At 46.7% G+C, this 72,089-nt stretch overlaps 1 protein-coding gene and 2 pseudogenes across 1 annotated transcript; 2 read left to right on the forward strand and 1 right to left on the reverse strand.

Annotated features, from left to right (window-relative positions):
- Positions 1-358: 358 nt before the first annotated feature.
- Positions 359-57,068, reverse strand: LOC139268181 (UDP-glucuronosyltransferase 2A1-like). The gene is made up of 6 exons (XM_070886236.1): positions 56,259-57,068; positions 47,964-48,112; positions 38,265-38,396; positions 17,178-17,265; positions 13,867-14,086; positions 359-2,537 (listed from the first exon to the last, which is right to left on the reverse strand). The coding sequence occupies exons 1-6, from the start codon at positions 56,971-56,973 to the stop codon at positions 2,255-2,257; spliced, it is 1,587 nt and encodes a 528-aa protein (XP_070742337.1). The 5' UTR covers positions 56,974-57,068; the 3' UTR covers positions 359-2,254.
- Positions 15,886-16,121, forward strand: LOC139278884 (U2 spliceosomal RNA; annotated as a pseudogene).
- LOC139279396 (U2 spliceosomal RNA) lies at positions 16,261-16,489 on the forward strand (annotated as a pseudogene).
- Positions 57,069-72,089: the final 15,021 nt, after the last annotated feature.

Consider the following 72,089-nt stretch of genomic DNA (forward strand, 5'->3'; position numbering starts at 1 on the left):
TTGGCTCAGTGTTAGCACTCTTGCCTCCAAGTCAAAGGGTTGTGGGTTCAAGTCCTAACCAAGGCTGACACTTCAGTGCAGTACTGAGTGGTGGATGTAAACAATCCCATTGCACTATTCGAAGAAGAGCGGGGGAGTTTTCCTAGCCAATATTTATTCCGAAACCCAAACCACTAAAAACAAATTTGGTGATTATTACATTGCTGCTTGTGGGGCCTTGCTGTGCACAAATTGGCTGCTGCGTTTCCCTACATTACAAAACAATGACTACATTTCAGATTCAATGGATGTAAAATGCGTTAGAACATCCAGAGGTCATGAAAGGCACTATATAAATGCAGGTCTTTCTTTCTGGTATAACTAACTACTCAAAAACCATCAGAACCACTGCAATTAATTGTGCATGATATATTGAAGCTTAACTGATGCTAATGATCCTCTGAAGATACATCTTATATGGTAAACTTAATTGATTTTAGTGGTTCTCAACCAAATGGTGCAGCCATTGTTATCCAGAACCAAGCACTGCCCACTTACAATCACCCTTTCTGGAACAGGCGACTCCCTTTTGATTGCATGCTGTGTTTTAAAAAGTCTGTGTTTAATTGTTAATAAAAAATGCTGTCTGTCAGGAAAGGCGAAAAGTCGTATATTTATCCAGTCACTAGGAGGAGAAACTAGGGAGGCGAAATTCCCCAGCGCCCTGTTTGGGGGTGGTAACCAAATCGGGGTGGGAAGTCCTACACCGGCCACAAATTTGGGGTTACTGCCCTTCACAGGAAGTGGAGCGCAATGTAGCACGCTCCAATTCCTGTTGGGGCGGGCTCAGGGTGCTGCTCAGACGCGTTCGTCTTAATTGGCTGTGGAGCGCTTTCGGATGTACGGTGGTCATGAAAGGCGCAATATAAATGCAAGTCTTTCTTTCCCTCATTATCCCAGCTTCTACAATTCAGACTCTTAGTTCAGTGTTGTAGAAGCATAATGTCATGACCTTGTGAAGTAACCCAGCATGTATTAATCCACAAAATCAGGAAACTCTGTACCTGCATTGACCCAGGATTGAGAGGGTAGATGCTGAGAAGTTATTTCCCCTGGCTGGAGTGTCTAGAACTAGGGGTCACAGTCTCATTATAAGGGGAAGGCCATTTAAGACAGAGATGAAGAGGAATTTCTTCATTCAGAGGGTTGTGAATCTTTGGAATTCTCTTCCCCAGAAGGCTGTGGATGCTGAGTCTCTGAATATATTCAAGACCTAGATAGATAGATTTTTTGGACTCAAGGGGAATTAAGGGATATGGAGATCGGGCGGGAAAGTGGAGTTGAGGTCGATGATCAGCCATGATCTTATTAAATGGCGGAGCAGGCTCGATGGGCCATACAGCCTACACCTGCTCCTATTTCTTATGTTCTTATGCAGCACATTGTTACTTATTTGGCTGTGGAAATCTGAGCCAGGAGCAGGTGCCATGACTGGTAGGGAACTAACCACAATAATCGGCTGGGACTTTCCTTATGAGGGAGTAAGTGAAATTCCTCATCTGACAAACATTCAGTTTAACATTTTGATCTGTGATGATAAGTTTGCCATGTCATTAATCTGTAAAGTACTGAGGCACAAAGCATCCATCTTACATAGTTCCTCCAAACCTCTTTGCTCCAGTGTATGCAAATTAATAAATCGACAGGCATTTTTAAACTGGTTTGTCTCCATAAACTCAGATCAATAGATCAATTAAAACCTGACTGGCTGGGAACATCATCACCGTCAAGTTATCCTCCAAGTCACACACCATCTGAACTTGGACATAAATCGCCGTTCCTTCATTGTCACTGGGTCAAAATCCTGAAACTCCCTACCTAACAGCACTGTGGGAGTATCTTCACCACATGGACTATAGCAAGAAGGCCCACCAGCACCTTCTCAAGGGCAATGATGGAGGGGCAATAAATGTCGGCCTTGCTAGTGATGCCCACATCCCAAGAATGAATATTTTTTTAAATATTAAAGTATCAAAGTCCAACACTCTTTAAGCATAATTTGGATTTTGAGAGATATATTAATTGGCTGCAATGAATGATTCAGCAGGGGTTGAAATTGCATTGTTGGCAATAAACGTGACCATGCATTCCAATGAAACTTCTCTGTACTCTATTTTGACAATAGCATCAACTGCAATTTTAACCCATATTAGTAAAATTTTCAATGTAATCATATAGTGTCATAAATTTCAATGAGATCCTATGCACAAAACCATTATTCAGTCTTGTTTTTCTTTCCCCTTGTGCGCCTACATTTTCTGAAGCAAAACATGGAACATTTTATGAGGACAAATACGATGGTTGCTAAACAGGCACACAGGAATGCTATCACATCTAGGCAATGGTACTGGTACCAGGTCAGGGAGTGCGCTGCAGGCCGCAAATGTTTAGCTCCACCGTGGCGCATTACAAACTCAATCCAGAACACAGCTCTCTCTAATGAACTCATCGGCTGGTCATGCTGAATTTCAGATAACTTCATTGCATTTTCTTTGTACCTAAGGGAATAAAAACAGTTTATTTTGCCGTTTTTCTTTAGATTGCCCCATTTAATCCCCAACACCCATGTATCAACAACAACTCGCATTTATATAGTGCCTTTAACTTAGTAAAACATCCCAAGGCACTTCACAGGAGCATAATCAGACAAAAAAATGACACAGAAGGAGATATTAGGATAGGTGACCAAAAGCTTGGTCAAAGAGGTAGGTTTTAAGGAGGGTCTCAAAGGAAGAGTGAGCGATGGAGAGGTTTAGGGAGGCAACTCCAGACAACTGAAGGCACGACCGCCAATGGTGGGGCAAAGGAAGTCGGGGATGCACAAGAGGCTAGAATTGGAGAGACGCAGACCAGGAACCAATGTAGGTCAGCGAGCACAGGGGTGAATATTTTACGTATTCTGCCTCATAGTGCAGAACACTACCAAGGTTGCAAAGAGCAAAGGAGAAGACAAGTAAATCAGGAAGAGTAGTGATTAGGATTTCTGAAACATAGCAAGATGCTAACTGTTTTTACTTTGTTAGATTTTTTAGTGAATTTTCATCTTAATGCAATGGGGCAGAGTAGTGTTTACATTTTCTGTGTACAATTCCAACATTTATTGCTTGGAGATCAGTTTTAGCAAACCATTCGGATATCTATGGAACTTGCAGACTTGCACTACTAGAAGCACACTTCTCCAGGTCACAGCAAGGTCAAACACGCTAACATGAGTGGTTTAGTACATGCGCAGGATTCGACTCCACTGGTCAGTGACAAGGGATAGGGTACTGTTTACACTTTCTGGGGTCGAAATTGCCCCTTCCCTTAAGGCCTGTCACCGCCGGAAATCGGTAGCCATGCGGAGTAGTAGAATGGCCGGCAATTTTTCATGGAATGGCCGCCATTTTGAAAATTGCCCTCCTGCGGTATCCCAGCGGTGACCTGCTCCCCCCCCGCCCCCCCCCCCACTACCGCTCCGCTGCAGCCGATCTGTCCTAAGTGTGTCATCAGAGTACGCACCACCAATGTTCCCCCCCCCCACACCGAACGCGAAATTCCGCAGAGAAAATCTTGCTGCTACTGCTCGGTGCCATCCAACAGCTTTTTCTGTCAGTGCACTGTATTTGCAGTGTTTGTAAAATGATGGTACGGACACCATTAAAAGGGAGAACGCGCTGCCGCAGTCGCCATCTTATTTCCATATTTGCATTGCAACCTCCATTTATCATTGTTGGCAAACAGGTATAGCTCCTTTGGGTGGGTTTAACAGATAATACCTGTAAAATTTGACAAATTATCTCTATCCTCACTTGCAAAGCATCAATGCAGATGCATCACAGATAAAACTAGGTCCAATATTTTAACTTGCATTTCAGAAGAGCATCTTGCTGCAATAATGAGACAATTCTATCTTTCACGCCAATCTTTTTAATGGCTTGTCTAAGTGAGATTCCCAAGTGCCAATTAGTGTTACATTAGGAGCAACCTTATATGCACCGGGAACTGAGTTGAGACTGCACAAAATTACTTCAGTTAAACACCAGTTTTACTGCAACTACCAGTCTCAAACTAGTCAGGTATCTATGGAGTTGCAACATTACACTACGAGAAACACACTGTTCCAAGTCACAGCAAGTCAAACACAATTATGCATGCATGGACACATGCGCAGGACTTGAGTTCACAAGTGACTAATTTTTAATATTGGAGTGCAGCTGGAAGCACTCAGTCTTTCATAATATCAGACAAATTCTATACAAAGTTTTTTCAGATGATCTGACAGGCCCCCTGAGTACTATCTATAGGGCTGGATTTTTGGGTCCTAATGGCAAAAATTTCTCTCCAGAGTGCAGACGTTCCCTGGCCGGTAACTTTCCCGCCCCGCCTCCGTTTTCACCCCGAAAACAGCAAAACCAAAAATCCAGCCCATAGTACCAAGGATTCAGCGTCAAGGGCTGCTTGGCCTATTCCTGTTCCTATTAAAATGTGGGTTTGCACCAGATCGGAGTTATACTGCAGCCTGTGTGAAATTAAACTTTCGCACAGAAACTAAACTATACTAGCTTTGGAGGGGGTACAGAGACGATTCTCTAGGCTGATTCCGGAGATGAGGGGGTTACCTTATGATGATAGATTGAGTAGACTGGGTCTTTACTCGTTGGAGTTCAGAAGGATGAGGTGTGATCTTATAGAAACATTTAAAATAATGAAAGGGATAGACAAGATAGAGACAGAGAGGTTGTTTCCACTAGTCAGGGAGACTAGAACTAGGGGGCACAGCCTCAAAATACGGGGGAGCCAATTTAAAACCGAGTTGAGAAGGAATTTCTTCTCCCAGAGGGTTGTGAATCTGTGGAATTCTCTGTCTAAGGAAGCAGTTGAGGCTAGCTCATTGAATGTATTCATGTCACAGATAGATAGATTTTTAACCAATAAGGGAATTAAGGGTTATGGGGAGCAGGCGGGTAAGTGGAGCTGAGTCCACGGCCAGATCAGCCATGATCTTGTTGAATGGCGGAGCAGGCTTGAGGGGCTAGATGGCCTACTTCTGATCCTAATTCTTATGTTCTTATGTAAACTTCTGCGAAGCTGCTGCAGCCTTGCACTGTTTTATTTGAGCTAACCTTTACACCTTTACACTGTATTCTAGAATAAACCATGATTCTGTTGTGCTTCCTTTTTAAGACCATAAGAACATAAGAAATATGAGCTGGAGTAGGTCACTTAGCCCTGCTCTGCCATTTAACAAGATCATGGCTGATCTACTATCTCAACTCCATTATCCCACACTGTCCCCATGTCCCTTAATTCCCTTTGTTTCCAAAAACGTATCGACCTTGAATATAGTCAACGACTGAGCATCCACAGCTCTCTGGGGTAGAGAATGCCAAAGATTCACAACCCTTTGAGTGAAGAAATTTCTCCTCATCTCAGTCCTAAATGGCCGACCACTTATTCTGAGACTGTGACCCCATGTTCTAGATTTCCCAGCTAGGGGTAACATCTTCTCAGCATTAACCTTGTCAAACCCCTTAAGAATTTTACATGTTTCAATTAGATCACCTCTCATTCTTCTGAGCTTTCGGGAATTTAGGCCTATTCTACTCAATCTCTCCTCATAGGGCAATACCCTCATCCCAGGAGCTGTCTAGAGAATCTTCGTTGCACTCCCTCTAAGATAAGTATGTCTTTCCTTAGGTAAGGAGAACTATATATGGTACTCCAGGTGTGGCCTCACCAATGGCTGTATAATTGCAGTAAGACTTCTTGGGGCTGAAATTGCCCACCGCCGGAAACGAGGCGCACCTACTGTTTCGATGTGTTCTGGCTGCCCCAATGCATGGGGCAGCCTAACCGTTGAAATTCAGCACTTCGGGGATTTATTTTGGACGGGGCGGAAGTGGCCTCATCATGGGGGCAGAAGAGGGAGTAGCTGAGGCTGTCAGTTATCAGTGCCGCGCTGATGACGTCGCCGCATTGACGCGTCTCATCGTTTCTCCACTTCAGTTAAAGGGGAGGGCCATTGCGAACTCTGCAGTCACTTTAGTGGCAAACACTGGACCACTAGGGAGGGTTTCGGCCGGGCCAACGGCCTGGCGCCCAAGAGGGGATGTCAGGCTGCCTGTTGGTGGCCCGGCCAAACCGTCGGCCATAATTGTCAGCCTGACCTTGCAGTCGGCCGACAAAAAAAAATAACATGGCGGCGGCGGATGTGCGCCCTCCCCTTTAAGGGCACTGTGCCACAGAAAGGGTACCGACAGCAAAAGCTGTCGGGGGCACTGACCTGCAGCAGGGCCAATCCTGCGGGGCAATTTTCAAAAGAGGTAATTTCCTGAGGGGCAATTTTGCAAAGGGGTCCCTGCCAGTCGGTAAGGGGTCGGCGTGGGCATGCCGCGGCGGGAAAACGGGTAGAGCCGTCCCCTAAAAAAAAACTTGCCTAGCTATCTGGCTGATTCCGCCTGAGTTCCGCTGTTTAACCACCAATTTTTTCAGGCTGTACAGCCGCCTGCCGGTACGGCAGCCGTACTAACTAAATATCGTGACAGAGGCACCAAGGAGGTATTTCACGCGTACTGACGTCATGATTTCCAAAGCGCTAGCCGGCGGGACATAACGCTTTAATGCCCTTAATAAATGACCACTGAATTTCACATCAAGTATGAATAGCACCCAGTGCCACTTAAAACCGACTAATTCCCAGTTAACACCTAACACTGGCGTTATCAGCAGGCGTTAGCAACTGAATTTCAGCCGCTATGTCTTTACTTAAACTGATTTCTTTAAGTTCCTCATTCTCTATAGAACCGTGGTTCCTCATTATTTCCAAAATGTTTGTTGTCTATTCTACCATGATGATTCGATTATTTCTGATGAGTCAGATAGTCTTGTTACAAGTAGAATGCCAGTAGCAAATCCTATATCAGATGGACTAGAAATAAATCCAAGAGAAAGTCAGAATTTAAGTCTGAGTCAAGCAGACAAATAGTCTGAAGTTGTAGAGACTCCAAATGTAGATCAAGGTTTGCCCTTGGAGGAAAACTCTTCTCAGGATCAGCCTAGAATGAGTTTAAGTTCGACACCACATTTGGAAAGTTCTGTTCGAGAGCAAAGGTATCCTCTTCAAAACAGATAATCAGTGGTTGTGTTTGATTTGTAAATATGGCACAATAAGTCCATGGGCTAGAACCTCCACTTTTGAGCTTATCACCCAAAATTGGGCATTATTTCCGCCGTGGGCAGTAAAAAAGAGTTTTCAGATCGCCGGCTTGTCGCCCATTCTCAAAACACCTAGTTTACATTTTTGAAAATGGGCATTACCATGAGCGATATCAAATGGGCGGTAGCTTTAAATTTTATTGACCTTCTGCTGTAAAGCATGGCCTTCCTTAGCAACGGCATGACAACGCTCCATTCCCACGAATCAGGAGGTCAAGGGTCATCATGACACGCGCAGAAGAGGAGACAGAGAGAGAGGGAGCTCAGAGGGACTGAAGGCGTGGCTGGGTATGGTGTGGCTGCTTTGGGAGGAAGGAGGGAGATTTTCGAGCTTCACAGCAAGCAGGCAAACAAAAAGTAGCTGTTAACAGCCACATATTTGACCGAATTTGCCCTATAGTGGAGGGAGAGGAGGAGGCATCACAGCATGCGGTGGAGACTGACGCTGGAGAGAGCAGTGAAGTGGGAGAGGAGCACATTGGAGGCCGCAAAAGAGCCAGCAGGTTCTCGGACGAGGCAAATGCCTCCCTCCTGCAGGAGGCCGAGTCATGCTGGGATGATGTGACACAGGCAGGGCGTGGGAAGCCCACCCCAAAGGCCCACCAGAGGATATGGACCGAGACAGCAGAGGTGGTCTCGTCGGCGACCAACGAGGTGTATGAGGGCAACCAATGCCGCAAACGATGGAATGACCCTGTGGGATCCGCAAGAGTATTACATTGATTTACATGTACTTAAGTATTTATATAATTTGATTTGTAACAGTCATGAGTGAATGTGAGGTCTTTCACTTTTACCGGCAATGTTTTACTCAACACCTGCGGTCACGGTGTACGTCTTTAGGTAAAGAATGATAGTAATCATGATTACATCTGTCTGTTATGTGTTGTATCAGTGTCTGTGACAGTACCTAGCAAAGATATCACACAATGATCTCATGCCATGTCGTCCTGTCACCTTTTACAGAAGAAGCTATCGACGATGAGGTCCCTGCAGAGGCGAATGGGTGGGGGATCACCAGTCCCCAGCGACATCACTGACATGGAGGAGCGAGTGCTAGCACTTGTGGGGAATCACCTCCAGATGCATCTGCAGACCCTGAAGTGATGCCACGTGAGTAAAGCTTACACCATTACGTGATGTAAAGTCAATAGATGCCACACCAACTCATATCCGACCAATCTTATATGATAGATGATTTCTAAAAGTTTCATAGAAATAATGCTGGCCTAATGAAAATCATTGCAATCCACAATGTGTTAATGGTCATGAAATGTGATGTCTGCAATGATTTTGAGAGCGGTGGTGCTTTTGTCGTGCATATGCTGTGTGTAGCGCTGGACTCACTTTGTCACCCTAGCACTCCCTTCTCCTCTAATAACCTCATTTGTGTCTTGCAGCTCAGCCAGCAGCGCGGCCCCAGGCAAGACCACAGAGGCCAGAAGGTGGGAGCGCGGGGCAGGAGTCGGCAGATGATCCTACTACATCTGGTGCTGAGGAGCTCCGATTGTCACCCGTCAATCCGCTGGGTCTGTTCTCGACGGATGAGAGCGCGGACTTCGAAGAACCTGCATTGCCACGCTTCAGAACCCATTCCACCCCAAGGACATCTACTGGTCCTTCAGTCATTCCTGCCTCCACTCTGGAGGTGCCAGCCTCAAGCACATAGAAACATAGAAATTAGGTGCAGGAGTAGGCCATTTGACCCTTCGAGCCTGCACTGCCATTCAATAAGATCATGGCTGATCATTCACCTCAGTACCCCTTTCCTGCTTTCTCTCCATACTCCTTGATCCCTTTGGCCATAAGGGCCATATCTAACTCCCTTTTGAATATATCTAACGAACTGGCCTCAACAACTTTCTGCGGTAGAGAATTCCACAGGTTAACCACTCGCTGAGTGAAGAAGTTTCTCCTCATCTCAGTCCTAAATGGCTTCCCCCTTATTCTTAGTCTGTAACCCCTGGTTCTGGAACTCCCCAGCAACGGGAACATTCTTCCTGCCTCTAACCTGTCCAGTCCCGTCAGAATTGTATATGTTTCTATGAGATCCCCTCTCATTCTTCTAAACTCCAGTGAATACATGCCCAGTCGATCCACTCTCTCCTCATATTTCAGTCCAGCCATCCCGGGAATCAGTCTGGTGAACCTTCGCTGTACTCCCCCAATAGCAAGAACGTCGTTCCTCAGATTAGGAGACCAAAACTGAACACAATATTCCAGGTGAGGCCTCACCAAGGCCCTGTACAACTGCAGTAAGACCTCCCTGCTCCTATACTCAAATCCCCTAGCTATGAAGGCCAACATACTATTTGCCTGCTGTACCTACATGCCAACTTTCAATGACTGATGTACCATGACACCCAAGTCTCGTTGCACCTCCCCTTTTCCTAATCTGCCGCCATTCAGATAATATTCTGCCTTTGTGTTTTTGCCCCCAAAGTGGATAACCTCACATTTATCCACATTATATTGCATCTGCCATGCATTTGCCCACTCATCTAACCTGTCCAAGTCACCCTGCAGCCTCTGAGCATCCTCCTCACAGCTCACACCGCCACCCAGTTTAGTGTCATCTGCAAACTTGGAGATATTGTATTCAATTCCTTCATCTAAATCATTAATGTATATTGTAAATAGCTGGGGTCCCAGGACTGAGCCCTGTGGCACTCCACTAGTCACTGCCTGCCATTCTGAAAAGGACCCGTTTATTCTGACTCTCTGCTTCCTGTCTGCCAACCAGTTCTCTATCCACGTCAATGCATTACCCCCAATACCATGTGCTTTAATTTTGCACAACAATCTCTTGTGTGGGACCTTGTCAAAAGGCTTTTGAAAGTCCAAATACACCACGTCCACTGGTTCTCCCTTGTCCACTCTGCTCGTTACATCCTCAAAAAATTCCAGAAGATTTGTCAAGCATGATTTCCCTTTCATAAATTCATGCTGACTTGGACCGATCCTGTCACTGCTTTCCAAATGCGCTGCTATTTCATCTTTAATAATTGATTCCAACATTTTCCCTGCTACTGATGTCAGGCTAACAAGTCTATAATTACCTGTTTTCTCTCTCCCTCCTTTTTTAAAAAGTGGTGTTACATTAGCTACCCTCCAGTCCATAGGGACTGATCCAGAGTCAATAGAATGTTGGAAAATGATCACCAATGCATCCACTATTTCTAGGGCCGCTTCCTTAAGTACTCTGGGATGCAGACTATCAGGCCCCGGGGATTTATCGGCCTTTAATCCCATCAATTTCCCTAACAAAATTTCCCGCCTAATAAGGATATCCTTCAGTTCCTCCTTCTCACTAGACCCTCGGTCCCCTAGTACTTCCTGCTTTTGCATCAGAGAATGTTGCCCCCTCGGCAACTCCCGCTCCCGTACCCGTCCAACCAACGCATCTACCTTCATCCCCCTCAATGAGGCACTGCCTGAGGAGCTCCACGGCCAGGCGCCATGGAGCGAGGAGGGGAAGGGATAGAGGTGGGGAGAAGAAAGAGAGGGGGGAAGGAAAGTGAGGTGCATGTGCTCAGGTGATGGCTGTGTTATATCTCCATCTGGGTGTATGCAATTTGTTGCAATTTATGGGGGCTGGGGACCACGCTCCTGCTTTGCCTGGACATGTATTCTGTACTGCTGGACATGTTGACCATGTGATTTATGTCAATGGTGGAAAAAATGATATGTGGGCGGGGATTGGGTGTTATTGGTTGTGTTACTTATGATTTCAGACCAATGTTAGTATTAAACTTTTGTTATTGAACATAACCTTGTTGCGCATTGACTCAGATAGCTGGACCATTGCACACTCGTGATTCCTTACCGTGAAAGGGTTAAATGCAACTTAACATCAATCAACGTAAACTTTAACTGGCACCAAGGTGATGGGCATCATTGATGTCTGAGCTGAACACACACAGCAATGTGTCAGCGTTGTCACTCACATCAGCGCTCTTTCAGGCAAATGTTTCCGATATCAGCTCCTCACGTAAGAGTGGGATTTAACAATTGCCAGCCATACCACTGGCGTCCGTCCCGGTAGTTCCACTTTCTGGAGGCGGCTTTTTGAGCGGGCGATATTCTGGGAGATATGTGTGCGAGATTGTGAAATTGATGGTGGCCGATCTCCATGGCCGTTAGTTTGGGTAAAAATGCTCTTTACGACCAAAAACAGTCGCTGGGCGTTATTACTGAATCTCGGCGTTAAGTTCGTGAGGAAAGTAACGCTGGGCGAAATTATGGGCGTTGAATTCGCCCATTCTGCTGATTCTGCCCCAAAAAAGTGGGCGGGCAGTAATATTTTTTCTCGCCATTAAGCACATGGAGAAAATAACGCTCGGCAATAAATCTCCCGTCGGTTTCCATTTTGTGCCAAAATGGGCGATATCTGGGCGTTATATGTCATTTCAGCAGTTAAATAGGCGTTAAGTAGGTGTTAAGCAGGCAAAAAAAGTGGAGGTTCTAGCCCTATATCTTTTGTTATGTATAACCATGCAAGTTGTGTCTGATGATTATTTTGTTATAATTACTTCTTCATTAAAGGAGGAAGAAGTGTAATATAGCTCCACCAAGTGGACTACTGTGGTAATGCAACTGCTGCTGTAAATACAATAAAACTCACATGATGTATTGGAGCCATCTTGTAAATTCTATGTTTGTGATGTAAAGAATATATTACACCCACGTTTACTTTAATTAATCTCTTCCTATTTATATAGCTTCAGAAATGTTTACAATCTGTTTTTATGTCTTTTGCTAACTTACTCTCATATTCTTTTTTCTCTTTACTTAACAATTTCTTGCTCCTTCTTTGCTGCATTCTAAAATCCTCCCAATCCTCAGGCTTACTGCTCTTTTTGACAACATTATAAACCTGTTCCTTTGATTTATTACTATCATTAACTTCTCTTGTTAGCCACTTTCCCCGAGGGATTTTTGTGTCTTAAAGGAATGAATATTTGTTGTAAATTATGTTTTAACTCTTTAAATGCTAGCCATTGCTTGTCTACCATCATACCTTTTAATATATTTTCCCAATCTACCTTTGCCAATTCGCCCCTCATACCTACATAGTTTGCTTTGTTTAGGTTTAAGACTCTAGTTTCGGACTTAACTAAATCGCTTTCAAACTTAATATAAAATTCTAACATATTATGGTCACTCTCCTTTAAAGGTCCCTTTACTAGAAGGTTATTAATTAACCCTTTCTCATTGCAAAATACTCTTCTTCTTAGGCGGTCCCTCATATAGAAACATAGAAACATAGAAAATAAATGCAGAAGTAGGCGATTCGGCCCTTCGAGCCTGCACCGCCATTCAATGAGTTCATGGCTGAACATGCAACTTCAGTACCCCATTCCTGCTTTCTCGCCATACCCCTTGATCACCCTAGTAGTAAGGACTACATCTAACTCATTTTTGAATATATTTAGTGAATTGGCCTCAACAACTTTCTGTGGTAGAGAATTCCACAGGTTCACCACTCTCTGGGTGAAGAAGTTTCTCCTCATCTCGGTCCTAAATGGCTTACCCCTTATCCTTAGACTGTGACCCCTGGTTCTGGACTTCCCCAACATTGGGAACATTCTTCCTGCATCTAACCTGTCTAAACCCGTCAGAATTTTAAACATTTCTATGAGAGGATGACTTGCTTCCACACCAAAAAGGGATGAGTTCACAGCTGTTTCAATGAAGGACCCGCCATTCCAGATCTACATATTGAAGAGTGGAAGATGCCTGTGCGTGGATTCTTTTAACATGGGGTGGCCGTTGCACACCAGCCACCACATGGGCTTGACAAAGCTAGGTCTTGTTCCAGTGGCAGGAATTAACCAAGACGACTGGAGACCAGCTCTGCTGCATGGACCTAGTGCGCGCACATATTGCAGTGTGGGCTGGCCCGTGCTGCCCCAGGACCCTCGCCTCTGCTGGGCCTCAAATATTTCTTGTATACATTCCATGAACTCATCCTGCACACTATTACTGCAAAAATGTAGAATAAAGTCCCCAATGATTACTGTATTATCCTTGTTACATGCATCTGTAATTTTCTGATTTATACTGTACTCTACATTACAACTACTGTTTGGGGGCCTATAAACAATTCCCCCAATGTTTTCTGCCCCTTGCTGTTTCTTAGCTCCCTCCAAATTGATTCTACTTCTTGATTTTCCGAGCTAAGAATCTTTCTCTCTATTGTCTTTATCCCATCCTTTATTATCAGGGCTACCCCTCCTCCTTTTCCATTTTGCCTATTTCTTCTAACAGTTAAGTATCCTGGAATTTTTAGTTCCCAAACTTTGGTCACTTTGCAACCACATCTCTGTAATGGTGATTAGATTAAACCTATTAATTTCTATCTGTGCTATTAATTCATCTATTTTGTTGCGAATGCTTCACGCATTCAAATATAGTGCCTTTAGCTTGACTTTTTTCTATTTTTCCCTGATGTCACCTTAGTCACTGATGCCCTATGACCTTTGTTACTCTCTCTGTCTCTTCCTGACAAACTCTGCTTATTTTTACCCAAAACTCTGCTCTGCTCTAGAGCCTTGACATTTCTCTTGCTGCTTTTAAATTTACTCTTTCCTGAATCCTCCCAGCTCCCCTTTAACATTGTTCTCTTACCTGGGATCGTTGATCACAGTGTTGAGAGCATCAATTAAATCCTGTTTACTCAATGTGAGAAAATTAAGGACCACGGCAACCCCCTTTGCTTTCATGTGAGCCACGTTATCAGGTTGATCAGCAAACAAAGGAATGCCAATCAAGGGCACTCCATGGTAAATGGCTTCATATATCCCATTTGTACCACCGTGAGTGATGAATACTCTTGTCTTGGGATGCCCTGTAATTATATTTGTAGAAAATAAAAATTGTCAATTGAGCCTTCATCATTAATTACACTGATTAAATTGACAGATCGACTGCTGTTCCAATATATTTTGATTGGATATTCAAAATTATAATATAATAAAATATAATTTGCAGTGCCAGCCGTGGCTCAGTGGGTAGCACTCTCGCATCTGAGTCAGAAGTTTGTAGGTTCAAGCCCTATTCCAGAGACTTGAGCACAGAGTCTAGGCTGACACTCCAGTGCAGTGCTGAGGGAGTGCTGCACCATTGGAGGTGGCATCTTTCAGATATCGAGATCGAGGTCCGGTCTGCTCTATCATAAAAGATGTCATGGCACTATTCGAAGAAGAGCAGGGGAATATTTATTCCTCAACCAACATCACTAAAACAGATTGGGTCTGAAATTGGTGAACCTACTGCCAGCTGCTGCCGAGTTTTCTTGGCAGCCTCCCTGTTTTTTCGGTGCTCTCCCCTCCAAGTGAGTTTGGTGAGGCCCTCATGCCGACGGGGCAGGGTGGCCGGGGATGGGGGGTAGGGGAGCGTAAGGCAAGGCCATGTGGGATTTAAACATGAGGATGATCATTTCAAAATCGAGGCATTGGTGGACTGGGAGCCAATGTAGATAATACACAAAGAACATCAACCCTTACTATTCATAAATGCTCCATTAATTAGAATACCTGGATTGAACAAAGATATTTTCTGGGTTGCAGTTGCGGGAAAGTGTGAGGTTATCCACTTTGAAAAAGCAAATAATTTTTTTAATAGAGAGAGATTACAAAATGCTGCAGTGCAGAGGGACCTGCGCATGAAACACAACAAGTTAGTATGCAGGTACAGCAAGTAATCAGGAAGGGAAATGGAATGTTGGCCTTTATTGCAAGGGGGATGGAGTATAAAAGCAGAGAAGTCCTGCTACGACTGTACAGGCTAACTGTGGTGAGGCCACACCTGGAGCATTGTGTATGGTTTGGTCTCCTTATTTAAGGAGGGATATACTTGCATTAGAAGCAGTTCAGAGAAGATTCACTAGGTTGATTCCTGAGATGAAGGGGTTTCATATGAAGAAAGGTTGAGCAGGTTGGGCCTATACTCATTGGAGTTTAGAAGAATGAGAGATGATCTTATTGAAACATATAGGATACTGAGGGGGCTCAACAAGGTACATGCAGAGAGGATGTTTCCTCTTGTGGGGGTATCTAGAACTAAAGGGCATAGCTTAAGAATAAGGGGTTGCCCATTTAGAACTGAGATGAGGAGAAATTTCTTCTCTCAGAGGGTCGTAAATCTGTGGAATTCTCTGCCCCAGAGAGCTGTGGAGGTTGGGTCATTGAATATATTTAAGGTGGAGATAGACAGATTTTTGAACGATAAGGGAGTGAAGGGTTATGGGGAGCAGGCAGGGAAGTGGAGCTGAGCCCAAGATCAGATCATCCATGATCTTATTAAATGGCGGAGCAGGCTCGAGGGGCCAATGGCCTACTCCTGCTCCTGTTTCTTATCTTCTTATAACATTCCCTGCCATGTTTGCACATGAAACTGGGCCAGTTTATCACACATTTCCACATTCAGCAAGAAGTTGAATGGAATGTTAACTTGTGTCTTATTAAATTTACTTTTAAAACAATCACATTTTCATTTAAAAGATGCTACAGGATGTCTATCCCATTGATGATGGGTTTGTCCAGTGAATAGATCAGCCACACAGACCAAGAAGGTCCATTGTTCTGCCCCAGTCTGTGCTGAGTTCGCTGATTTCGGCCTTGTAGCAGTAGGGCTCTACAGTGGGGCTTAGCATTCTCGGTCTTTTGGCTAAGATCAAGTGTAGTACCTTTTCTGACCAGCCACTATGACCTCCGGGTGGTTTCTCCCTGGTCAGGAAGGTATATGCTTGCATTTTTGGAAACAGGAGGTGGGTGGGGAGGGTTGACCCATCCACCTCCACGGAGGTGTGTGGGGGACCTGACCCATCCACCTCCATGGCACGAACCTGGTATTGCAGTACTTCCAGGAACGGTGCAGTGGCTCTAGGCCTTTTGGCTAAGAGCATTGGCGCAGAGTGATCCTTGGCATATGCAAGGTGACCTCTGGCGTTTGTGATTTGACAAAGAATTGGAACGATTGGCTACGAATTTAAAAAAAAAAAAAAAAATCCCTGGATAGGAGGTCGCTTCTCGGCCTTTTGGCTAAGATCATGCGTAACTAACCTGACAGGGGAGTAACCATGACCCCAAAGTGGTTCTCCCTGGATCAGGAAGGTGGTTCTCCTATGCTTTTTGGAAATAGGAGGTGGGTGGGGTGGCTTGACCCACCGGAGGTGTGTGGGGGGCCTGACCCATCCACCTCCATGGCACGAACCTGGTATTGCAGTACTTCCAGGAACGGTGCAGTGGCTCTAGGCCTTTTGGCTAAGAGCATTGGCGCAGAGTGATCCTTGATGTGTGCAAGGTGACCTCTGGCGTTTGTGATTTGACAAAGAATTGGAAAGATTGGCTACGAATTTAAAAAAAAAAAAAAAATCCCTGGATAGGAGGTGGGTGGGGTGGCTTGACCCATCCACGGAGGTGTGTGGGGGGCCTGACCCATCCACCTCCATGGCACGAACCTGGTATTGCAGTACTTCCAGGAACGGTGCAGTGGCTCTCGGCCTTTTGGTTAAGAGCATTGGCGCAGAGTGATCCTTGATGTGTGCAAGGTGACCTCTGGCGTTTGTGATTTGACAAAGAATTGGAAAGATTGGCAACGAAAAATTAAAAAAAAAAATCCCTGGAGTAGGGAGAAGAAAATCAGCCAGGAATTCCACCTGTGATCGCTGAGTCACCTCATCCTGCAAGTACCTGAGCATCCCTGTGGACTTTGGATGAGAAATGATTAGGCTCAGCTGTGATGCCGCCTACAGCCAAAGAGCCTGCCAACATTCACTATCTAGGCTCACAAGTAGAATGGCCATGCAGGTAAAGAGCCAGAGGGCAACTAGCTTCCATGAAACCCTACCCCAGCAAGGAATCAAAACCTTCAATCCAAACTTCAGGCAAAGAAGAAGAGAATATTGGCGAGGAAATAAAAAGTACTCTGGTTCTTACCAAGCAGATCATTTTGAGGCAGCCATTTATACAGCTTTGTGTTAGGTGCCAGTGTCTTTGGTTGTTCACCAGCGTAGCTCCAAATAACCTGAAAGATACCAACATTGGGAATGAATAGGCAAGCTCAATGTAACATGGAGCTCAGTCTTTGGAAATTTGGGGCTGAAAATGCATAGCTATTCCGATTGTCTCCCACTGCAACTTTGACGGAGGCCTGCCAGAAAGGTTGCAAGCTCTGTATGACTTTGTGGGGATGGAGCTACCACCACCAGTACAAGGCCACCGATGTAAGGACGGCTGGGCCAGGAACAGGAATTCCACAAGCTGGGAGACCCATGCCTCGGCCCTCAGTCAGCATCCGGCATAGGGTTGGCCAAAGGTACGCTTAGTTTCACCAGGTGTATCTCAACGATAGGGACTGATCTAGGGCCTGCTTGGGGTTCAGGCTGGGATTGGGGCCTATGCCCCCCAAGATGAGAGGTGCAAATTTAATTTAAACAAACTACCCTCTTTCTGAGTTGGAATCCGGAAGCCATCTCCTGGGCTGGCAAGAGTTTTGCTAGATTTTCTAGCTGCATAAGTGTGTGAGAGGGAAAAACATAACAACATTCAGAAGTAGGCCATTCAGCGCCTTGAGCCTGCTTCATCATTCAATTAGATCATGGCTGACCTGTACCTCAATTCCATTTACCTGCCTTTGATCCATAGCCCTTGATACCCTTACCTAACAAAAATCTATCAATTTCCGTCTTGAAAGTTCCAAATGACCCAGCATCCACAGCCTTTGGGAAGAGAGAGTTCCAGATGTCGACTACCCTTTGTGTGAAGAAGTGATTTCACTCCTGAATGGCTGAGCTCTAATGTTAAGATTATTCATTCTTGTTCCTGATTCCCGCACTAGCGGAAATAGTTTATCTTTATTTACTCTATCGAATCCTTTTAACATTTTAAACAACTTGATTATATTACAGCTCCAGCCTTAATTCGAGGAAATTCAAGTTTATGCAACTTGTCCTCATAATTTAACCCTTTTAGCCCCGGTATCATTTTGGTGAATCTATGATGCACCCACTCCAAGGCCAATATATCATAAGTACATAAGAAATAGGAGCAGGAGTAGGCCATATGGCCCCTCAAGCCTGCTCCACCATTTAATACGATCATGGACTCAGCTCCACTTCCCTGCCCGCTCCGCATAACCCCTTTGTGATATATTCACAGAGCACAGCACACACAGCTCGTAACATGGCAGGCAGCTCTCTCGGAAGCCTCCGAAAATCTGCCTGGTTCTGTTTATTATTAACCCTGCACTTGCAGTACACAATATGTCCACATCCACAGTGTGGAGCTACAAACATTACAAGCTTACAGACATTACAATTCTCCCTCCTTAATGAAGAAGTTATTAGAACAAACATCATACATAACTTTCATGTTTATACATAACACAGGATATTAACTTATTTTTTTCCATATTTACAAATTTAACTTTACCACTTGTTTTCTGTTTTGAAGAAGATACCTTCGCTCTCGAACAGAACCTTCCAAACATGGTGTCAAATCTAAACTCATTCAAGGATCATCCGAAGGAACATTTTCCTCCACGGAATTTCCTTGATTTTCATTTGAACTCACTCTAACTTCAGGCTCTTTGTTTTCCTGACTCGGACTCAGTCTTTCATTCTGATTCTCTCCTGGAATTGTTTCCAGTACATTGGATTCAGGATTTGCTACTGGTATATCAAAACTATCTGATGAGTCAGAAATAATTGAATCATTCCCACCTTCAACTCCTTCCATGTCTGTAGGTAAAATATGATCAATATGAACAAACCTAATCCGTCCATTATCAAATATCTTTACCAAATATGTGCGAGGACCACATATCTTCACCACTCTTCCTGGTAACCACTTTAACCATTTATGGTAAAGGTTCTTCACTCTCACCTTCTGGTTTAATTTCACACCTCTCTTTTACTCTATCTCTATCATGATTCTCTTTATTGTGTCTTAATTGTGTCTCTTCTACGGACTGTGCCAAATTTGGCTTTAACAACGAGAATCTGGTTCGTGGCTGTCGTTTGAGAAACAACTCTGCTGGTGTTCAACCAGTAGTTGTATGAGGAGTATTTTGATATGTAATCAAAAAATTAGCCAATTTGTGATCCAATGACAACTGTCATTTCCTTGGATTTGGATCTAACATTTGTTTTATGAGAGCACGTTTTACAATTTGTACAGTGCGCTCTGCTGCACCATTCGAAGCAGGATGGTATGGTGGAACCTTGGTATGTTTCACACCATTTTTGCTCGTGATTTGTGCAAATTCTTCTGAATGAAATTGTGGTCCATTATCCAAAACAATTTCTTCAGGGAGGCCAAATGAAGAAAATAATTTTCGTAAAATGTCCAATGTTTTACTTCTTGTTATTTTCCACATTGGAAACACCTCAACCCACTTCGAATAGCTATCAATCACAATGAACAATTGTTGTCCTTCTAACTCAGCAAAATCAATATGTAGCCTTTGCCACACCCTGGGAGGCCATTTCCATGGCTGTAATGGTACTAGTGGTGGTTGCTTGCTTACCGATTGACATGTTGTACGCTGACTCACGATGTACTCTATATCTTTATCAAGACCTGGCCACCATAAATAACTGCATGCAAAACTCTTGGTCAAGCACATTCCCAGGTGCTAGTCATGGAGGTCTCCTAATAATTTGGACCTGAATTTATTTGGTATAACCACTCTTGCATCCCACATGATACAATCTTTATCGACTGATAATTAATTCCTACGAATGAAGAATGGATGTGTATCTTTGTCTGTTACTTGGTTGGCCATCTATTTGCAATATACTCATATACCTTTGACATCACTGGGTCACGTTTGGTTGCTCTGCCAATTTCTTCAGCTGTGACTGGCAGTTCATCAATGTATGAAAAATAAAACACTTCTTTCCTATCGGGTGTAACTTGTGATGGGGAAGGCAATCTAGACATTGCATCAGCATTACTGTGATCAGCTGATCGTCTGTATTCAATATCATATGTATATGCTGACAAAATCAAAGCCCATCTCTGCATTCGGGCTGCAGCTAATGTTGGAACTGGGGACTTTGGATGGAGGATTGCTGTTAGGGGCTTATGGTCCGTAACGATGGTATTCTTACGACCATACAAGCATTTGTGAAACTTCTTGACCCCAAAAATTAATGCAAAAGCTTCTCTTTCAATTTGCGCATAATTACTCTCACTGGCACTGAGAGTGCGTGAAGCAAAAGCAATTGGTCTCTCCTCCCCACTACTTAATACATGAGAGATCACTGCCCCAACTCCATACGGAGAGGCATCACATGCTAGCTTAATCTCCTTAGATATGTCATAGTGAACTAACATGGTGCTCTCTACCAATTTGCTTTTACACTCCTTGAATGCTGTATCGTATTCTTTTGACCACTTCCAATGGACCTGTTTTTTCAAAAGTTCATTCAGTGGATGTAATACTGTAGCCAAATTGGTAGGAACTTCCCATAATAGTTCAAAAGACCCAAGAATGAATGAAGTTCAGTGACATTCCTGGGAGTGGGTGCATTTCTAATTGCATCCAATTTTCCATGGTTCCATGTAAACCATCTTTGTCTACTCTGTACCCTAAGTACTCCACTGAGTTTTTAAATAACTCACACTTACGAGCAGACACTTGTACTCTGTGCTTCTCTAGCCGTTTGAGGACTTCATTCAATATGTTATTATGAATTTGCCTATTAGGTGCTGAAATTAGTATGTCATCCAAATAACATACTACCCCTTCAATACCTTGCAAAATCTGGTTCATCACCCCTTGGAATATGGCAGGGGCAGAAGACACTCCAAACGGTAGCCTATTAAATTGATATAGTCCTAGATGAGTATTTATAGTCAAACCTGACTTGGACTTCTCAACTAGTTCAAGCTGTAAGTAGGCATTCATAAGATCCAGTTTTGAGAAGATCTGACCACCTGTCAGTGTTGTGAACAAATCTTCTATATTCGGCAATGTATTGGGGACATGACCCTCTAGAACCTGGTTTACAGTTACTTTATAATCACCACATAATCTTACCTTACCATCGGACTTAGGTACAACAACAATGGGTATAGCCCAATTACATTAATCTATCTTACAAATAATGTTCTCAGTCTCTAGTCTTTTGAGTTCTTGCTCAACTTTCTCCTTGAGTGCATATGGTACGGAACGTGGCTTGTAGTGAACCGATCTAGCGTCCTTCTGTATCCTGACACTCGCCTTGAAGCCTTGGATCGGACTGCCCGTTTTGCAGAACACCTTCGGATACTTCTTGATAACCTCATCTGTTGATGAAAATCTCGCTTCCACACAGAAAATCTTACTCCAATCCAGCTTCAGTGAGCTCAACCAATTTCTTCCTAGTAAGGCAGACTTGTCTCCTTTCACTACTATTAGAGGCAAGTTCTGAAATTGATCTTTAGATTTCACCGATACGATGATACGACCTACCACAGGAACTTTCTCTCCCGAGTAGCCTCGCAGCTCTATCTTGGATTTCTCCAGTTGGAAATCACGCAATTTGTCACGGTATAGTGATTCCGGTACTACACTCACGGATGTACCCGTGTCAGTTTCCATTGGTATCTTGAATCCTGCAACATCTATGTGGATTTTGATGCTTTCCGAATCGCTGTCTGTTAACCTCGTGCTCCTGATGGCGTATAACTCTAACATCTCGTTCTGTTGTTGTTCTTCCATGCTATGTAGTCTCTTGGGATTTCTACTCATAGCTTTGAATGCTGGAGTCATAGCTTTGAACGCTGATTTACCCTTCAGTCGGCACGCCTTCGAAGATGCCCAGTCTTTCTGCAGAAGAAACACTCTGCCTTCACGTATGGACAACTTTGAGCAATGTGTTGTCCCAGGCACCTATAGCATGACTTCGATGCTCTGTTAGAATTTCCAGTTTCTGAGACTTTGGGCCCCCACCGTCTTTTACTTTGAACCTGCAGGTAATTTACCTCGGTTGACTGACGACCATAATTATTATTTAATTCGCGGGAATATTGTTCGGCCATGCCCATCGACCTCGCTGTCTGACAAGCAATCTCAAAAGTCAAGCCATCCGTCGTCAATAACTTCCTTCTGATCGCATCATTTTTCACCCCACAAACAAAACGATCTCGTAATGCTCGGTTTTGAAAGTTTCCAAAATTACAGTGCATCGATAGCTTTTTTAATGCTACGATGTAATCACTAATACTTTATCAGCCTTTTGACTCCGAATCCTGAAACGATAGTTTTCAGCAATTTCTAACGGTTTGGGGTTATAGTGCTGCTCCAGCTTCGTTAAAATCTCTTTAAGCGTTGTGTCCTTTGGCTCGTCAGGCACAAGCAGATTTACAAGGGTTTTGTATAATGTCGGACCTGCCTCCGATAAGAAGATCGCTTTCTTATGTTCCAACACAGCCCGGTTCTGGACTGCATTGTCTGGAACTTCGATTATGTTATTTGCAGTGAAATATATTTCTAGCCTATCCACATATGCTTTAAAACGTTCCCGGTCGTGTCTATATTCCCCCAAATATCCGATTACACCTGCCATTTTAATCTCTAGCTGTTCACACCATGTGCTGTACTTTACCTCGGATTTTGTGGCTGTTTTCCAAAGACAGAAACTTCCAAAGTTTCTCTGTCGGCTGGCTGAATCCTTCACCAACAAAATTTAAGCTTTAAATCATCCGAAAGATCCCATCTCAATCGCCAAATGTGATATATTTACAGAGCACAGCACACACAGCTCCTAACATGGCAGGCAGCTCTCTCGGAAGGCTCCGGAAATCTGCCTGGTTCTGTTTATTATTAACCCTGCACTTGCAGTACACAATACGTCCACATCCATAGCATGGAGCTACAAACATTACAAGCTTACAGACATTACAGCCTTAATCCCTTATTGGTTAAGAAACTGTCTATAAGAACATATGCTTCCTGAGGAACTGAACTGGGGAGCCCAGATGCACCCCTAATTCACCAAATCATTGCTACTCATGACTCCACTCCCTGGCCCTCAGCAGGGCCGGCAGCAGAGTCTGCCGGCAGGGTCATCCTAGCACTTATCACTGTATTAGAAAACTACAGCATGCACTTCAGGGTCCTGCTGAATCCAATATTCAAATAAGCTCCCAGCCCATGACCTTTAACAGGAGCATTAAAAATCATGAGAACACCATCACCATCCTGATTTGGATATAGATCTCCATCAAAAACTTATATTTATATAACATCCTGAACATGGTAAAACACAGAACCATAATCAGACAAATATTGACACCGAGCCAAAGAAGGAGATATTAGGACAGGGGGACAGGGTTCGTCAAAGAGGTAGGTTTTAAGAACCGTCTTAAAAGGAAGAGAGGTGGAGAGCCAGAGAGGTTTAGGGAGGAAATTCCAGAGTTTAGGGCCTGGACGGCTGAAGGCACATCCACCAATGGTGTGAAGGAAGGGGGGGGTGGACAAGAGGCAAAAATAGGACGATCACAGAGTTTTCTGAGGGGCTGTAGCGCTGGAAGAGGTTACAGAGATAGGGAGGAGCGTGACCATGAAGATAACCCAAGCATGAGAATTTTAAAATCGGGGTCTTGTGATGAGAGATCTCCATTTTATCATTGTCGCTGGTTCAAAATCCTGAAATTCTCTACCCAACAACATTATGGGAGCACCATCGACACAAAGACAGCACCTTTGCAGGGTACTTATACCAAGTTGCATTCAACAACTGCTGTGGAAGATAAAGTGCAACATCCTCATTGACACCTGGGAGTCCCTAACTAAAGACCACCCTAAGTGGAGAAAATGCATCTGGGAGAGCGCTGAGCACCTCTAATCTCATCGCCGAGAGCATGTAGAAGTCAAGTGCAGGCAGCAGAAAGAGCATGCGGCAAACCTGTCCCATTCTTCCTTACCCTCAATGACTGTCTGTCCCACCTGCAACAGGGACTGTGGTTCTAGTATTGGACTGTTCAACCACCTAAGAACTCATTTTAAGGGTGGAAGCAACTTTTCCTCGATTCCGAGGGACTGCCTATGATGATGATGATGGGAAGATCTGGGCATGGTTGATATTGGATTGTTACTTCGAAGTTAAGTTGAGCTCCGAAGCATAAAGAATATATGTTACTATGCCAGAAACCAGGGAGTAATTGTGGGAGAAGTATGAAGTATGGGGAAAAGGTGCAATCTGAAAACCTCAAATTTTTATTCTAACCAGACACTCCTGTGTGCAATGGCTAGGCAAAGGCCTGGTTTGAAAACTACTGAAAGTTGTTAAAAATGACAGATTACCAACTAGTAAAATGAATGCTGACCCTTGTTTCATCCATTGTGCTAATATTCAAAGTAAAACAACATCATAGAAAAATTTTGGACAATGGAAGGCAACTCCGAGATGTTGTCGCAAATAGTTGGAATCCATGTAGAATACCTTGCATCGCAAATTAATTGGCCTGTTCTTCATTTGAATATTAAATTACGTTGTTTAACGGACACTCTCATTGCTTCACTGATTGAAGAAGTCTTGAAAAAGTTATTAGGCTGTTGTGAGTCATATTGGAACAACTATAGGGTGCAGGGTAAAGGGTTGTAAAACAACAGACATGGCAAGCTTTGTTACTGAAAAAAGTCCCCAAAATATCATAGCGTAAATGGCTATGTTCAGCCTGGAAAATTCCACGGAACGGCCAGGCCAGAATTTCAATCTTGAGACTTTCAGGATGTGGTTGAAAACCAATAGCAAGGTAAAGGAAGGCTACCCTACATCAGTTCGAGGCATAATATTGGCCAGGGAGCCCTGGGTAGGAAGAAAAAGAACTGCTGCTTCATTCTGGGCCACCACTTACAACCTACCTCGTTGTGGCATGTTGCCAGAGCTGAGGTTCAGAACAGTTCACTCTCAAAGCTTGCCATGTCAGTTGTTTTACTACCCTCTTCCAAGATGGCAGCCGGGGTGGCAGCTCCCTAGGGAGCTCCCATGCCAAATCAACTTTACCCTTGCCATCCAACAACTATCCACCCTCAACCTCCCCTCCTCCCACTGTCTAAACTCCCACTAGCCCTAATAGACCCTAATAGGGGGTGCATAAATCCCTACCTTAAACCCTAACCCTGCAAATCCCAAAATTTTGGCCTATCTCAGACTTGGCTCCAAACCACCCATCGGCAACGACTATCAGACTAAAAGTGACGTCCGAACCTCCTGCAGGGTCATCCTGGACCTCTTCCCCCCCACCCCCAAGACCTCCTCCTCTGACATCGTCCCAGCTGCTCCACCCGATCCCTCGACGATGCCCAGTGAGTTAAGTGAGCATCCGACCAGGTGTTCGGGCCCCCAGCTGCATCCAGGCCTCTCCCCAGCGGTGATCAGGCATTCGGGCCCCCAACTGCATCCAGACCTCTCCCTAGGGGCATCCAGACCTCTTCCCAGTGGCGACAGACGTTCAGGCCCCCAGCGGCGACCAGATCCCCTCCAGCGGTGACAACTGTGCCTCTCCTCCACGACAGCGTTTGGGTCTCCTCCTCTTCCAAGATAGCAGCTGGCCTTTCCCCCTCCTTCAGAGATGACTGGGCCTCTCCTTCCCCACTGGTGACCTGGCCTCTTATGACTGTTGAGCATCATGGCTGTGACCTTCCACTCTGAACTCCGGTGGGCCACTGACCCTCTCAATGCCCGCCCCCAACTAAACCTCGGACCACCTACCATCAAGGATTCTGCTTGTTATGTATGTAAACATTGTAACTGTGTAAGACTTGCCACTAGAGTGCGCAACTGTTGGAGGCCCATGGGTCACCTGCACGCACCGTGCAAGGGAGTATAAAAGATTGTCTAGCTTGCTGCTTAGGCACTCTGGAGTTGTATTAAAGAGACTAAGGTCACAGCAGTTTTAGCTCACAATACTCAGTCTTGTGGAGTTCTTCCATATTTAACAATTGGCGATGAGTAACAGATTACGAACTTTCAAGCGATCATGGCTGCCATTGGTATTTTAGAGAGATTTGTAGAGGGTGATGATTGGGAAGCCTTCGTTGAGCGTCTCGACCAGTACTTCATGGCCAATGAGCTGGATGGGGACGATAAAGCGATCAAGCGCAGGGCGATTCTCCTCACCGTGTGTGGATCCACAATATACGGCCTCATCAAGAATCTGCTAGCACCGGAGAAACCAGCGGAGAAGACATATACAGAGTTGTGTACGCTGGTTCAGAACCACCTCAAGCTGAAGGAGAGTGTCTTAATGGCCAGGTATCGCTTCAACACGCACCACTGTTCCGAGGGCCAGGACGTGGCGAGTTATGTCGCCAACCTGAGACGCCTTGCGGGAACTTGCGAATTTGCTGGATTTTGGGGGGAAATGCTGCGGGACTTTTTTGTGCTTGGCATCGGCCACAAGGTCATTCTTCACAAGCTGCTGTCTGCCAAATCCCTAGACCTGAGCAAGGCCATCATGATAGCCCAGGCATTCATATCCACAAGTGATAATACCAGACAGATATCTTCCCAGCATCGAAGCTCACCGGCAAGTACTGTGCATAAAATAACGTTGCTAGCAGGCAGAACTGCATATGGCAGGGCTTACACATCTGCAGCTACAAGACCTAGGATGACTCAGAGTCTGTCATCGGGTGTGAATGCAAATCCATTAGCACCATATTGGCGCTGCAGGGACAATCATCGAGCCCATCGATGTCGATTCAAGCACTATGTGTGCAAAGGCTACAAAACAATGGGACACCTCCAGCGAATGTACAAGAGTGCTACGATTCATTACGTGGCAGAGTCGGCAGAGGATGATCGATCTGGCGCAGATCACGCAGAACAAACAAGAGAGGCAACTCAACCCGAGGAAGAAGTGTATGGGGTATACACATTCACCACCAAGAGCCATCCTATCATGCTGAAAGTCAAATTGAACGGTATTCCGGTATCAATGGAGTTGGACGTGAGGGCGAGTTGGTCAATTATGAGCCAGAAGGCTTTTGAGAAACTGTGGGGCAATAAGGCATAAAGGCCCAAACTGTGCCCGATTCAGACAAAGCTGCGCACCTACACCAAAGAGCTCATAACAGTCATTGGTAGTGCGGTAGTTAAGGTATTCTACCTAATATATCACTGTGGATTGTACCAGGCGATGGCCCAATGCTATTCGGCAGAAGCTGGCTGGGAAAGATTCGATGGAACTGGGATGACATCAAAGCATATCTTAAGTGGTTGATGCCTCGTGCGCCCAAGTGTTGAGCAAGTTTCCGTCGCTATTTGAACCAGGCATCTGCAACTTCACAGGTGCAAAGGTGCAGATCCATCGAGACCCCGATGCAAGGCCCGTTCATCACAAGGCTCGAGTGGTTCCATATATGATGAGGGAGAAAGTCGAGATCAAACTAGACAGACTTCAACGAGAGGGAATCATATCGCCAGCCGAGTTCAACGAGTGGGCCAATCCAATTGCTCCGGTGTTGAAAAGCGATGACACGGTCAGAATCTGCGGAGACTACAAGGTAACGATCAACCGAGTCCTGTTATAAGACCAGTACCCACTACCTAAGGCAGATGACCTGTTCGCAACGTTAGCAGGGGGAAAGTCGTTCACCAAGTTGGACCTAACCTCCGCCTACAGGATACAGGAGCTGGCTGAATCTTTGAAAAGATTGCTGTGCATCAACACGCACAAAGGACTATTTATATACCACAGGTGCCCTTTTGAGATTCGCTCAGCTGCTGCCATCTTCCAGAGGAACATGAAGAGTCTGCTGAAATTGGTTCTGCATCCCGTTGTGTTTCAAGACAACATCCTGATGACCGGTCGTGACACCACCGAACACCTGCACAACCTGGAAGAGGTTCTAAGTCGACTGGACAGAGTGGGACTCAGGCTGAAATGCTCCAAGTGTGTTTTCCTGGCGCCAGAAGTCGAATTTTTGGGGAGAAAGATTGCGGCAGACGGCATCAGACCCACGGACTCAAAGACAGAGGACATCAAGAATGCACCCAGACCACAGAATGTGACGGAACTGCGTTCGTTCTTGGGACTCCTCAGCTATTTTGGTAACTTTCTACCCGGGTTAAGCACTTTGCTGGAACCATTGCACATGTTGCTATGTAAGGGTGATGACTGGGTTTGGGGTAAATCTTAAGAGACAGCCTTTGAGAAGGCCAGAAACCTATTTTGTTCCAATAAGTTACTTGTACTGTATGACCTGTGTAAACGATTAGTGCTAGCTTGTGATGCATCTTCGTACGGGGTCGGCTGTGTGTTACAGCAAACCAATGTATTGGGCAAACTTCAACCGATTACAAACGCATCTAAAAGTCTGTCTAACGCTGAAAGAGTCTACAGTATGGTCAAGAAAGAGGCGTTAGCTTGTGTATATGGGGTTAAGGAAATGCACCAATACTTAGTTGGACTTCGGTTTGAGGTTGAAACCGACGACAAACCGCTCATTTCGCTGTTTTCAGAAAGCAAAAGTAAAAACACCAATGCTTCGTCCCGCATCCAAAGATGGGCACGAACATTGTCCGTCTATGACTATATTATCCGCCACAGACCAGGCACAGAGAACTGTGCTGATGCCCTCAGTCGGCTACGATTGCCCACTACCGGGGTGGAAATGGTGCAACCTACAGACTTGCTTCTGGTCATGGATGCTTTTGAGAATGAGTGGTCACCCGTCACAGCTCGCCAGATCAGGACCTGGACCAGCCAGGATCCTGTGCTATCACTTGTAAAAAGTTGCTGGTCGGCTGTTCCCGGGGAAATGCAAGATGAAATTAAGCCTTTTCACCGACACAAAGATGAAATGTCCATCCAGTCGGATTGTCTCATATGGGGTAATCGCATGGTTTTGCCAAAAAAAGGCAGGGAAACGTTTATACGCGACCTGCACAATACCCACCCTGGCATAGTCATGATGAAGGCTATAGCCAGGTCGCATATTTGGTGGCCGGGCATTGACTCGGACTTAGAGTCATGCGTACACCAGCGCAACACCTGCTCACAATTGAGCAATGCACCAAGGGAGGATCCATTGAATCTATGGTCATGGCCCTCCAAACCGTGGTCCTGGATCCAGGTAGATTTTGCTGGCCCCTTTCTCGGAAAGATGTTTTTAGTTGCAGTGGATGCTTACTCTAAATGGATTGAATGTGTAATCATGTCATCCACCACATCCACTGCCACTATTGAAAGCCTCCGGGCCATGTTCGCCACCCATGGCTTGCCCGACATCCTTGTTAGTGACAATGGACCGTGTTTCACCAGCTTGGAATTCAACGAGTTTATGATCCACAATGGCATCAAGCATGTCAGGTCTGCCCCGTTTAAGCTCGCATCCAACGGTCAAGCAGAACGGGCAGTCCAAACTATCAAGCAGAGCTTGAAACGTGTGACGGAAGGCTCCTTGCAGACCCACTTATCTCGGGTTCTGCTCAGTTACTGGATGCGACCCCACTCACTCACCGGGGTTCCCCCAGCAGAATTGTTAATGAAGAAAGCACTCAAAACCAGGCTCTCCACAGTCCACCCGGATCTTAATGATCATATGGAAACCCAGCATCACCGGCAAAACATGTACCACAATCTTGTGGCTGTATCGCGTGACATTGATGTTAACGACCCCGTGTTTGTCCTGAATTACGGTCATGGTCCGAAATGGGTCGCTGACACTGTCTTGGCCAAGGAGGGGAATAGAGTGTTTATAGTCAAACTATTGAATGGACAATCAGAAAGCATTTGGATCAGACTAAACTGTGGTTCACCGATAATCAGGAACAACCTGAAGAGGACATCACCATCATCGATCCACCAACACACACCCAACCAGCAATCGACCTCGCTGTCAATCAAGAGGATGAACCCTCCATTCCCAACCGTCCTGTCAGACCAGCCGCGCCGCAGTGCAGCAATGGTCCGACCAACTCACCCATGTCAGAGTTTGAACTCAGACAATCACCCAGGGAGCGTAGGGCCCCTGATCATCTCAACTTGTAAATAATTTGTATCAAAGACTTGGGAGGGGGTGTGGGAGCGGAGTGATGTTATGTATGGAAACATTGTAACTGTGTAAGACTTGCCAAAAGAGGGTGCAACTGTTGGAGGCCCAAGGGTTACCTGTACACACCGTGCAAGGGAGTATAAAAGGTTGTCTGCCATGCTGCTTAGGCACTCTGCAGTTGTATTAAAGAGACTAAGGTCACATCAGTTTTAGCTCACAGTACTCAGTCTTGTGGAGTTCTTCCATACTTAACACTGCTCAGCGCCGAGCATGCAGCCAATATCTCGCCGTAGACAATTAGGCCCATATAGCAGTGCCTGGTCCCAGTCGTCTTGGACCCCCTTGCCATTGGACCAAGACCTTGCTCAGCTAAGCCCGTGTGGTAGCTGGTGTGCAACGGCCACCCCACGTTAAAAGAACTCACGCACAGGCATCTTCCACTCTGTTAACATGAAGTTCGGGACCTGGAATGTCAGGACCCTCATGGACAACTCCAACAGTGACAGGCCGGAACGCCGCACCGCCATAGTTGCCCGGGAACTTAGATACTTTGATATCGACTCGCCGTCCTAAACGAGACCCAGCGGGCAGGGGAAGGCCAACTCAAGGAACAAGGTGGAGGTTACACCTTCTTCTGGAAAGGCAAACCAGAGGAAGAATGTCGCCTTCACGGAGTCGGCTTTGCCATCAAAAACGAGCTGGTCAACCGCCTCAAAGACTCCCCCTGCGGGGTTAATGAATGCCTCGTGACTCTTTGACTCACCCTATCCTGGAATCAATGCGCCACAGTCATCAGTGTGTACACCCCAACAATTGATGCAACAGATGAGACCAAAGAGGGTTTTTACTCCAACCTCGAAAAATCCCTGTCCTGCGTCCCCGCGGATGACAAACTGATCCTCCTAGGTGACTTCAACGCCAGGGTTAGCAAAGACACAGCCCTCTGGGGAGGTGTGATTGGCAGAGAGGGGGTAGGGAAAGCCAACTCCAGCGGTACCCTACTCCTGACAAAATGTCTAGAACATGAACTTTTCATCACCAACACCTTGTTCCGCCAGAGGGACAAATACAAGGCATCGTGGCAATACCCTCACTCCAAACACTGGCACCTGCTTGACTATGTTATTATCCGCGCATTACCCACGCCATGACAGGAGCTGACAACTGCTGGACGACCCACCACCTGATCCGATCTGTCATGTATTCAACCAGCATTGTAACCCATGTATAAACTGACCTAAGTTGTACACCGTGAGAACACTGACCACTAGATGGGAAACACTCCTAACCTGGACCTTCAGGTATAAAAGGGGAAGCTCCACCCACCTTCATCACTTGAGTGCTAAGGAATAAAGAACAGGTCACAGACTGACCTTCTCTCAAGCATGGGCCTCGTGTGCATTTATACTGTGTAGTAAGGACGTATCAATGGCGACAAGAAACTGGGATTTAAACCACGCGAGCATGGCCACTAGCAGAACAGACGAGAGGTACTGTGTTAAGGAATGGTTGGGACAGAGATTCAACATTGTTAAAGCAGCACACAGTTCTCCAGGCAAACAAGGGCAGTCAGGCATGCCCCAACATGTAGTCGAACCCAGAGGGGGAGTTCGACAGAGACAATGGCAAGCTGAACAGCGATTCACGCCATTGCAAGGGACAATGCGGCCAGTAATGGGGCCATCAACACCTGTTAATGGTGCACTCAAGGACAATAACAGGGGCAGTCAGGGACGATCGACTGGCAAGGGACCTTTTGTTTCAAACCGCAACTCATGCTGGAGGCGTGGAGGCATACATTCAGCCGGAGTTTGCAGAGATGAGCAAAATACCTGCAGAAATTGCAGAAATGGGCACTGGGGGAAATCGCTGGAAGTTGAAGTTCAGCGACTTCATGTGGAGCACGTATACAGTTCATACACCAGGACGCGACCGATAATGATGAAAGTGCTCCTCAATGGCATCCCAGTGTCAATGGAGTTAGACACGAGTGCCAGCCAGTCCCTGATGGGTATCAAACAGTTCGAAAAGTTGTGGGCATCCAAGGCCAGGAGGCCAAAATTATCGCCGATTGACACACAGCTACGGAATTACACAAAGCAGATCATTCCGGTGCTAGGCAGCGCCACGGTAGTCGTGACCCACAAAGATTCGGAGAACAGGTTGCCACTCTGGATTGTCCCAGGGGACGGTCCCGCACTACTGGGGAGGAGTTGGCTTGCTGTCATGAACTGGAAATGGGTCGATGTCAATGCAATTTCCTCTGTGGAGCGAGTATCATGCTCACAGGTCCTGGACACAAATTTGACTCATTATTTCAACCCGGCATTGGCACTTTCATGGGGGCCAAGGTAGTGATTCACATAAACCCGGACGCCAGACCAGTACACCACAAGGCCAGAGCGGTGCTGTACGTGATGCGGGAAAAGATAGAAGGCAAATTGGACCGCCTGTTGAGGGAAGGCATCATCTCGCCAGTCGAATTCAGTGACTGGGCGAGCCCGATTGTGCCGGTGCTCAAGGCGGATGGGTCGGTCAGGATATGTGGCGATTACAAGGCCACCATCAATCGGGTGTCACTCCAAGACCAGTACCCGCTACCGAGAGCGGAGGACCTCTTTGCGACGCTATCCGGTGGCAAACTTTTTTCAAAATTGGACCTGACCTCAGCTTACATGACCCAGGAGCTGGCGAGTGAGTCGAAGAAGCTGACCACCATCACGACACACAAGGGGTTGTTTGAGTACAACAGATGTCCATTCGGGATTCGCTCGGCCGCCGCGATCTTTCAACGAAATATGGAAAGCCTCCTCAAGTCGATTCCAGGGACGGTGGTTTTTCAGGACGACATCCTCATTACGGGTTACGATACTGAAGAACACCTCCACAACCTGGAGGAGGTGCTACGCAGACTGGACCGGGTAGGTCTGCGACTGAAAAAGGCGAAGTGCGTCTTCCTAGCTCCAGAGGTAGAATTCCTGGGGATGAGGGTAGCAGCACTCGGGATCAGCCCTACTGCATCCAAGACGGAAGCGATCCAGAGAGCACCCAGACCCTGTAACACGACGGAGCTGCGTTCGTTCCTGGGGCTCCTGAACTATTTTGGTAACTTTCTTCCCAAATTGAGCACGCTGCTAGAGCCGCTACACGTGCTCCTATGCAAAGGTCGTGAATGGGTCTGGGGGGACAGCCAGGAAAGGGCTTTTAATAGAGCACGCAATTTGTTATTATCCAACAATCTGTTAACGGTATATGACCCATGTAAGAAACTTGTGTTAACGTGCGATGCGTCGTCCTATGGTGTCGGGTGTGTGTTGCAACATGTCAATGCCAAGGGTCAGTTACAGCCGGTAGCTTATGCCTCCAGGAGTCTGTCCCAGGCAGAAAGGGGCTACGGGATGGTAGAAAAGGAGGCGCTCGCATGTGTATATGCGGTAAAGAAAATGCACCAGTACCTGTTTGGCAGGAAATTTGAGCAGGAGACAGATCACAAACCCCTAATGTCCCTTTTGGCCGACAACAAGGCCATAAATACAAACGCATCGGCCCGCATACAGAGGTGGACACTCACGTTAGCTGCCTATGACTACACAATTCGGCACAGACCGGGCACCGAAAACTGCGCCGATGCACTCAGCAGGCTCCCACTAGCCACCACTGAGGGGGCTACCGAGCATGGTGCTGAGATGGTCATGGCTGTTGAAGCTTTCGGAAGCGAAGTCTCACCCGTGACAGCCCGTCAGATTAAAGTCTGGACAAATAGAGACCCACTATTGTCTCTAGTCAAGAAATGTGTCCTGAATGGGGACTGGGCAGCCACGTACAGGGCATGCCCTGAGAAATTTAAACCATTTCATAGGCGCAAGGATGAACTCTCGATTCAGGCCGATTGCCTACTGTGGGGAAACCGCAAAGTCATGCCCCAGATGGGCAGAGAGGTGTTCATCAGAGAACTCCACAATGGGCACCCGGGCATTGTCACGATGAAGGCAATTGCCAGGTCACACGTTTGGTGGCCAGGGATAGACGCAGATTTGGAACTTTGTGTTCGCAAGTGCAACACGTGTGCCCAGCTGGGCCATGCGCCCAGGGAAGCCCCCCTTAGCCCCTGGCCATGACCCGCCAAGCCTTGGTCACGCATCCATGTGGACTACGCAGGTCCTTTCATGGGGAAAATGTGTTTGGCTGTAGGAGACGCCTACTCCAAATGGATCGAGTGTGACATTTTAAATTCAAGCACATCCTCTGCCACGGTAGAAAGTCTACGGGCAATGTTCGCCGCCCACGGTCTACCGGACACCTTGGTCAGCGACAATGGCCCGTGCTTCAGAAGCACTGAATTCCAGGACTTCATGGCAGGCAATGGAATTAACCATGTTAGAATGGCACCGTTCAAGCCGGCCTCAAACGGCCAGGCAGAACGAGCAGTGCAGATAATCAAACAGGGGATGCTCAGATTCCAAGGGGGTTCCCTACAAACCCGCTTATCACTCCTCCTGTTGGCTTATAGAACTCGACCACACTCGCTCACAGGGGTTCCACCCGCAGAGCTACTAATGAAAAGGATGCTCAAAACCCGATTATCCCTTATACACCCCACCATGAAAGAAATTGTCGAGAGCAGGCGCCAGTCACAATATCACTACCATGACAGGAATGCGAGAGCGTGATGTATTGATGTAAATGATCCTGTTTTTGTCCTCAACTACGCTGCAGGGTCCAAATGGCTCGCAGGCACTGTGGTTGCCAAAGAGGGAAATAGGATTCTGGTAGTTAAACTTACCAATGGACAAATCTGCCGCAAACATGTGGATCAAACAAAAAGGAGGTTCAGTAACCCCATAGAAGAAGCAGAGGAAGAACACGATATAGAGCTCACTCCACCACAGGTGACCGAACACCGGAACCAAAGGGAGGAGAGCCCAGTCACTGTGGGCAGTCCGGACAGGCCTGAGGCACTGCAAACAGCAGACACTCAGGCCAGCGCCCAACAACCAGAACCCCAACTCAGGTGCTCTACAAGGGAGCGTAAACTACCAGAGAGACTCAACCTGTGATCCCAATAAGACTTTGGGGGGGGAGGTGATGTCATGTATTCAACCAGCATTGTAACCCATGTATAAACTGACCTAAGTTGTACACCGTGAGAACACTGACCACTAGGTGGGAGACACTCCTAACCTGGACCTTCAGGTATAAAAGGGGAAGCTCCACCCACCTTCATCACTTGAGTGCTAAGGAATAAAGGACAGGTCACAGACTGACCTTCTCTCAAGCATCGGCCTCGTGTGCATTTATACTGTGTAGTAAGGACGTATCACGATCCATCATTGACATCAATATAGCCCCAAAGTGGAAGGGGCAGCAGAAGCAGTGCCGCAAAAAAGTCAATGCCGGAGCACTTAAAGACCCAGCTAAGTAAGCCCTATACACTCAGTGCCTCACAGCTAACCTGGCATGCCTTGATGACCCTGAAACGCAGAATGCGCACAGCGCTTGGTCTGCCCTCCAGGCCTCCATAACCAGTGCCTGCGAAGAGACGCTCGGTCACTCAACTAGGAAACATCAGGATTGGTTTGATGAGAATGATCAGGAGATCCAAGAGCTAATAAATCACAAGCACAGAGCATTTCTGAGCCTTAAGCAACAACCCTACTCGGGAGCAACAAAGCAGCATTACAATCGGCTCAAGGCTGAGGTCCAACAAAAAACCCGGGACAAAAAGAACAGGTGGTGGATGGAGAAAGCACAGGAGATACAGCAGCTGGCTGACAGCCATGATGTGCGAGGATTCTTCATCGCAGTCAAGGCCACTTACTGTCCAAACTCCCAAGGCCCCACCCCACTGCTGGCCAAGAACGGGCAAACACTCATCAAGGACGCCGAGGCAGTCAGGGCCCACTGGAAGGAGCACTTCGAAGATCACCTCAATTGAGACTCTGCCTTTGACTCGCATGTTCTCGACTCCATCCCACAGCATGCTACCCGCCACCACCTCAGTAAAACCCCAGCACTGCACAAGGTAGAAAAAGCCATAAGACAGCTTAAGAACAACAAGGCTACGGGAGCGAATGGAATCCCTGCTGAGGCACTAAAGTATGGCGGAGAGGCACTGTTGGCGCGAATACACGACCTCATCTCTCTCATCTGGAGGGAGGAGAGCATGTCGGGAGATCTCAGAGATGCAGTGATCGTGACCATCTTTAAAAAATGGGATAAGTCCGACTGCGGCAACTACAGGGGAATCTCCCTGCGATCAGCCACTGGGAAAGTTGTCACTAGAGTCCTCCTCAACCATCTTCTCCCTGTGGCCGAGGAGCTCCTCCTGGAGTGACAGTGCGGATTTGATCCCCTATGGGCACAACGGACATGAGTTTTGTAGCGCGACAGCAAAGGCCTTTGACACCGTCAACCGCGAGGGTCTATGGAGCGTCCTCCTCCGTTTTGGATGCCCCAAAAGTTCGTCAACATCCTCCACCTGCTCCATGATAACCTGCAGACTGTGATCCTTACCAACGGATCCATTACCCAATCCACGTCCGGGCCGGGGTCATCGCCCCAGCCCTTTTCTCAATCTTCCTCGCTGCCATGCTCCACCTCACAATCAACAAGCTCCCCGCTGGAGTGGAACTAAACTACAGAACCAGTGGGAACCTGTTCAACCTTCGCCGTCTCCAGTCCAGGTCCAAGACCACCCCAACCTCTGTCATCGAACTACAATTCACGAACGATGCCTGCATCTGCGCACATACAGAGGCTGAACTCCAAGTCATAGTCAATGTATTTACTGAGCCGTACGAAAGCATGGGCCTTACGCTAAACAACCGTAAGACAAAGGTCCTCCACTAGCCTTCCTCGCAGCACAGCACTGCCCCCCAGTGGACCGTTTCCTATACCTCGGGAACCTCATCAACAAGAGCAGACATTGATGGCAAGATTCAACACCGCCTCCAGTGCACCAGTACAGTCTTCGGCCGCCTGAGGAAAAGAATGTTTGAAGACCAGGCCCTCAAATCTACCACCAAGCTCATGGTCTACAGGGCTGTAGTAATATCCACACTCCTGTACGGCTCAGAGACATGGACCATGTACAGTAGACACTTCAAATCACTGGAAAAATACCACCAACAATGTTTCCGTAAGATCCTACAAATCCACTGGGAGGACAGACGCACCAGCATTAATGTCCTCGACCAGGCCAACATCAACAGCATTGAAGACCCACTAATAAAGTGCAACATCCCCACCGATACCTGGGAGTCCCTGGCCAAAGACCACCCTAAGTGGAGGAAGTGCATCCGGGAGGGCGCTAAGCACCTCGAGTCTCATCGCCGAGAGCATGCAGAAATCAAGCGCAGGCAGCAGAAAGAAAGTGTGGCAAATCTGTCCCACCCTCCTTTATCCTTAAATTAAATTGCAAGTTCAAGTTAGTCTACATGGATTCCAACTATTTCTAATTATTTCAACTCTTACTATGCACTGAAAGAAAGCAGAAGGATGTTATCTTAGTATCTATAGAGCAAATTAAAAATTCTATTAAAGCTATAGCCATAATTGAATTATTAGCCCTGTAACATTTGCCCCTGTTGTTGTTTAGAAGTACGTAGCTTGTACTTAGCAACTCCCCAGGGTAGCATGTTTGAAACGTGGAGCTCACCTTTTGGAATACTGCACGTGCAGACCCTTGGGCTATCTCTCTGTTCTTTAATGTATTAGCACATTCTCTAGAGGAGTTTAAAACATTGCTTAGGGCTGTGGCCCTCAGCATAAAATTAAGGAACATCGGCCTTGATGATTGAGGAACTTTACCAGTGGTGGAAAAATTGTTTTCCTGACTGAATTTTAGACATCTTTAACTTGGGACTGGACTTTAGCGAACCAAGATACTAAATACTGTGGCTTGTTATGGTTATCTTCACCAATGCTAAATTTGCCGTTGGTCCTGGCCTCATTTTCTCCGTCTTATCCTGACTTTGGCAAGACCAGATGCAAGTGCACATATAACGAGGGTTTGTAAAGCAAAGACAAACCTTTTGTGGAATCTCTCCCAGTGCTTCAGCAATCAAATTAGCTTTCTCAGCTGTAAGGTTCTTAATCATCGAGCCCAGAGAAAACACCACAATGCCATGCTCTCCAGAACTCTGAACAAATTCTTCCAACTCCTGTAAAACAAAGAGATGCCACATTACACAGAGCCCTCCTATAAATCTAGAATGGTGTTTGCATTGATTTTCAAATTATATTCAAGGAGGCCATTTCTTAAACGGGATTACATCCTCCAGAGAGCCAGGGAAGAAAATCGAACAGGGAAACATTCCACTGGCTCTATGTCACCAGACACCACATCCCTGATGTTGGGTGTGCAAAGACCAATCACTGCCCCATGCCTGGTCATACACCAGTGAGATGTATCCTCTGAGCACATCAGATGGTGTCAGTGTGCCAATTCCGTTATTAAGCTATTTCTCTCTCTTTATTTAAAACTCAGTCTCTGCTGAACTGTTGCTAAAATTGTTTCCTGGTGACCTATATGTTATGTCTTTAATACTCTTATGAATGACTCCATTAGGTCTAGTATTGTACTTGAGCTGTTGTGACCTTAGTCCCATTTATTGTAGCTCCAGAGTGAGGCACAAGCATGGTGGGCAGCCTTTTATACTGGGCCCTGCACACCTATGCAGGTGACCCTTAGGTCTCCCACTGCAGTGCCCTCTGGTGGCACACCTTGTGTTAGTAGACACGGTCTACATACATGACATCACTTTCCCCCAAGTCTTTAATGCAAATTGATTCACACATTGACGGTAACCTGGGCTTTGCTCTTCCTCGTTGACCATTGGAGGATCGCTTCTAGCTTGGGTGGGTTGGTAGTGAGATTTGTTGCCAGTGGAGGTCCCCATGGTTTCTGGTTGTGGGTCCATGTCTACTCCATTCTCCCCCCCCACACAGAGATCAGGCTAATGACCCGTTACATGCAAGTTGCATTCAAGTTCATCACATGGGTTTTACATTTACATCTTGGTACATTTGTTGAGTGGATTACAGTTGCGTTTCTTTTTGTGTGGTACATTTACATGATCAGTACAGGTATATCAGTACAGGTACACAAGGACAGTCTAGTTCCAGCACGGCCGGATGAGATCCGGGTCGTCTGGTGGCGGTGCAGCGCCCCATGTTAGTGGGTCTGTGGGCGAGGTGAGCTCATTTTGCTCGAGTTGCCGGTGCTCAGGGCTCTTGCCGTTACTCCTAGTGTCGGGCAGGCCCAAAGACAGCTGATGTGTCTGTGAACACCTTGTCCTTTTCGTTTGCACAGTGTCCCTGGGAAGCGGTCTGAGTGAGTGAGCGTTTCGTCTAAGCGACGATGGGGCTGCCTCGTCTTGTCTAGCAGTTCGCAGGCGTCTGCTGACTCGCTTTTCTTGAGGGCACCGTTGTGAGCACTCTCCAGATTGGGATTGATACGTCCTTACTATACAGTATAAATACACACAAGGCCCATGCTTGAGAGAAGGTCAGTCTGTGACCTGTCCTTTATTCCTTAGCACTCAAGTGGAGGAAGTGGGTGGAGCTTCCCCTTTTATATCTGAAGGTCCAGGTTAGGAGTGTCTCCCACAACTTCACCACCTAGTGGTCATTGTTCTCACAGTGTACAACTTAGGTCAGATTATACATGAGTTACATTGCTGGTTGACTACATGACATCACCTCCCCCCCCCCCCAAAGTCTTATTGGGATCACAGGTTGAGTCTCTCTGGTGGTTTACGCTCTCTTATAGAGCGCCTGAGTTGGGGCTCCGGTTGTTGGGCGCTGGCCTGAGTGTCTGCTGTTTGCGGTGCCTCAGGCCTATCCGGACTGCCCACAGTGACTGGGCTCGCCTCCCTTTGGTCCCTGTGTTCGGTCACCTGTGGAGGAGTGAACTCGATATTGTGTTCTTTCTCTGCTTCTTCTATGGGGTCGCTGAACCTCCTTTTTGTTTGATCCACATGTTTGCGGCAGATTTGTCCATTGGTAAGTTTAACTACCAGAATCCTATTTCCCTTTTTGGCAATCAGAGTGCCTGCGAGCCATTTGGGCCCTGCGCGTAGTTGAGGACAAAAACAGGCTCATTTTAATCAATACATCACTCCCTCGCATTCCTGTCATGGTAGTCATATTGTGACTGGCGCCTGCTCTCAACAATTTCTTTCATGGTGGGGTGTATAAGGGATAACCGGGTTTTGAGCATCCTTTTCATTAGCAGCTCTGCGGGTGGAACCCCTGTGAGCGAGTGTGGTCGGGATCTGTAGGCCAACACAAAGCGTGATAAGCGGCTTTGTAGGGAACCCCCTTGGATTCTGAGCATTCCCTGTTTGATAATCTGCACTGCTCGTTCTGCCTGGCCATTTGAGGCCGGCTTGAACGGTGCCGTTCTGACATGGTTAATTCCGTTGCCTGCCATGAAGTCCTGGAATTCAGTGCTTGTGAAGCACGGGCCATTGTCGCTGACCAAGATGCCTGGTAGACCGTGGGCGGCGAACATTGCCCGTAGACTTTCTACCGTGGCAGAGGATGTGCTTGAATTTAAAATGTCACACTCGATCCATTTGGAGTAGGCGTCTCCTACAACCAAAAACATTTTTCCCATGAAAGGACCTGCGTAGTCCACATGGATGCGTGACCAAGGCTTGGCGGGCCATGGCCAGGGGCTAAGGGGGGCTTCCCTGGGCGCATTGCCCAGCTGGGCACATGTGTTGCACTTGCGAACACAAAGTTCCAGATCTGCATCTATCCCTGGCCACCAAACGTGTGACCTGGCAATTGCCTTCATCGTGACAATGCCCGGGTGCCCATTGTGGAGTTCTCTGATGAACACCTCTCTGCCCATCTGGGGCATGACTACACGGTTTCCCCACAGTAGGCAATCGGCCTGAATCGAGAGTTCATCCCTGCGCCTGTGAAATGGTTTAAATTCCTCAGGGCATGCCCTGTACGTGGCTGCCCAGTCCCCATTCAGGACACATTTCTTGACTAGAGACAATAGCGGGTCTATATTTGTCCAGACTTTAATCTGACGGGCTGTCACGGGTAAGCCTTCGCTTCTGAAAGCTTCAACAGCCATGACCATCTCAGCAGCATGCTCGGTAGCCCCCTCAGTGGTGGCTAGTGGGAACCTGCTGAGTGCATCGGCGCAGTTTTCGGTGCCCGGTCTGTGCCGAATTGTGTAGTCATCGACGGCTAACGTGAGTGCCCACCTCTGTATGCGGGCCGATGCATTTGCATTTATGGCCTTGTTGTCGGACGTTAGGAGTTTGTGATCTGTCTCCAGCTCAAATTTCCTGCCAAACAGGTACTGGTGCATTTTCTTTACCGCATATACACATGCGAGCACCTCCTTTTCTACCATCCCGTAGCCCCTTTCTGCCTGGGACAGACTCCTGGAGGCATAAGCTACCGGCTGTAACTGACCCTTGGCATTGACATGCTGCAACACACACCCGACACCATAGGATGATGCATCGCACATTAACACAAGTTTCTTACATGGGTCATATAGCGTTAACAGATTGTTGGAACATATCAAATTGCGTGCTCTATTAAAAGCCCTTTCCTGGCTGTCCCCCCAGACCCATTCGCGACCTTTGCATAGGAGCACGTGTAGCGGCTCTAGCAGCGTGCTCAATTTGGGAAGAAAGTTACCAAAATAGTTCAGGAGCCCCAGGAACGAATGCAGCTCCGTCGTGTTATGGGGTCTGGGTGCTCTCTGGATCGCTTCCATCTTGGACGCAGTAGGGCTAATCCCGTCAGCTGCTACCCTCATACCCAGGAATTCTACCTCTGGAGCTAGGAAGATGCACTTCGCCTTTTTCAGTCACAGCCCTACCCGGTCCAGTCTGCGTAGCACCTCCTCCAGGTTGTGGAGGTGTTCTTCAGTATCGTAACCCGTGATGAGGATGTCGTCCTGAAAAACCACCATCCCTGGAATTGACTTGAGTAGACTTTCCATATTTCATTGAAAGATCGCAGCGGCCAAGCGAATCCCGAACGGACATCTGTTGTACTCAAACAACCCCTTGTGTGTCGTGATGGTGGTCAGCTTCTTCGACTCACTCGCCAGCTCCTGGGTCATGTAAGCTGAGGTCAGGTCCAATTTTGAAAAAAGTTTGCCACCAGATAGCGTCGCAAAGAGATCCTCCGCTCTCGGTAGCGGGTACTGGTCTTGGAGTGACACCCGATTGATGGTAGCCTTGTAATCGCCACATATCCTGACCGACCCATCTGCCTTGAGCACCGGCACAATCGTGCTCACCCAGTCACTGAATTCGACTGGCGAGATGATGCCTTCCCTCAGCAGGCGATCCAATTCGCCTTCTATCTTTTCCCGCATCACGTACAGCACCGCTCTGGCCTTGTGGTGTACTGGCCTGGTGTCCAGATTCATGTGAATCACTACCTTGGCCCCCATGAAAGTGCCAATGCCGGGTTGAAATAATGAGTCAAATTTGTCCAGGATCTGTGAGCATGATACTCGCTCCACAGAGGAAATTGCATTGACATCGCCCCATTTCCAGTTCATGACAGCAAGCCAACTCCTCCCCAGTAGTGCGGGACCGTCCCACTGGACAACCCAGAGGGGCAACCTGTTCTCTGAATCTTTGTGGGTCACGACTACCGTGGCACTGCCTAGCACCGGAATGATCTCCTTTGTGTATGTCCGTAGCTGTGCGTCAATCGGCGATAATTATGGCCTCCTGGCCTTGGACGCCCACAACTTTTCGAAGTGTTTGATGCCCATCAGGGGCTGGCTGGCCCCTGTGTCTAGCTCCATTGATACTGGGATGCCATTGAGGAGCACTTTCATCATTATCGGTGGCGTCCTGGTGTATGAACTGTATATGTGCTCCACATGAACTCGCTGAACTTCAGCTTCCAGCGATTTCCCCCAGCATTCATTTCTGCAATTTCTGCAGGTATTTTGCTCATCTCTGCAAACTCCGGCTGAGTGTGTGCCTCCACGCCTCCAACATGAGCTGCTGTTGGAAACAAAAGGTCCCTTGCCAGTCGATCGTCCCTGACTGCCCCTGTGATTGTCCTTGAGTGCGCCATTAACAGGTGTTGATGGCCCCATTACTGGCCACATTGTCCCTTGCAATGGCGTGAATCGCCGTTCAGCTTAACATTGTCTCTGTCGAACTCCCCCTCTGGGTTCGACTACATGTTAGGGCATTCCCGATTGCCCTTGTCTGCCTGGAGAATTGTGTGCTGCTTTAACAATGTTGAATCTCTGTCCCAACCATTCCTTAACACAGTACCTCTCCTCTGTTCTGCTAGTGGCCATGCTCGTGTGGTTTAAATTCCAGTTTCTCGTCGCCATTGATACGTCCTTACTATACAGTATAAATGCACACGAGGCCCATGCTTGAGAGAAGGTCAGTCTGTGACCTGTCCTTTATTCCTTAGCACTCAAGTGCAGGAAGTGGGTGGAGCTTCCCCTTTTATATCTGAAGGTCCAGGTTAGGAGTGTCTCCCACAAGTTCACCACCTCGTGGTCATTGTTCTCACAGTGTTCAACTTCGGTCAGATTATACATGGGTTACATCGCTGGTTGAATACATGACAGGGATCCTGGCTGGTCCAGGTCCCGTTCGGAGGAGCCGTTGCGGGTGACCCTTTGCTCTTGGACATTGCCGTGGTGGCGAGTGGGTTTGTGGGCTGCGCCTTTTCCACCCGGGTGGTGCGTGACAGTAGCCGACAGTGAGCACAGGCGCAGTTTACTGTTTCTGGTCCGTGGCGGTTCATGCCATCGGGTGCCTGCAATGTTAAACCGATCTGAGGCAGGGTATCGCTACCGGTGCCTCTGCTCTCCGGGGATCGTTTACTCTGTGGCTTGTCTACTTCTGTAAGCTGTGGGGACACTTTATGTTACATCGTTCTGGTCCCGGGGACGCAGGCTACAGGACTGGGTAGCCCGCTGGACCTGTATACAACCATTAGGTGTGCGCCCGCTACATTGGCTGATTGCAATTTGCACCCAACATCGCTCAACAACATTTTGCTCGTTACAGCTGGACTTTTACATTGGTTACCAATGTCAAGCAATTCATTCAAGAATGGCGGATTGCTGGCCTCCTTTAAAATGGCGTTACTACTTTTACCCCAATCGTCTTCCTTGCGTGGAACCACGTGTCGTTGCTCCATTAGTACTGCATCTCGTGGTTTGAACGTCATCTTTTCCCTGTCCATGATGTCGACTGCCACGATCTTCTTTCCCAGGGATTCTGTCACTAAAGCTGGGAAGGCGCCCTCGGATCCAATCTTCCTCCCCAGGAGTCCTGCCACTGAAACTGGGAAGGTGCGTTCGGGTCGTCTCGGCCGGATCATCGCCACACAGTCGTGATGAGTGGTCTGTGCCTCGGGGGCTGCGCGGATCTGCTCTCCGGTGCCTGGTCCAACCGAAGGTGGGGGCTTGCTCTGCCTCTGAGCATGGGGGACGTCATTCGCTGGAGGGATGAGATCTTCCCAGTTGCAATAAATCTTCCCCATCCATCTTCTTCCAAGTAGCGTTGGTCCATCACCTGAAACAATCCACAAAGGTAAATTGTGCACCGTGCCATCATGGGATACACTTACATCCGCACTACCAACAACTGATATCAGTTCCTTGGTGTAGGTGCGCAGTTTTGCCTGAACCGGGACCAGCTTGGGTCGTTCAGCTTGATCATTCCATAGCCTCTCAAAGGCTTCCTGGCTCATTACTGACTGACTCACCCCCTTGTCCACTTCCATGAAGACTGGAACGCCATTTATCTTGACTTCCATTATCACTGGAGGACAATCTGTGGTGCAGGTATATACTCCATACACTTGGTCCTGCGACTGAGCTGCCCCTCTAGCCATTTCCTCGTAATTCGCGCTGGATTCACAGCCATCTGCTGACTCCTCTTCCACGTGGTGAGTCACAGCTCTTTTGCACCTTCGCTAGTGGTGGCCCTTTGTGCTGCAGCCTTTGCACACATAGTCTCTGAACCGACACTGATGAGCCCTGTGATTACCTCCGCAACACCAGCATGGTGCTACTCAACTTATGTTTGCACCCCTCGGCGGACTCTGAGTTAAAGGACTCGGGGGCCTGTACGCTCTGCTCTGGTTCAACAGTTCTGCCTGTGAAAGGCGCCATTCTATTTATAGTACTTGCTGGGTTTGAGTCCTGAGAGTGAGTCATCATCTGCTTGGAGCTGCAGCTTGAGGTCATGAATGCCTGGCTGATGCTGATGGCCTTCTGCAGAGTGACGGTGGTTTCGGCAGACAGTAGCCTGTGAAGAAGAACCAATTACGAAGACGTCCCGCAACGCATCAGCGAGGGATGCGCCGAATTCACACGGTCCTGCCAGCTTCCTGAGGTCGGCAGTGTACTTCGTGATTTCCTGGCCCTCGGGGCGGTGGTGTGTATAAAATCGATGCCTGGCCGTGAGGATGCTCTCCTTCGGTTTGAATTGGTCTCGAATTAGCACTTTCAGCTCCTCATATGACTTGGTCGTTGTTTTCTCTGGTGCAAGCAAGTCCCTGACGAGGCCGTAGACTGCGGACCCACAACTGGTCAACAGGATAGCTCTGCGTTTATCTGCCAGCGTGGCCGGATCATCGCCCAGCAGGTCGTTTGCTATGAAATATCGCTCTGTAAAGGCTTCCCAATCTTCACCCTCTGAGAACTTTTCTAATGCACCAACGTTAGTCATTTTTGCATGACAGTTCGTAATCTCGTCGCCAGGTGTTATGTCTTTAATACTCTTATGAATGACTCCATGATGTCTAGTATTGTACTTGAGCTGTTGTAACCTTAGTCCCATTTATTGTAACTCCAGAGTGAGGCACAAGCATGGTGGGCAGCCTTTTATACTGGGCCCTGAACACCAATGCAAGTGACCCTCAGGCCTCCCACCACAGTGCCCTCTGGTGGCACACCTTATGTGACTGTACATGGTCTACATACATGACACTATAAATGGGATTATTTTCAAAAATAAATGTTTTAAAAGTACTGAGTGTAATATCTGGGAACCAGCCACTTGGCCCAGGAGTTACCTCCTCCGTTTCAGTGATATAGTTTTATAATATGCATGGAGTGTACCATTCCCATATAGCATACATTGGCATAAAACACAGTGTCAGCTGTGGTGCAGTGGGTAGCACCCTTGCCTCTGAGACAGTTCATAGACCCACTCCAGAGGCTTGAGCAATAAAATCTAGGCTGACACTCCAGTGCGGTACTGAGGGAGTGCTGCACTATCAGAGGTGCCATCTTTTGAATGAGACGTTAAACCGAGGCCCCATCTGCTTTCTCAGGTGGATATAAAAGATCCCACGACACTATTTTGTTGAAGAGCAGGGGAGTTATACCCGGTATCCTGGCCAATATTTATCCCTTAATCAACATCTAAAAAACAGATTATCTGATCATTATCACATTGCTGTTTACTGGAGCTTGCTGTGCACAAATTGGCTGCTGCATTTCATATGTTACAACAGTGACTACACTTCAAAAAATACTTCATTGGCTGTAAAGTGTTCTGGGGCGTCCAGTGGACATGAAAGGCGCTATATAAATGCAAGTCTTTATTTGTTTCTTTATTTCAGTTCAGGCCACTTGACTCAATCACAGGAGCCTCTCAGTTTCAAGCAGGACACAGTTGCCAAAAAGATTTTAAAAGTGAAAAGTTTAAATAATAAAGATTAATACACTTGGCAATGTGCTTAATATCATGACATTGTCAGAATCCCTTGTTATATTACTGTCTTACTACAGAGCATCTTTCTCTCCTCCAAATGTCTTCCCTTTCCTCCAACATTGATTGAAAGCTAGGTGATTGAGACAGGACTGAGTTTAGAGAGGATGTGAGAACAGAGCGCATAGCTTAAATGAGCACCATTTCTTTTCATGGCAAAACATTGCTTCACAAACCATTTATTCTGTTTACAAGCACAATGTGATGGTGCAAGTCTTATTGAAACTCATCTTATATCATTGCATTAAATTTTATGGCGATGATATACAGCAGGCAACATAGAGCGATGGAACAGTAATGCGTAGCACTACAAAGTCAAGGGTACAGGCTAAATCCCAATTCTTAACAATTCCAAATCTGAGTCATGTTGGATAGGAGATCTCGGCAGAAAGCTTGGGATGTGGGGAGGTGAAGGGAAATTAGTTGGTAAGAATATTGTACGGTTACTACTGCAAGCATTCTAATTGCCAAAAAGGGCACATGGCCAAATAGAGCAGACTGCCTACCCTATTAAGAGTTGAGACATAGGCCTAATAGGACCTAGAAAGAGAAAACTGACTACATTTTTTACATTACAACAGTGACTGCACTTAAAAAGTACTTCATTGGTCGTGAAGCGCTTTGGGACATCCTGAGGTAGAGAAAGGTGCTATCTAAATGCAAGTTTTTCTTTCTACCATAACCAGAAACAGTACAGGATCTTGGCCCAGTCACACTAAAAAAAAACACTTCCAAAATGCTTTTTCAATAAAGACAGTGCTTTTTTAAGATGGAGGTGTATTGAATAATGTGAATAGTCTGCCTGCACCCTGACTAGATGAAATTACACATTCCAGATAGAATGTTGGGTGCAGTGTCCGGGCACACTTAATAAAATCACCCCAGAGGCACTGCATTCATTTATTTATTGTTATGGCTCTATTTGTTTGGTATGGTGATAAATTACAAATTCCATTGTTTCTACCATCTTACCTGAGGCAGGGGATTTGCTGGTCGACAGTGAAGTCCTCCTACAAACTTGAAATTGGGCAGAAGTGGGCGGGGAAATTCAAAATCCCAATATGTTCGAATCAGCCAAATATCAGCCTTGCCCATTGTTTCACAGATTGTTGTTGGTTCACCTTTACAAACAGAACAAGCAGGAGATTATAGCAAATGTGAGTGTGTATTACATGGACTATTTTGCAGAGACCCAATATTAGTAACATTACCTGCAGTAAGATTAAATCATTTCTGCTATTTTATCCTTCATATCTCAGGGGCTAAATGCATTTGTGAATGTTGTACAATGTGGGCTCAACAATAGCAGCCATTCGGACCATTTTGTCTGTGCCAGTTCTTTGCTTGAGTGATCCAAAAATAAATCCGACAGGCCTGCTCTCTACCCCTAGCCTTGTATCATTCTCTACTTCAAAGAGTTATCCAATTTTCCACTAAATGTTACTCCACCACTTTCTACGGCAACTGAGGTAGTGAAAGGTGCTATCTAAATGCAAGTCTTTCTTTCTACCATAACTAAAAACAGAACAGGATCTTGGCCTAGTCACACTCAAAAAAAAATCTTCCCCAAATGCTTTTTCAATGAAGGCAATGTTTCTTTAAGATGGAGGTGTATTGAATAGTGACCATGCCAAACAAACAGAACAATTCAACAACCAGCTGCATAAAGAAATTTCTCCTAACCGTTCACCTAATTTTCATAGTGATCATTTTAAATTGATTACTTCTCATCACTGACTCCCAAAGCAGTGAAAATAACCCTTTGCCTTTTCACTGTCAAAATTCTATATAACTTTAAAATCCTCTATTAATTCTTCTGTTAGCCTGCTTGTTCCAATGGAAAGCGTCCCAATATCTCAAGTCCCTCCACATAAATATATTTTCTCAGCCCTGGCATGATCCCAATGAATCTATTCTGTACTCTCTCTATGGCTTTAATATCATTTCTATGATGGAACGCCCAAAAATGCAACAGTACTCTAACCATGGCCTAAGTGTCAGTTATGGCTCAGTGGGTAGCACTCTCGCCTCTTGAATCAAAAGGTTGTGGGTTCAAATCCCACTCCAAGGACTTGAGCACAAAAAAAAAGTTCAGGCTGACACTCCAGTGGAGTGCTGAGGGAGTGCTGCACTGTCAGAGGTGCTGTCTTTCAGATGAGATGTTAAATTTAGGCCCTCTCAAGTGGACATAAAAGATCCCATGACACTGTTTTGAAGAAGAGCAGGGGAGTTGGCCCCAGTATCCTGGCCAATCAACATAACAAAGAACAGATTATCTAGTCATTATCACATTGCCGTTTGTGGGACCTTCTTGTGTGCCAATTGGCTGCCGCGTTTCCCACATTACAACAGTGACTACACTCCAAAAAAAAGAAGTACTTTATTGGTTGTAAAGCGCTTTGAGACGTCCGGTGGTGGTGAAAGACACTATATAAATTCAAGTCTTTTTTTTCTTTCTTTAACCAATGTTTTGTATAAATCTATCATTACTTCTTTACAATTTGTGTCATGTTTACCTAAATGGAGGAAGAGCATCGAGGAGGGCGCTGAGCACCTCGAGTCTTGTCGCCGAGAGCGTGCAGAAAACAAGCGCAGGCAGCGGAAGGAGCGTGCGGCAAACTAGACTCCCCACCCACCCTTTCCTTAAACGACTGTCTGCCCCACCTGTGACAGAGACTGTAATTCCTACATTGGACTGTACAGTTACCTGAGAACTCATTTTTGAAGTGGAAGCAAGTCTTCCTCAATTTCGAAGGACTGCCTATGAAGGTGACGATGATGAAGAGTTTAAAAAAATATTAAATTTTTTTTTCAATCATTTAAACATTTAAAAACTGTGCAATAAGGTAAGGTTATTTTTAGCCCCTTTAAAACATTTACATTTATTTTTCAAAAAATTACATTTTTGTTTTACATATTTAATTAAATGGCATTTTAATTCATTTTAAATATGTAATTATTTCTAATTTATTTGATGAGTACATGTACTTTTTGGGGTATTCCCATTCATGCTTATGGGGATTCCGTACACGGGGATTCCCTTCTTTCATTTGCTGGGCCAGCCCACGTGATCCCAGGGCTGCTTGTGAACCAACTGCGCCCCTGGGATACATGGGCCTCTACCTGCAGGTACCTGGGGAGGTCCAGGACCGCGATTCTCCATACCTCCTGGACCACCAGGTACGCGGGCATTTTATTTGCGGATCGGAGGCATTTCCCGGTAGCCTCCAACTGCAAATTCAGGGCCATTGTTAAATTTTAGCAGTCAACACACGAGCCATAAGAGTTTAAAATGAATGCAAATCGACAGGCAGGATAATGTATTAAGGACTGGTGGAGTTGTGCCCTGTCATAAATCTTCAGGAAAACAGAAGAAAAATTTAGAGAAAATCTGAACAAGTTTGTTCAAGGAATGGAGCTAAAAGAAATCGGAAACAAAAACATATTTCAGGTGAGAGCAATTATTACAAAAGCCACTGGACTGACTCCATAATCTCAGTACCAGAGAGTGTGTATGATCTTTCAGGCTCTGAACGTAGTTCACCTTTCTCCCATATTGCTCAAAGTTTTACACTGATCACTAATGAGACAGGATTAATAAACAATCTCCAAGTAAAGGATCCCTTTGGAATGAGTGATCATAGCATGGTTGAATTTCAAATTCAGATGGAGGGTGAGAAAGTTGGATCTCAAACCAACGTACTAAGATTAAATAAAGGAGACTACAAAGGTATGAGGACAGAGTTGGCTAAAGTGGACTAGGAAAATAGATTAAAGTGTAGGACGGTTGATGAACAATGGTGTACATTTAAGGAGATATTAAGAAAAATATATTCCAGTGAGGAGGAAAGGGTGTAAAAGAAAAGATAGCCATCCTTGGCTAACTAAAGAAATAAATGATGGTATCCAATTAAAAACAAGGGCATACAAAGTGACCAAAACTAATGGGAGGACAGAAGATTGGGAAGCTTTTAAAAGCCTGCAAAGAATGACTAAAAAATGATTAAGAAAGGTTAGATAGATTATGAAAGTAAACTAGCATAAAATATAAAAACAGATAGCAAGAGTTTCTACAGGTATATAAAAAGTTAAAGAGTGGCTAAAGTAAATGTTGGTCCCTTAGATAACGAGATCGGGGAATTAGTAATGGGGAACATGGAGATGGCAGAAACTCTGAACAAATATTTTGTATCAGTTTCTACGGTAAAGGACACTAAAAATATCCTTACAGTGGATAGTCAAGGGGCTATAGGGTGTGTGTGTGTGTGTGTGTGTGGTGGGGGGAGGAACTTAACACAATCACAATCACTAAGGAGGTGGTACTCAGTAAGATAATGGGACTAAAAGCGGATAAATCCCCTGGACCTGATGGCTTGCATTCAAGGGTGTTAAGAGAAGTAGCAGCAGGGATTGTGCATGCATTGGCTGTAATTTACCAAAATTCCCTGGATTCTGGGGAGATCCCAACAGATTGGAAAACTGCAAATGTAATGCCACTATTTAAAAAAGGAGGTAGACAAAAAGCAGGAAACTATAGACCAATTAATCTGATATCTGTGGTTGGGAAAATGTTCGAGTCCATTATTAAAAAAGCAGTAGCATGACATTTGGAAAAGCATAATTCAATCAGGCAGAGTCAGCATGGATTTATGAAGCAGAAGTCATATTTGACAAATTTGCTGGAGTTCTTTGAGGATGTAATGAACAGGGTGGATAAAGGGGAACCAGTGGATGTGGTGTATTTGGACTTCCAGAAGGCATTTGACAAGGTGCCACATAAAAGGTTACTGCACAAGATAAAAGTTCACGGGGTTGGGAGTAATTTATTAGCATGGATAGAGGATTGTAACAGTAACTAGTGGGGTGCCGCAGGAATCAGTGCTGGGACCCCAACTATTTACAATCTATATTAATGACTTGGATGAAGTGACCGAGTGTAAAGTAGCCAAGTTTGCTGACGATACAAAGATGGGAGCAAAAGCAATGTGTGAAGAGGACACAAAAAACCTGAAAAAGGACATAGACAGGCTAAGTGAGTGGGCAAAAATTTGGCAGATGGAGTATAATGTTGGAAAGTGTGAGTTATGCACTTTGGCAGAAAAAAGTCAAGTTATTATTTAAATGTAGAAAAATTGCAAAGTGCTGCAGTACAGCGGGACCTGGGGGTCCTGGTGCATGAAACACAAAAGGATAGTATGCAGGTACAGCAAGTGATCAGGAAGGCCAATGGAATCTTGGCCTTTATTGCAAAGGGGATGGAGTATAAAAGTAGGGAAGTCTTTCTACAGTTATGCAGGGTATTGGTGAGGCTGCCCCCAAAAGTTTGTTGCCATCCTTCGCCTGCTTCACGACAACATGAAAGCCGTGATCCTGACCAATGGATCCACCACAGACCCAATCCACGTCCGGACCGGGGTCACGCAGGACTGTGCCATTGCGCCAACCCTCTTCTTGATCTTCCTCGCTGCAATGCTCCACCTCATACTCAACAAGCTCCCCGCTGGAGTAGAACTAAACTACTGAACCAGTGATAACCTGTTCAACCTTCGGCGTCTCCAGGCCAGATCCAAGACCGCCCCATTCTCTGCCATCGAACTACATGCGCACATTCAGAGACTGAACTCCAAGTCATAGTCAACATCTTCACTGAGGCATACGAAAGCATGGGCCTTACACTAAACATCCGTAAGATAAAGGTCCTCCACCAACCTGACCCCACCACACAGCACTGCCCCCCAGTCATCAAAATCCATGGCGCGGCCCTGGACAACATGGACCACTTTCCATACTTTGGGGGAGCCTATTACCAACAAGGCAGACATCGACAATGAGGTTCAACACCGCCTCCATTGTGCCAGCGCAGCCTTCGGCCACCTGAGAAAGAGAATTTTCAAAGATCAGGCCCCCAAATCTGGCACCAAGCTCATGATCTACAGAGCTGCAGTGATGCCCACCCTCCTGTATGGCTAAGAGACGTGGACGATGTACAGCAGACACCTCAAATCACTGGAGAAATACCACCAACGATGTCTCCGCAAGATCCTGCAAATCCCCTGGGAGGATAGAGGCACCAACGTTAGTATCCTCGATCAGGCCAACATCAAAGCACTGACCACACTTGACCAGCTCTGTTGGGTGGGCCACATTGTTTGCATGCCTGACACAAGACTCCCAAAGGAAGCGCTCTACTCCGAACTCCCACATGGCAAGCGAGCCCCAGGTGGGTAGAGAAAACGTTTCCAGGACACCCTCAATGCCTCCTTGATAAAATATAACTCCCCCACTGACACCTGGGAGTCCCTGGCCAAAGACCGGCCTAAATGGAGGAAGAGCATCCGGGAGGGCGCTGAGCATCTTGAGTCTCGTCGCCGAGAGCATGCAGAAAGCAAGCGAAGGCAGCGAAAGGAACGTGCGGCAAACCAGGCTCCCCGCCCACCCTTTCCTTCAACGACTGTCTGTCCCATCTGTGACAGAGATTATGCTTCCTATATTGGACTGTTCAGTCACCTAAGAACTCACTTTTAGAGTGGAAGCAAGTCTTCCTCGATTTCGAGGGACTGCCTATGATGATGATTGGTGAGGCCACACCTAGAATACTGCATATAGTTTTGGTTTCCATATTTAAGAAAGGATATACTTGCTTTGGAGGCAGTTCAGAGAAGGTTCACTAGGTTGATTCCGGAGATGAGGAGGTTGACTTATGAGGAAAGGTTGAGTAAGTTGGGCCGCTACTCATTGGAATTCAGAAGAATGAGAGGCGATCTTATCGAAATGTATAAGATTATGAGGGGGCTTGACAAGGTGGATGCAGAGAGAATGTCTCTCTGGGGAAACTAGAGCTAGGGGGCATAATCTTAGAATAAGGGGTCGCCCATTTAAAACAGAGATGAGGAGGATTTTTTTCTTTCAGAGGGTTGTAAATCTGTGGAATTCGCTGCCTCAGAGAGCTTTGGAAGCTGGGTCATTGAATACATTTAAGACAGAAATAGACAGTTTCTTAACCGATAAAGGAATAAGTGGAGCCAGCAGGGAAGTGGACCCGAGTCCATGATCGGATCAGCCATGATCGGATTAAATGGCGGAGCAGGTTCGAGGGATCGTATGGCCTAATCCTGCTCCTATTTTTTATTTTCTTATGTTCTTATTAACAGATTGAAGTTGACTTTGATTAACAAAGATAATGCCCTGTCAGCATTAAGTGCAGCAGAGAAGAACGCCCTCACTCGAAGCCAGGGTAAAGAGTCATTTGTATAGCCAGGGCAAGCCACCAATTCCTTCTTCACTGTTCCAAGGCACTGCCAAGTCCCAAAAGGACTGAAGAATATATATATTTTTTAAACTCTGCAGCTCCCAATGGAGTCATTCTGATTACAGACGGTAATTGATCCACTCTGGGATCAACTAAGTTACTCCAGTAAAGTTTTGGGGCCTTCAGTATGTTTCAAAGGGACTTCTCTGAGGTCTCCACTGAGGTCCTAAAGGGAGAAAAATCTTGGGGATTGCCCTACTGATATGGGGCATAAGATCCGCCAGCCCCCACTGACCAGAATTTTAAGGTTTGGTCACAATATTGGTTAAGTCATCCAAAACTCGGCTGCCGGTGACCTAACTCAAATCAAGTCCCGTTTACCTATCACCCCTGTGCTCGCTGACTTACATTGGCTCCCGGTTAAACAAAGCCTCGATTTCAAAATTCTCATCTTGTTTTCAAATCCCTCCATGGCCTCGCCCCTCCCTATCTCTGTAATCTCTTCTAGCCTCACAACCCTCCTGAGATGTCTACGCCCCTCTAATTCTGCCCTCTTGAGCATCCCTGATTGTAATCACTTAACCATTGCCCTTTGTTGCCTCGGCCCTAAGCTCTCGAATTCCCACCTCTCTATCCTCCTTTAAGACGCTCCTTAAAACTTACCTCTTTGACCAAGCTTGTGGTCACCTGCGCTAATTTCTCTTTATTTGGTTCGGTGACAAATGTTGTCTTATAACATTTCTGTGAAGTACCTTGGGATGTTTTACTACGTTAAAGATGCTATATAAATACCAGTTGTTATTGTTGTTAAATCCATAATGGCTGCAGCTCACAAAACAACAGTAACTTTATTGGTTCAAAAGCATTTTGGAACTTCCTGAGGATGTGAAAGGTGCTTGCACACCTGTGAGTGTGCATGTTTTTTGTCCCCTCCCTCGTCTATTTATTATGTTACATAGAAACATAGAAAATAGGTGCAGAAGCAGGCTATTCGGCCCTTCGAGCCTGCACCACCATTCATGGCTGATCATGCAACTTCAGTACCCCTTTCCTGCTTTCTCTCCATACCCCTTGATCCCACTGGCCATAAGGGCCACATCTAACTCCCTTTTGAATATATCTAACAAACTGGCCTCAACAACTTTCTGTGGGAGAGAATTCCACAGGTTCACAATTCTCTGAGTGAAGAAGTTACTCCCCATCTCGGACCTAAATGGCTTACACCTTATCCTTATCTGTTCCGGACTTCCCCAACATTGGGAACATTCTTCCTGCATCTAACCTGTCCAATCCTGTCAGAATTTTATATGTTTCTATGAGATCCCCTCTCATTCTTCTAAATTCCAGTGAATATAAGCCTAGTCGATCCAGTCTTTCTTTATTTGTCAGTCCTGCCACCCGGGAATCAGTCTGGTGAACCTTCGCTGCACTCCCTCAATAGTAAGAATGTCCTTCCTCAGATTAGGAGACCAAAACTGTACACAATATTCAAGGTTTGGCCTCACTAAGGCCCTAGACAACTGCAGTAAGACCTCCCTGCTCCTATACTCAAATCCTCTCACTATGAAGGCCAACATGCCATTTGCCTTCTTCACCGCCTGCTGTACCTGCATGCCAACTTTCAATGACTGATGTACCATGACACCCAGGTCTCATTGCACCTCCCCTTTTCCTAATCTGTCACCATTCAAATAATATTCTGCCTCCCTGTTTTTGCCACCAAAGTGGATAACCTCACATTTATCCACATTATACTGCATCTGCCATGCGTTTGCCCATTCACCTAATCTGTCCAAGTCACCCTGCAACCTCTTAGCATCCTGCTCACAGCTCACACTGCCACCTAGCTTAGTGTCATCTGCAAATTTGGAGATATTACATTCAATTCCTTTTTAAATGTTAATTTATCAGTGATATCTTCCGGTTTTGACAGAGAGTCACATCGCAAACCTCACGTAATAAAGCGTAATGCAATTTCAACCCTTTTTACTCCAATAAGAGAAACTGTGCAAACTCACCTAAAGCTTCACTGTAATACATGTCATAATCACGCCAGAACCACTTGCTCATCAGGTCATACATAAGTGAGTAAAGGACATTTTGAAATCTTTCGGCAAATGCCATTTTATCAGAAAACTCTGACAGGATAACAGGTACATATGAAGGAGGAGCTGGGATTTGTCCACAGAGCCTCTCCATTATTGACCCCAGGGAGAATCGGAGAGTGAAGATGAAGGGAATCCCCAGCTTCACAGCCAGAAGTTCACCACAAGGCTGTATAGGGTCAGACAGTAGAACTTTAAACTTTGCTTCTTGCAGTTTCTGCAGCAGTTGGTGGTTCTTTATTATTCCATCACAAATCTGTTTGTTCAGTTTTGTTCCAGTTTCCAGAATCGGTAAAAATTTTTTGTACCTGTCCCAGTAGGATAAATGTGGTTTCTCGTAGATCCAGAAATCCAGAATGCTCTTCATAAAATCTCTGTATGTCTCACTGGTAAACGATACTTGAAATACTTCAAATGTCATGGGTGAGGGCTCAGAGTAGTTTACGTAAAGTGTAGCTGTATGTACAGCCACAGTAACGTTATGACCCCTCTCGATCAGCTCCTCAATGATGGGTTTTAAATTAATCCAGTGACTGCCTTCTGCAGGCCAGATCAGCACATTCTCACTAGTAGCCCTCTGGAGAAAGGGAAACACAGCAAACAGATGGCTGAGCTGCATGATGTCCATCGGGAATGGCTCAGAGTTGTAGATCCACACTGACTCTGCGAATCACATCTTTACATGGAGACCAGAAAGCTGCTCCTGTCAGTGTGGGTCAGAATGAAACAGATTCATTTACCTGTAGGACATTGTGCCTTTTGGGGATAAAGTTCACTTCTGCATAAACAAGTGAAAGCAAATGAAAAATCCTGGAATGGATTAAGAAATATTGGGATTGAATCCAGGACTTTGAAGCAAGCAACCTGATATCAAGCAAAATCTATATCAATATAAACATGGGGGCTGAAATTGCCCCTTTTTATAGCACTGTTAGTGCCTCCGGGGGGAGCTAACAGGGCGCAATGGAGTTTTCACCCGGGGTAGGAGGGCCTCCAGGGAAATTGCCCCGGAAGTTTGGGGGAGACAGTGCCAGTAGTGCCGCAACCTGTGATTAGCACACCGGGCCGGCGCACATGACATTATCGGCATTCAAGCCGATCCCTCAGCGACCCGCGCCGGCGCCTTTCCGGCAGGAAATTGGCCCGTGGGCCATGAGGCTGGCGTGGGGTGCAAAGCTGGTAGACATCTGCTGCCGGAACGCCCATTAAAGGGGAGGCCTTTAGCGCCCAGCGCCGCCATTTTGTTTGCGTCTTGCATTGGCCCGACAATGGTTACCCTCAAGTTGACCGGGCCGCCATTATGCTGCCCGGCACTCCATTTTGGGTGCCGGGCTGCAAGCACAGTTGATCACATGCCGAGTGGCCCAGTGGCTGGCCAATAACGAGCCTGCAGAGTACACACCGGCAGCCCCCCTTAATTGAAGGGGAGGGGTGTTGCAGCGCATCAATGCTACGTGGAACATCTGCGTAGCGCTGATGTACTCAGCACGTGCTACCATCCCGGGAGTGCCCCTCCAAGGGAGTGCAACTTCTGGACCGGGCGATAAAACTCCAGGCCATGGAAGGTTACTGCCGGCAATCGGAGTGAGGGGCAATTTCGCCCACTTGATGTCTAGTCTGAATTTGTAGATTGTGGTAAAAGAAAAAAGGTTTAGAAATATGTATAGAAAGACTTGTATTTAAATAGTGCCTATCATGACCTCAGGAGGTCCCAAAGCAGAACTGTGGTAAGCCCCATGACATGGTGTACATCGACTTCTAAAAGGCTTTTCATAAAGTTCCACATGAAAGAGTATTAATTAAACTCAAAGCTGTGGCAATTCAGGGTAAAACTTGGGAATAATAAAGAAAAATATGGGGCATAAGATCCACCAGCCCCCACTGACCGGAATTTTAAGGTTTCATCTTAGGCACATGCCACAAGCAGAGGCCGGGAAATGAGGCAGTGGTGAACTGTTTGGCACCCCAAAAGGTTCTGTAGAAGCAAAAGCTAAGCCAACATTTTATAAGGCAGGCAAAAAAATGTTGTCCAAAATCTTTGGGAGTCCAAGTGCCAGGCCACATCCCAGTACTGGACTTACAGTAGGGGCTATTCATGCAGACTATCAAGTCATAATGCCACTTTTCACCTGGAGTACCAGCTTGCCGGTGGATCTTGAGCTCAGGCCAAGGAAGTTCCCAGCTTCACACACTCCCCTATCCCTGACCATGACTCCTCTAATGTGGGTGGCCTTGTTTGAGGTGGGCAGAGTTTCTACCCCAAGCAAGGCCCTGCAGAACCTGGCAGTGAAAGACGAGATCTGGCCGTATCTGGGTCTCAGCCTATTTCCCTGACCATCCACTGTATTCCTGCCTGACATACAGTGGGAGCACACTGAAAGCCCATAAAGTTTCAAGGCCACTCTCTCTCACAAAAGTGTGGAAAAACATATGAGGGAGTAAGATTTTGTAGACAGGAGTTGTGGTCAGAAATAAAACTTTATGGGCTAGACTTTCCACTTTTGTGCAGATCGGCCAAAAATGGGTGTTATTTCCACCATTGACAGTAAATATGGATTTTGAGATCGCCGGATTATCGCCCATTTTCAAAACCCCAACTTTCCATTTTATAAAATGGGCGTTACCGTTGTTATGTTCAGAATAACTCCACAAGACTGTATGCTGTAATCTCAAACTGGTGTGACCTTATTCTCTTCAATCAAACTCTGGAGTGCTGAAGCAGCATGGCAGACAACCTTTTATACTTGCTTGCACGAGGTGTGCAGGTGACTCTTGGGTCTCCAACAGGTGCGCCCCCTTGTGGCAAGTTTTATACTATTATAAAGTTTACATACATAACATCACTCCCCTCCAAAGTCTTAGATACAAGTTATTTACAAGTTGAGGCGATCAGGGGCTCTGCGTTCCTGAGTCGATCGCCTGAGTTGAAGTCCTGGTATGGGTGAGTCGGTCGGATCATTGCTGGACGGCAGCGCGGATGGTCTGATCGGACTGTCGGGCATGGTGGGTTCATCCTCACGATTGACAGCGAGGTCAATTGCTGGTTGTGTGTGTGCTGGTGGATCAATGAATGATGGTAATATCCTCTTCAAACTGTTCTTGGTTGTCAGTGAATCGCTGTTTGGAATGATCCAAGTGCTTTCTGCACGTTTGTCCATTCAGAAGTTTGACAACAAACACTCTATTCCCCTCCTTGGCTAAAACAATGCCAGCAACTCATTTGGGACCATGACCATAATTAAGAACAAATATAGGGTCATTAACCTCAATGTCACGTGATACAGCCGCGTGATCGTGGTACATGTTATGCCGGTGACGCCGGGTTTCTACATGATCATTGAATTCCGGGTGGTCTAAGGAGAGCCTGGTTTTGAGTGCTCTCTTCATTAGCAATTCTGCCGGGGGAACCCTGATAAGCGAGTGGGGGCGCATCCGGTAGCTGAGCAGAACCCGGGATAACCGGGTCTGCAGGGAACCGCCCGTCACACGTTACTTGATAGTTTGGACTGTCCGTTCTGCTTAACCGTTGGATGCGGCCTTAAACGGGGCAGACCTGACATGTTTGATGCCATTGCGGGTCATGAACTCGTTGAATTCCGAGCTGGTGAAACATAGTCCATTGTCACTAACAAGGACGTCGGGCAAACCATAGGTGGCGAACAAGGCCCGGAGGCTTTCAATGGTGGCAGTGGACATAGACATACATGATGACATTATTACACATTCAATCCATTTAGAGTAAGCGTCCACTGCTAGGAACATTTTTCCTAGAAAGGGGCCAGTGAAATCTACGTGGACCCTGGACTACGGTTTGGAGGGCCATGACCACAGTCTCAGTGGGGCCTCCCTTGGTGCATTGCTCAACTGTGAGCAAGTGTTACATTGGTGTATACATGACTCCAATTCCGAGTCAATGCCGGGCCACCAAACGTGCGACCTGGCGATAGCCTTCATCATGACTATGCCTGGGTGGGTACTGTGTAGGTCGCGTATAGATGTTTCCCTGCCTTTTTTTGGCAAAACCACGCGATTCCCCCATAGGAAACAATTCGATTGGATGGACATTTCATTCTTGTGTCGGTGGAACGGCTTAATTTCGTCTTGCATGTCCCTGGGAACAGGCGACCAGCTCCCATTAAGCATGTAGTTTTTTACTAGTGATAGCACAGGGTCCTGGCTAGTCCAGGTCCTGATCTGGCGAGAAGTGACGGGTGACCCCTCGCTCTCAAAAACATCCATTACCAGAAGCAAGTCTGCGGGTTGCGCCATTTCCACCCCGATGGTGGGCAATGGTAGCTGACCGAGGGCATCAGCACAGTTCTCCATGCCTGGTCTGTGGCGGATTACATAGTCAAACGCAGATAAATTTAGTGCCCATCTTTGGATGCGGGACGAAGCATTAGTGCTAATACCTTTGCTTTCTGAAAACAGCAAAATGAGTGGTTTGTGGTTGGTTTCGAGCTCGAACCGGAGTCCAAATAGGTATTGGTGCACTTTCTTAACCCCGTATACACATGCTAATGCTTTTTTCTCAACAATACTGTAGGCTCTTTCAGCCTTAGATAAACTTCTGGATGCATATGTAACCGGTTGCAGTTTGCCTGACACATTGGCTTGCTGTACCACACAACCGACTCTGTACGAAGTTGCATCACAAGCTAGTACTAAACGTTTACACAGATCATACAATACAAGTAACTTGTTAGAACATAGCCGGTTTTTGGCCTTATTAAAGGCTGTCTCTTGAGATTTACCTCAAACTCAGTCGTCATCCTTACATAGCAATAAATGCGAAGGTTCCAGCAAAGTGCTTAAACTGGATAGAAAGTTACCAAAATAGTTGAGGACTCCCAGGAATGAATGCAGCTCCATCACATTCTGTGGTCTGGGTACATTCTTGATGGCCTCTGTCTTTGAGTCCGTGGGTCTGATGCCGTCTGCCGCAATCTTTCTCCCAAAAATATGACCTCTGGCGTCAGGAAAACACACTTGGAGCGTTTCAGCCTGAGTCCCACTCTGTCTAGTCGCTTTAGAACCTCTTCCACGTTGTGCAGGTGTTCGGTGGTGTCACAACCAGTGATCAGGATGTCGTCTTGAAACACAACGGTGCGCGGAATCGATTTCAGCAGACTCTCCATATTCCTCTGGAAGATGGCAGCAGCGGAGCGAATCCGAAAAGGGCATCTGTGGTATTTGAACAGTCCTTTGTGCATGTTGATGCACGTCAATCTTTTCGAAGATTCAGCCAGCTCCTGTGTCATGTAAGCAGAGGTTAGATCCAGCTTGGTGAATGACTTCCCCCCTGCTAATGTTGCGAATAGGTCCTCCACTTTGAATAGTGGGTACTCTCGAATTGAATGACACTTTAAGTTAGAAACACAGATGTGGATTTATTTTGATGATAAGTTACGGAGCTAGGAAATGCACAAAGGATGGGTTTGTTTAACAAAAGATAAAACTTCAATTAAAAATGTGTGACCCATTTTAACTCAATTAGAATCGTAAACAAAGTGTTGTCTTTTCAATTTGGTTATTGCAGGCCGAGATGCCCAATTACTTGTGTAAAAAAACACGTAATCATTGATTACATTGGGTTGAAAGATAATAAATTTAGTCTGTGAGTGAGATAAAGAAAGGAGAAGGGATGAATGTAATGTCCGTTTAAAAAAAGCCTGCGTGGGTTTCTTGAGGCTACAGGCTGGGGAAGCTCCGCCCTCGTTTCCTTTGTGTAGGATCTTGTTTTAAATGACGTAAAAACTTCTAGTTTAGTAAAAGAGATTTAAATAAAAAGATTTGCAGTACAGTATTTGAATTGGGATTTTGAGATATTCTTCTTGATAAACATTTTGGTTGTATTGGAAAATCTTGGGTTTGGAAACCTTTGTAAAAGAAATAATAAAAGAATATTAAATAGTTTAAAAAAATATACTAAAAGTTTGGAAACAATCTAAAAATGCCATTTTCTCTGATGAGAGACAGAAATGCACGGGGACAGAATGAGACCCATAGCTTACTATTCAACCCAACAATCACCAGTAGCCGTGGGCTTGTCCAGATGCGTGGCTGCACTAGACTGCGCCACATGGGCAGTCAAGGTCAGCGAACCTGTTGTGATGACAGGCGAAATTGTCCAACACACCAAACACACTCTGGTAGAAATGTTGAATACTGGAAAGCTCTGGGCCGCCTCCAATGTCCGCCGAGCGAAGTGGGAAGCTGTTTTACTGCTCTACGATGAGTCAGTAAAGATAGTCAGAGACACCAGGGAAAACCCGGCAGAAGGAATCCTCACTATGGGGGAGCCCCACGAGTGTAACGCATTAGAATGGCAAGAATTCCCGAGGGAATGTAAGTGAGGTAGCTCTCGAAAACCCAGACCTCACATTGTATGTGGACGGGTCCCGACGGTATGTCGACGGCCATCCACGTACGGGATGGACGGGATTAAACCAGCATCTTGAGGTAGTGATGCAGGGAGCGCTGGACGGAGGCCTTTCGGCCCAAGTAACAGAATTAACTGCACTGTCGGAAGCCTTATTACTGGCAGAGGGAAAGACAGTGAATATATATACAGATAGCAGGTATGCCTTTGGAGTAGTACATGACGACATGGTAGCATGGGGAAGGAGAGGGTTTGTTACCTCTGGTGGCGAGGCCATCAAACAGGATGAACGTATAAAATTACTGTTAGAAGCAGCCAGCAAACCAGCTAAACCAGCAGTGGTAAAGGTAAAGGCCCAGCAACGAGTAGTGGACGAAATACAGCGTGGAAATGAGGCTGCGGACAATGCCGCTCGAGAAGCGGCCACTTCCGCAGACATAAAGATAGAGTTAGTCTGTAGCATTACCACAGAGGTGGACATAAACATAGTTAAACTGCACGCAGATACGAATGAGGAAGAAAGAGCAGAATGGGAGAGAAAGGAGAGGATCGCCTGGTATAGACTCCGCATGGCCAGAACTCCTGCCCACCATATTGATGAGACTGCGTACTACACCGAACCGCACAACAGGACTCACCGATTATGAACTAATGACTGGACGAGCAATGAAACTCCCTGAGGGAATAGTTACAGGAGGAGTAGAGTTAGGACTTTTACGCGATAGAATTAGGAAGTATGTGATGGAACTGAGTAGGCAGTTGAAAGGTATGCAACAGGAAATGCGAGATAAGCAGGAAGAGGAAGACGAGGGTAAAGGAACAAAACCCCCGGCGGTAGTGCCCGAGGTGGGGGTAAGGGTAATGGTTAGGATGTTACCAGAAAAACCTGGATTCGTCCCTGGACAAAGCGGACCCTATGAGGTACGGATTAGCGGAGACATGTGTGTGTTATATATGTAAACTTGTATTTACTCTGTACAGCCACCAGAGGGCTCATCCCGTGGAGTCCCAAGGTATCCCATTATCCCTTGGGAGCACAGGTATTTAAGGAGGCTTCACAGGTTGGAGAGGCACTCTGGAGACCTGCAATAAAAGACTAAGGTCACACTTTACTTTGAGCTCACAGTGTTCAGTCTGACTCTTTCTCCATACATAACAACTGGCGACGAGACACAGATGATGAACCCAAAGATGCAGAGAACAGTGGGCATCCTGAAGAAATTCTCGGAGGGAGATGATTGGGAAACTTATGTGGAGCGACTCGACCAATACTTCGTGGCCAATGAGCTAGATGGGGAAGAGAACGCTGCCAAATGAAGGGCAATCCTCCTCACCGTCTGTGGGGCACCAACGTATGGCCTCATGAAAAATCTGCTCACTCCAGCGAAACCCATGGAAAAATCACACGATAATTTGTGCACACTGGTCCGAAAGCATCTGAATCCGAAGGAAAGCGTTCTGATGGCGAGGTACCGGTTCTACACCTACAAAAGGTCTGAAGGCCAGGAAGTGGTGAGTTATGTTGCCGAGCTAAGACACCTTGCAGGACATTGCGAATTTGAAGGACATTTGGAGCACATGCTCAGAGACTTTTTCATATTTGGCATTGGCCAGGAAACCATACTTCGCAAACTTTTGACTGCAGAGACCCCAACCTTGAGTAAGGCCATAGCGATAGCCCAGGCGTTCATTGCCACAGTGACAATACAAAGCAAATCTCTCAGCACACAAGTGCTGCTACAAGTACTGTAAACAAAGTGATGTTTTTTTCAAATTGCAACGTACAGGGCAGGTCACACATGCCTGCAGCTGCACGTCCACAGATGTCTCAGAGTCCACCATCAAGGGTGATGAATGCAAGGCCATTAACACCTTGTTGGCGCTGCGATCATCGTTTCCATTATTGCCGATTCAAAGGGTACGTTTGCAAGAGCTGTGGAACAATGGGACACCAACAAGTGTGCAGGTGAGCTGCAAAGCCTGTTAAACCTGCAAACCACCATGTTGCATACGAGGACAGATCCACAGAGGATCACGACAAACTAGAGCCTCAGACCGAGGAGGCAGAGGTACATGGGCTGCACACATCCACCACAAATTGTCCCCCGACAATGCTGAATGTTGAACTAAATGGACTCCCAGTGTCAATGGAGCTGGACACGGGCACGAGCCAGTCCATCATGGGCAAAAAGACTTTTGAGAAATTGTGGTGCAGCAAGGCCTCAAGACCAGTCTTAACTCCAATTCACACAAAATTAAGAACTTACACAAAGGAACTGATTCCCGTAATCGGCAGTGCTACCATAAAGGTCTCCTATGATGGAGCGGTGCACAAGCTACCACTCTGGATGGTCCCACGCTGCTCGGCAGGAGCTGGCTGGGAAAGATACGCTAGAACTGGGACGACGTCTGAGCGCTATCACCCGCTGACGACACTTCATGTGCCCAGGTCTTAAACAAGTTCCCTACGCTGTTCGAACCAGGCATCGGGAAATTCCAAGGAGCAAAAGTGCCGATCTACCTAATTCCGCGGGCGCATCCCATCCATCACAAGGCGAGAGTAGTACCGTACATGATAAGAGAAAGGATAGAGATCGAGCTAGACCGGCTGCAGAGAGAGGGCATCAATGGAGCTGGACACGGGCGCGAGCCAGTCCATCATGGGCAAAAAGACTTTCGAAAGGTTGTGGTACAACAAGGTCTCAAGGCCAGTCTTAACTCCAGTTCACACGAGACTAAGAACTTACACAAAATAACTGATTCCTGTAATCGGTAGTGCTACCGTAAAGGTCTCCTACGATGGAGTGGTGCAAAAGTTACCACTCTGGGTGGTACCGGGTGATGGTCCCATGCTGCTCGGCAGAAGCTGGCTGGGAAAGATACGCTGGAGCCGGGACGACTTCCGAACGCAATCGACCGCTGACGACACTTCGTGTGCCCAGGTCTTAAACAAATTTCCTTCGCTGTTCGAACCAGGCATCGGGAAATTCCAAGGAGCAAAAGTGCAGATCCACCTAATTCAGGGGACGCGACCCATCCATCACAAGGCGAGAGCAGTACCGTACACGATGAGAGAAAGGGTAGAGATCGAGCTAGACTGGCTGCAGAGAGAGGGCATCATTTCACCGATCGAGTCCAACGAGTGGGCCAGTCCTATTGTCCCAGTCCTCAGGGGAAATGGCACCGTCAGAATCTGTGGCGATTACAAAGTAACTATCAATTGTTTCTCCCTGCAGGACCAATACCCACTACCAAAGGCCGAGGACCTCTTTGCAACGCTGGCGGGAGGAAAGACGTTCACGAAGCTGGATTTGACTTCAGCCTACATGACGCAGGAACTGGAGGAATCACAGAAGGGTCTCACCTGCATCAACAGATGCCCATTTGGAATTCAATCAGCAACGGCGATATTCCAGAGAAACATGGAAAGCTTACTGAAGTCGGTCCCGCGCACCGTGGTCTTCCAGCACGACATCTTGGTTACAGGTTGGGACACAGTCGAGCATCTGCAGAACCTGGAAGAGGTTCTTAGTCGATCCAACTGGATGGGGCACAGGTTAAAACACCGAGGCCACCGAACGTGACGGAGCTGCAGTCGTTTCTCGGACTCCTGGACTACTTTGGTAACTTCTTACCGGGTCTCAGCAAACTGTTAGAACCACTGCACATCTTATTGCGTAAAGGGGATGACTGGGCATGGAGCAAAAGCCCAGAAAATGCCTTTGTAAAAGCTAGAAAATTGTTATGCTCAAACAAATTGCTTGTGTTGTATGATCCATGTAAGCGTTTGGTACTAGCATGTGATGCGTCGTCATATGGCGTTGGGTATGTATTGCAACAAGCTAATGATTTTGGGAAATTGCAACTGGTTGTTTATGCAGCCAGGAGTCTGTCTAAGGCTGAGAGAGCTTACAGCATGATTGAGAAAGAAGCGTTAGTGTGTGTCTATGGGGTAAAGAAAATGCATTAATATTTGTTTGGGCTAAAATTCGAATTGGAAACTGAGCATAAGCCACTCGTATCCCTGTTTTCCGAGAGTAAGGGGATAAATACTAATGCATCGGCCTGCATCCAGAGATGACCGTTCACGTTGTCCGCATACAACTACGCCATCCGCCACAGGCCAGGCACAGAAAACTGCGCCGATGCTCGCAGTAGGCTGCCATTGCCCACCACGGGGGTGGAAATGGCACAGCCCGCAGATCTAGCCATGGTTATGGAAGCATTGGAGAGTGAGCAATCACCCATGACTGCCTGACAGATCAAAACCTGGATGAGCCAGGATCCCTTATTGTCCCTAGTCAAAAACTGTGTGCTTCACGGGAGCTGGTCCAGTGTCCCAGTGAAAATGCAGGAACAGATAAAGCCGTTTCAGCGGCGCAAAGATGTAATGTCTATACAGGCAGACTGCCTTCTGTGGGGCAATTGAGTAGTGGTTCCCAAGAAGGGCAGAGACACCTTCATCAGTGACCTCCATAGTACCCACCCAGGCATCGTAATGATGAAAGCGATAGCCAGATCCCACGTGTGGTGGCCTGGTATCGATGCGGACTTAGAGTCCTAAATGCGTGCACAGATGTAATACATGCTCGTAGTTAAGCAATGCACCCAGGGAGGCGCCGCTAAGTTTATGGTTTTGGCCCTCCAAACCGTGGTCTAGGGTACATGTCGACTATGCAGGCCCGTTCTTGGGTAAAATGTTCCTTGTGGTTGTAGATGCGTGCTCCAAATGGATTGAATGTGATTTAATGTTGGCTAGCATGTCCGCTGCCACTACTGAAAGCCTGCGGGCCATGTTTGCCACACAGCCTACCCGATGTCCTGGTGAGCGACAACGGGCCATGTTTTACCAGTGCTGAGTTCAAAGAATTCATGACCTGCAATGGGATCAAACATGTCACATCTGCCCCATTTAAACCAGCGTCCAATGATCAGGCAGAGAGAACAGTGCAAACCATCAAGCAGGGCTTGAAGAGGGTAATGGAAGGCTCACTGCAGACTCGCCTATCCCAAGTCCTGCTTAGCTACCGCACGAGAACCCAATCGCTCACTGGAATCCCACCTGCTGAACTGCTCATGAAAAGAGCACTTAAGACAAGGCTCTCGTTAGTTCACCCTGATCTACATGAACAGGTAGCGAGCAGGCGGCTTCAACAAAGTGTATACCATGATAGTGCAAATGTGTCACGCGAGATTGAAATCAATGATCCTGTATTTGTATTGAATTATGGACAAGGTCCCAAGTGGCTTTCCGGCACTGTCGTGGCCAAAGAGGGGAGCAGGGTGTTTCGGGTCAAACTTTCAAATGGACTCATTCACCGGAAACACTTGGACCAAATCAAACTCAGATTCATGGACTATCCTGAGCAGCCCACCTTGGATCCTACCTTCTTTGATTCCCCCAACATACACACCAGTGGCAACCAGCACCACGGTTGACCATGAAGCAGAACCCATCATCCACAGCAGCCCAGCAGGACTCACCACACCAGGCAGCCCAGCAAGGCCAGCTGCACAGCAGCCCAGCGAGGGCCCAACAGTTAATTCACCAATACCAACTTTCACACTGAGACGATCAACCAGGGCAAGAAAGGCCTCAAATCGAATCACCTTGTAAATAGTTACACTGTTGACATTGAGGGGTAGTTTTGTTATATATGTAAACTTGTATTTACTCTGTACAGCCACCAGAGGGCTCATCCCCTGGAGTCCCCAGGGATCCCATTATCACTTGAGAGCACAGGTATTTAAGGAGGCCTCACAGGTTGGAGAGGCACTCTGGAGACCTGCAATAAAAGACTAAGATCACACTTTACTTTGAGCTCACAGTGTTCAGTCTGACTCTTTCTCCATACATAACAGCGTGCATGTGTAAATATGAAAGGTGGGGGCCGATGGAAACATTGGTCCCAGCTGAAAGAATATAAGGGGCCCAAGTTTCCACACGATAAAAAACGGGCGCCCCTCCGAGCTGGGCGCCCGTTTTTCGCGCCTAAAACGGCGCCGGAAAAAAAACTCGCGATTCTGGAGAGTCCTGCAGCTCCTTGTCTGTTTGGCGCGGCGCCCAGGGGGGCGGAGCCTAGGCGCTCAGGGGGGCGGAGCCTACACTCGCGCCGATTTTGTAAGTGGGAGGGGGCGGGTACTATTTAAATTAGTTTTTTTCCTGCCGGCAACCCTGCGCGTGCGCGTTGGAGCGTTCGCACACGCGCAGTGTGAAGGAAACATTGGCACTCGGCCATTTTTGTAGTTCTTTGTAGCTGTTTAATTTTTGAAAATTTTTTAATAAAAGCACATTGCCATCAGCACATCAGCACTGAGGCTTCCTGCAGCCTTCTCACTGTCTCCTTCCCGCCCGCCGTCTGGAATGTCTTCCTTCCCCCCCCCCCCCACTGCGTTCGGACGGGCGGGCCCGCACTCCCTCCCTCCCGCCGTCTGGAACATCTTCCTACCCCCCCCACCCCTGCTGCGTTCTGGCGGTCGGTCGGTCAGGCCCGCACTCCCTCCCTCCCTCCCTCCCGCCGTCTGGAATGTCTTCCTTCCCCCCCCCGCTACGTTCGGGCGGGCGGGCGGGCGGGTGGTCGGGCCCGCACTCCCTCCCTCCCGCCCGCCCGCCCGCCGTCAGGAACGGCTTCCTCCTCCCCCCCTGCCGTTGGGAACGAACGAACGAACTTGTGAGGCTGGCTGAAGCACTTTCACACAGGTAGGAAGATAGTTTATTTAATCTTTTCTTTGCTTATAAATTTTTATTCAGGTTGGATTTATTTGTATAATATTTGTATAAATATAAATAAGGATTTATTGTAGAATTTAATGACTTCCCCTCCCCCCCCCCCACCTCGGTCTGGACGCCTAATTTGTAACCTGCGCCTGATTTTTTAATGTGTAGAACAGGTTTTTTCAGTTCTACAAAAATCTTCACTTGCTCCATTCTAAGTTAGTTTGGAGTACGTTTTCACTGTGGAAACTTTGAAATCAGGCGTCAGTGGCCGGACACCCCCCCTTTTGAAGAAAAAATTCTGTTCCAAAGTAGAACTGTTCTACCTGACTAGAACTGCAGAAAAAAAAATGTGGAGAATTGCGATTTCTAAGATAGTCTGTTCTCCACCAGTTGCTCCTAAAAATCAGGTGCAAATCATGTGGAAACTTGGGCGCAAGGAGTGGAGGGATACATTGATAGATGGACTTTTCGGGGGACTAGGATTAATATTTGCAATACTAGGGGTACTTGCCATAATAAAATGGACCTGGCAAAGGTCACATGCCCGGAGAAACAGTGCAAACAATCCGGTAGAAGTAGAAATGGTAAGAATCTAACTAAAAGCCTGGAATATCCAGGATGTGTTTTATCAACAGAATGTATATAAACGTGATCACCACCGCCCTCATAATTCTACAAGGACAAGGAAGAAACTAGTAGCCCATTACCTGCCCCAAGTTGTGACAATCATACATGAGGGGGAACGATGTCCCACTGTATGAGGAGAACTCCAAGGTGCCCTCTTGTAACAAAACAGTCCAAAGGGGGGTTAGTAATGAAATACACAAAGGAAAAAATATACTTTGGAATACACCAGAAGATAATCACGATATTTCTAAATCTGACCGATCTAACGATCCCCAGTTCCTGTGGGTCAAAAACAATAAGCATGTATAAAAATCTGATACTGTTATTCAGAGCTAATGTCGTAGGCCTACAAAGTGGCTTCCTGTTGTTATTCAGAACTAAGAAATAGGTTCCTGTTGTTATTCAGAACTAAGAAATAGATTCCTGTTATTGGCAGGAAGCAGGATGCAGGATACATATGTTCATACCCAAGGAGAATGTTGAAACAATTGTCACGCGGTAGAAAGACTGACTAATGATAATGTAAATGATGACTTTGAAAAGAATTCTAGATAAAAGAAGCAGCTCCTGAAATGCTAGACGAGAACAGTTGGGAAGGTATCCAGTTAAGGAGCTGGTGTAGATCATGTCTCACTTGATCAAGCAATTTAACAACTCTTTTCTCCACAACAGGCCTGTGTTGAGTGTCTTTGTCATACGCCACATCACCGTGCATCAGGGACTAGATGGATCTGCACTTTGGCACCTGTGAAGTTGCCGATGCCTGGCTCAAATAGCAACGGAAATTTGTTGAGCACTTGAGCGCATGAGACGTCATCCACCGAAGACAATGCTTTGATGTCATCTCAGTTACATCAGATCTTTCCTAGCCAGCGTCTGCCAACAACGTTGGGCTATCGCCTGGTACAAGCCATAGTGATAAATCATGCACAGCTCCATCGTACAATACCTTAATTGCCGCACTGCCAATGACTGGTATGAGTTCCTTGGTGTAAGTGCGCAGCTTTGTGTGGATCGGGCTTAGTTTTGGCCTTTGTGCCTTGTTGCCCCACAGTTTCTCAAAAGCCTTCTGGCTCATAATTGACTGACTCGCCCCCGTGTCCAATTCCATGGAAACTGGAATGCCGTTTAATTTGACTTTCAACATTATCGGAGGGCTTTTGGTGGTAAAGGTGTGTACCCCATACACTTCCTCTTCAGCCTCGGGTTGTGTTGCCTCTCTTACTCGTTCAGCGTGATCCGCGCCGGATCGGTCATCTTCTGCCGATTCTGCCACGTGGTGAGTCGCAGCACGTTTGCACATTTGCTGGAGATGCCTCATTGTTCCGCAGCCTTTGCACACATTGAATCGACATTGATGGGCTCGATGATTACCCCCGCAGCGCCAATATGGTGTTAATGGATTCGCATTCGCGCCCCACGGCGGGCTCTGAGTCAGCCTAAGTCTGGCCTCTGCAGGCGTGTAGGCCCTGCCATGACAAGTTCTGCCTGCTGAAGGCATTATTTTATGCACGGTACTTGCCGGTGATCTTCGATGCTGAGAAGATATCTGCTTAGTGTTATCGTTCGTGGACATGAAAGCCTGGGCTATCGTGAAGGCCTTGCTCAGATCTAGGAATTCGACAGGCAGAAGTTTGCGAAGAATGACCTCGTGACCGATTCCAAGCACGCAAAAGTCCCGCAACATTTCCCCCCAAAATCCAGCAAATTTGCACGGTCCTGCAAGGCGTCTTAGGTTGGCGACATAGCTCGCCACGTCCTGGCCCTCGGAGCGATGGTGCGTATAAAAGCAATATCTGGCCATTAAGATGCTCTCCTTCGGCTTGAGGTGTTCCCGAACCAGCGTGCACAACTCTGCATATGTCTTGTCCATTGGTTTCATCGGTGCTAGCAGATTTTTGATGAGGCCATATATTGTCGACCCACAAACTGTGAGGAGAATCGCCCTGCGCTTGACAGAGTTACTGTCCGTATCCAGCTCGTTGGCCACGAAGTACTGGTCAAGACACTCAACGAA

The sequence above is a fragment of the Pristiophorus japonicus genome, chromosome 1, assembly GCF_044704955.1.
Source record: "Pristiophorus japonicus isolate sPriJap1 chromosome 1, sPriJap1.hap1, whole genome shotgun sequence".
Taxonomy (NCBI): Eukaryota; Metazoa; Chordata; class Chondrichthyes; family Pristiophoridae; genus Pristiophorus; species Pristiophorus japonicus.

What these genes read in the sequence shown, in the direction of transcription:
- LOC139268181 (XM_070886236.1), bottom strand. Translation starts at nt 56,973, where the DNA reads ATGGACATCATGCAGCTCAGCCATCTGTTTGCTGTGTTTCCCTTTCTC. An exon ending in GTATTACAGTGAAGCTTTAG is followed by an intron (nt 48,113 to 56,258) that starts GTGAGTTTGCAC and finishes CTGTTTGTAAAG; the next exon opens with GTGAACCAACAACAATCTGT. An exon ending in TGGGAGAGATTCCACAAAAG is followed by an intron (nt 17,266 to 38,264) that starts GTTTGTCTTTGC and finishes GGTATCTTTCAG; the next exon opens with GTTATTTGGAGCTACGCTGG.